At 37.2% G+C, this 72089-nt stretch overlaps 5 protein-coding genes across 5 annotated transcripts; all 5 read right to left on the bottom strand.

Annotated features, from left to right (window-relative positions):
- Window positions 1-6642: 6642 nt before the first annotated feature.
- LOC308338010 (olfactory receptor 5H2-like) lies at window positions 6643-7581 on the bottom strand (the record flags this gene model as incomplete). Its single annotated transcript, XM_080796046.1, has 1 exon — window positions 6643-7581. The coding sequence occupies exon 1, from the start codon at window positions 7570-7572 to the stop codon at window positions 6643-6645; it is 930 nt and encodes a 309-aa protein (XP_080652172.1). The 5' UTR covers window positions 7573-7581.
- A 16156-nt stretch (window positions 7582-23737) lies between these two features.
- Window positions 23738-24676, bottom strand: LOC308337592 (olfactory receptor 5H2-like; the record flags this gene model as incomplete). Its single annotated transcript, XM_080795699.1, has 1 exon — window positions 23738-24676. The coding sequence occupies exon 1, from the start codon at window positions 24665-24667 to the stop codon at window positions 23738-23740; it is 930 nt and encodes a 309-aa protein (XP_080651825.1). The 5' UTR covers window positions 24668-24676.
- A 12245-nt stretch (window positions 24677-36921) lies between these two features.
- LOC308337920 (olfactory receptor 5H2-like) lies at window positions 36922-37860 on the bottom strand (the record flags this gene model as incomplete). The annotated part of the gene is made up of 1 exon (XM_080796033.1): window positions 36922-37860. Exon 1 carries the CDS (start codon window positions 37849-37851, stop codon window positions 36922-36924), a length of 930 nt encoding a protein of 309 aa, XP_080652159.1. The 5' UTR covers window positions 37852-37860.
- Window positions 37861-50116: 12256 nt separating this feature from the next.
- LOC308337674 (olfactory receptor 5H2-like) lies at window positions 50117-51055 on the bottom strand (the record flags this gene model as incomplete). The annotated part of the gene is made up of 1 exon (XM_080795806.1): window positions 50117-51055. The coding sequence occupies exon 1, from the start codon at window positions 51044-51046 to the stop codon at window positions 50117-50119; it is 930 nt and encodes a 309-aa protein (XP_080651932.1). The 5' UTR covers window positions 51047-51055.
- Window positions 51056-63275: 12220 nt separating this feature from the next.
- LOC308338744 (olfactory receptor 5AC1-like) lies at window positions 63276-69114 on the bottom strand (the record flags this gene model as incomplete). The annotated part of the gene is made up of 2 exons (XM_080797011.1): window positions 63276-64213; window positions 69066-69114. The coding sequence occupies 2 exons, from the start codon at window positions 69112-69114 to the stop codon at window positions 63276-63278; spliced, it is 987 nt and encodes a 328-aa protein (XP_080653137.1).
- Between the last annotated feature and the right edge of the window lie 2975 nt (window positions 69115-72089).

The raw sequence follows: 72089 nt of genomic DNA, 5'->3' as shown, positions 1-72089 counted from the left end.
TTATGAAGTGACCAGATAAACTGCTAGTTTTGAGTTGGGCTCAGAACAGGAAAAGGCTCTGTAACAAGTATAGGTTGCTGTCCAAGGTGCTCCACCAATTGGGCCATGTGATACCTTTTGTTTCCTTTACCTTTGGAGACATATCTGGAAAGAAGTTGCTGTGGCTGCTGTTGAAGAGGTTACTGCCTATGTTCTCCTCTGGAATTCTGATGGATTCCTGCCTCACGTTGAGGTCTTTTATCTATTTCGAGTTTATCTTTGTGTATGGTGTGAGAGAATGGTCGAGTTTCATTCATTTATTCTACCAAAAGCATCATCTTGGACTTTTCAGAATTCCTTATCCACTGCCCCAAATCATAGGATTACATGCAATATATCTTCTGAACAAGGAATTTACTTCACATCCAAAGAGTGCAGCAAAGGACCCATGACCATAAAATTCACTGGTCTTCTCCTATTGCCCTCCATTCTGAAGCAATTATTGGATAGAATGTGGAATAGCTTTTTTGGAGACTCATTCATAGCATAACTACATGTGATACCTTACAGCATTAGAGTATTTCCAGAAGGCTGTATGTTTTCTGAGTCAGCAACCAGTGTATTGTACTGGTTCAGTGGGACCACTCACTGTTACCCCTAGGAATGCACTAGCATTTTTTTATTATTTTTTTGGCCACCAGCATAATTTTTGCTTCAGGTACCCTTGATCTTATCCTCTGGTGGTCTAGAGGTCTTGGAGCCAAAGTGAGGACTGCTGTCATCAGGATACACGACAGTGATCCATGTAGCTGGAAGGAGAAGCAGACTCCCCACTGAGCAGGAAGTCTGATACAGGACTGTATCCCAGGATCCTGAGATCATGACTAAGCCAAAGGCAGATGATTAACAGACTGAGCCACTAGGTGTCCTGGAATATGTGGTATACGAAATTTCATTGAGAATGATGATCCCAAGTTCGTTCTACTTAAAAAATTCATTTTTTAACTGAACATAATTTTTAAAACAAGAAATTTGATGCCTTAAAAAAAGCTCATTTTTGAATGAACTGAGGTCCCATCTATTAACCTTACCCAAATGAGGCAATGGAGTTTTCATTGGCTATCATCACTTTCAATCCTGGTTTCCAAGAGAAAGTTATAAAGGGTCCACAATTCTTCATCCTTTAAAACAAGAGCCCCATTGAAATTTGGACTCACCCTCCCAAAGCAGGGAGGAAAGTACAAACCAGAGGGTAGAAACCTTTAGAATATTCACATATATTGTGATTAAGTAGGAGAGAGAGGATGTGCAGAAACTCCATTTTGACTGGTCTCTAAATATTTTGTTATTATAAAAACTTTGCTTCGCTGAGTATTTTAAAACAGTGGTTCCTAAGTATGGCTTCAGCCAATAGCATTAGCATAACTAAATCAGAAACGCTACTGATGGAGCCTATCAATATGCTTTCACAAGTTCTCCACATGGTCTTGGTGCCCACTATAATTTATGAACCACCATTGTAAAAGAACAACATGAATGTCTATGCCAGAGAGATTTTGACATATACTGAATACATACTTGGTAAGATTTTGCCATAGCTGGTCTACAATGCAGACATTGAGAAATACTGTTCTAGTGTCGACTGACGTTTTTCTTAACCTAATTACGGTATTTCCTTGAACACTACGTAAGACAATTTTGTTAGCAATCTTCTGAACAGTAGAAAGTATTGTAAAGTGATGAGAAAAGTGTATGTATACTACATTATTTACATTTAAAGAGATATTAAATATGAGTTGTTCTTTTTGAAACTTTTATTCAAGGTAGTTAACATACACTATTATAGTATTTTCAGGTGTACAATATCATGCTATATATTTCTCAGTTCTCATCAAGATAAGTACACTCTTAATCTCCTTTTTCTATTTCACCCATCCCCCCACCCCCGCTCACCTCCCATCCACCAGGATGTTCTCTATATTTAAGTTTCCTTTTATGCTTGTTTGTCTTTTTAGTTATTTTTTGTTTGTTTTGTTTCTTAAATTCTACATATGAGTGAAATCATATGGTATTTGTTTCCCACTGATTTATTTCACTTAACATTGTGCCCTCTAGGTCCTTCCATGTTGCTGCACATCACAAGATGTCATTCTCTTTTATGGCAAAATAATATTCCGTGTGTGTGTGTGTGTGTGTGTGTGTGTGTACTTCTTCATTATCCATTCATCAACCAATGGACATGAGTTGTTCCCATATCTTGGCTATTTTAAATAATGTTGCAATAAAATCGAGTTGCATATATCTCTTTGAATTAGGTTTTCACTTTCTTTGGATGAATACTCAGTAAGGGAATTAATGTATCATATAGTAGTTCTACTTTTCAATTTTTTTAGGAACCTCCATACTCTTTTTTATAGTGGCTGCGCCAATTTGTGTTCTCACCAAGTGCACAAGTTTTCCTTTCTATATACATGTTCACCAACATTAATTATATCTTGTGGTTCTGATTATAAGTATTGTGACAGATGTAAGGTGATATCTCAGTGTTTTCATTTGCATTTCCCTGATGATTAGTGATGTTGAACATCCATCCATTTATGTGTCCATTGGCCATCTATGTCTTCTTTGGTGAAAATTCTATTTCAGTCCTCTGTCCATTTTTAATCAGAGTATTTGGGTTTCCTTGGTGTTCAGTTGTGTAAATTCTTTATACATTTTGACTCCTGACTGTTTTATCAGACATATCATTTGGAAATATCTCCTCCCTTTCAGTAGGGTGCCTTTTTTTGTTGTTGATGGTAGTTTCCTTTGCTGTGCAGAAGATTTTTGCAGGAATTATGAGTTTTTTAAAATCTCCAAGTTAAGAAAACGAACCTTCATAATAAAGAATATTCAAAGTATGTAATCTGTGTTTCCAAGGGATGACTTAATCCCACATCAGCAGCAGTTGTTCTAGACAAATACACAAACTTAACATTGTGATATCATCCTTTACATCTAAGTATCTACTAAATAATACATATGTAATGTCATATTTTCTTTTTAAAGAACTTGTAGAATATCTTGTCTATAATATGGGCTTTGCACAGATATATATTTTTTACCTCCTTCCCAACATGCTACTTGTATCACAAAAATAGTGTACAAAATGAATAGCACTGTTACAGAAATGAGAATGGGATTACATCAGTGGACAAAGGATTTTGATGGATTTCAGGAAGGAATAAAATAGTTGGCATTTTGCTAAAGTTCCAACCAGAAGAAATGAATCTACAAACCTGAAATATACAAGAGGAGGCTACAGAGGAATTCTGAGCTTCTGAGAGACCCCCAGCTCTCTGTCCCATACTCATCCAGCCTACAATCAGACCTGAGAGGTAACACACCATTCTCAGACTCACAGGTGGATGTCAGACTTCTCATTCAAAGAAAAAGCCAATTAGGAAAACAGAACTTTCTGAGAGTGAAGAAATACACAGTAGTAGTTTCTATTACCATTTTTGTTTTGGGATCATAAAAAGGAACACATGAGAAAAGTCTAGATAATTAACAGAAAAAATCAGAATGATAGGAATATCATAAAGCAAAGAATCAATAAGCTGCACACATAAGCAAGATATAAATTCTCAAGTTTAAAGAATAAAAACAGCTGCACATTAATCCATTCAGTTCCTTTGCTAGGTCTTGGGAGTATCTCTCAAGAAAACAAAAAGAGAGCAGATGATCTGGTCTAGTCTTGTGATCTGTACCTCCAGAAGTACATGATAATGATATTTTTCTTTATTTTTTCTTTATTTATTTTAAAGATTTCATTTATTTATTTGAGATAAAGCATGAAGGAGCAGGGGGAGGCGGAGGAGATGTAGAGGGAGAAGCAGGCGCCCCATTAAGCAGGAAGCCTGATCTCTGGACTCTGGGATAATGACCTGAGCTGAAGGAAGATGCTTAAGGAACTGAGCAATTTAGGCACCCTTTCTTTTTTTAATATTGATATTTTTATTAAATAGTTATATGTGTTATATCTTTAAACAAGCATCTAATGAAAGGGCTTCTCCTTGATATTGTCTCATACCCCATCCAAGGAACTAATTCTAGTGATAAGAGGAAGAATTCACTTTATGTCTATGATGCTCAAGATTGTCATGAAAGAAACAGGAAAAAAGCTGGCCTACAGCAGCTATCCCCGGTAATTTCCCTGGGCTCATTAACTTACTGAAAAAGAGTGACACATTCTATTGTCACTATTCTATTTTATGTGTTCATGCTGTTGTATTTTTAAAATTTCACAGGTAGTTCACAAATACTTACTTCAGACCTCATGTAAGTCACTGTCCTATGTGCTGCACAAGTACAGGAGTACTAGGACTTCTAAGTTATATTCTAAAAGAGTGTGTAAACCAAAACTAAGTACTATACAAGCCCAGGTATGATCTAAGAAGAATAAATAAACTAATATGCTTCAAATGAGTGTGAATTTTTATCTTCTTTGTGGTAATCTGGAAATGCATCAAGGAAGCTATAACACTTACGTTGCTAGACCTTAAAGAAAAAAACATCATATCCATTACAAATAAACATGAGTAGTTTGGGGGTGACGTGGAGGATTTTATTCTCTATGGAGAGACCTAAATGGGCAAAAGTTTGAACCTGAGAGAATGAGGTGTTTCCAGAAGTCTTTCAATAACTCTATATGGGTATAAAACATGGTCTTAGGAGAAGTGGAGGAAAAGCACTGCAGTGTTAAACCAAGGTTTACTTAAAAACAAAACCTTAAATAATGCCAGGGTGAACAAGTGCAGGGTGAAGAAGATATTGATAGATATGTGGATATATAAGTGTAGATCTAACTAGATCTATATCATATATTCTGGACTTACACATGAGCAGACAAATATATGCATATTTATACATATATATGCATATGTATACACACATATATGTCCACACACATGTTTTTTGTATGTCCACCATATATATAGACACATATATATTATATACACACACACATATATATTTATATACATATATTTTTGTGGATAGATACATATATATCTACAAAAATATATCATATATGATACTACATAACCTAGTGGCAGACAATCTATTAAATGTTATTGAAAATATATCATTAACATTAGTTATGTTTACAAAGTTTTGGAAGTAAGAGAGTATCAGTAGGATACTGACACTGATACTGATTCTGATACTGATACTGAAGAGGATAAGTAATTCGAGTTTTGCAAATCACAAAAGTGGGTAGTCATGGGGATTATAGGTTTAGTGGTATCAGTAGAACTGTGTATGGAATCAGGGGTGAGAAAGGAAGGGTAAAGGTGGACTGAGATGGATTACACATTATACTTTGCAAATGGAGTATGATAAAAAATAACATTTATGGACTTTGAGGCACAAAACATCATAATTCATATAAATATTCATATCTCTCTTAAGTACCCACTAGGTACCCACTACGACGTTAAGTCACCTTAAGATTATTTGGACTTTGGTCACATGCATTTAAAGCCCCTCATTGTCAATAACACATTCCAAAAACTACATATTATTGATTTTAAAATCTTTCTAGCTTAGTTTTTTTTTTAATTCTAGGGATATTAAGACCACTTTCTTCCAAGTTGGCCACTTTTGTCTGTGTCCATGCCAGCTTAAGCCCTTGGTGGATGTGTTGGCTTTTTTTATTAGTGAAGTTTTACAGATTGTTCAACAACATACAAACACAGCTAGAAAGGGCCTATAGTAGGCATCATAGACAGTGAGAGGCAACTTGCCTCTGCCTTCCTCTAAGAAGCACACTAGGCTAAAAGCATCTCTTATAGCATGACCCTTTCTTCATTGTCTTAAAACCCTGTCATTTTCTTCCCTCATTGCTCTCTTTTCTTTTTATTTCTCTCCGTGATATCAGACTTGAAGCCACACGAGAGGTAAAATTCACCATGCCCTAAATAAAGCAGAAAGAAAACCTTGACGGCTAGCAGAACTCTTGGGGTTTACCTCTGTTCACTCAAACACAAGTCTGCCTCTACAATCCAGTTAAATGGAACATGGGTCTTGGCTAGATAGCTGCATAAGTATCAAGACATCACAATCAAGTTCTGTTCAGAGGCACTATAGTATTTTAGTATTTAATGCATTTATAAATCACACCAAGGAACAGACAAGCCTGTGAAATGTTTTCATTTTTGTTTTCTGTTTTACTTAAGTATGATATGAACACTTGATTAAAATTCCTTGTGTGTGGGTCCTTGGGTATCTCAGTCATTAAGCTTCTGCCTTCAACTCAGGTCGTGGTCTGTGGGTCATGGGATTGATCCCCACATTAGGCGGGGGGGGGGGGGGAGGGTCCCTGCTCAGTCCCTTCTCCCTCTCCCACCTTGCCTGCTTGGGTTCCCTCTCTCACTGTCTCTTTCTCTCTCTCTGTCAAATAAATATATAAAATCTTTAAAATTTTTTTAAATAATAAAATTTCTTGTGTGCTTTGAAAAAAACACACAAATATTTTATGAGATAATTGGGTTCTCCCTCCTAGTCATTGAAGACTAAGGTAATTATAACTGCAAAAAAAAATGACTACTACTCAAAACATAGCAACATTGTCCACAGAATTTTGTCATTTTAATGAAAGGAGAATAGATACTAGTATGAGATCTAAACATTTCTCTTTAATATTTTTCTCAGTGAATCTATGACTTTCTTATTTCTCAGGCTGTATATAATTGGATTTAAGAAAGGAATTATGACAGTGTAGAATACAGAACCCATCATATCTTGATCATCTGCCTCTGCAGACCCGGGGCGCACATACATGAAGAGAAGGGGGCCATAGTACAGAGAGACAGATAAGAGGTGGGCTCCACAGGTGGAGAAGGCTTTTCTTATACCTTGTAGAGAATTCTTTTTCAAGATCGTAAAGAGAACAAGTGTGTAAGACACAAGGACTGTGAAAATGGTAAATACTTGTATTGACCCAGAGAAAATAAATACCATCAGATAATTAATAGAAGGATCAGTACAAGAAATCTTAAGTAAGGGTATAATGTCACAGTAAAAGTGATGTACTATGTTGGAATTGCAGAAGGTTAATCTAAATAAAAAAGAAGCATGAATTATGGCATGAAGAAGGCCACCTAAAAATGACAAAAGTATCAGCTGGATGCACAGCATATTGGATATAATCACTGGATAAAGTAATGGTTTGCATATGGCCACATACCGATCATACGCCATTGCTGCCAGAAGAAAACATTCTGTGGTTGCACTGATTACAAAGGAAAAAAATTGTATCACGCATTCAGAAAAAGAGATCATCTTGCTCTCGGAAAAGAAGTTAACCAGCATCTTGGGGGATACTGTGGATGATAACCAAGCATCCACAAATGCCAGATTCCCAAGAAATAAGTACATGGGGATGTGAAGGTGAGGGTCATTGCAGATGAGAGCAATCAGACCAAGGTTCCCCACAATGGTGTTGAGATATATAACCAAGAACACCAGGAACAAGGGAATCTGCCACTCTGGTTGATATGTGAGTCCTGTGAGAACAAACTCTTCCAGCTCTGTTGCATTTTTAGTTTCCATATTCTTACCAGATGGTCTCTGAAATTAAATGTGGTAAACGTAAAAAGAATATTCATTAATGATTTATAAAAGACTGTTCGGTGAGGGTAATTGAAATAAAACCATACACTAGCCTGAAGGCACTTCAATTTTATTTCCTTTAATATGGCAACTATTTGGGGGAACTGTTATGTTGCAAAAATATAACTACTTAAGTTCCAACTATGTGCAAAATAAACATATTTAGAAGTTAAGAAAAACATTCTGAACATGAGCATATCCGTGGAGTAACTATTGAATGAGGTAGCCAGGTTCTGTGTATAGGACGTTAATGCAGCATGAAAAGTAAAAACGTTAGAAAGGCCTGGATCATCAAGTGATCAGTTCCCTGTGAAACATCTTCAGTTGTGTCCTTCAAACAATAGGCTGGGACCGAAAACTTTTATGAAAGGGAGTGTCATCCTCAGATGTTTATTAAATTAAATATTTGATTGTAGAAAATAGGCTGAAGGGAGGGGAAACTAGAGTGAAAAAACACTAAACAGGAAGCCATTATTATTGTCCAGCAATTCCCAAACCAAATTATACAAGGAAATTGGCTAGGACAGTTTTTGTACAAAATATAGGTTTTGGGATATTACTATACAAATTGATTCAGATCTCATGAATAGGTTGGAATAATATGCACTTTATAAATGCTCCTTGGTTGATTGAACAGGATGTGAAGTTCTTGGTCTGTGTGCAATAAGATACTGGGAGTAAAGAGAGGACAAAGAGGCAGCTCAAAGTAAATCAGAATGTGCAGTCACTAGGACTCAGTGACATATTAGATGTGAAGAGAGTTGGTCAATGTAGGAAAAAGAAGACACTTGGTGCTTGGGTAGATGGTCATCAAACACTGAGATTGAGGACTCGGGTGTGCTGGCCAGTTTTTTCAAGGAGCATTCTGAAAACATCCAGGTGAAATGCACTCAGCAGAATAGTTCTATAGGAGCTTAATAGAAATGATGACTTGGGAGTCATTGGGGTGACTAAAGGCACAGTTTTGTATGACCCATCCATTGAAGTGTATAACGTAAAAAAGAAGGAGGAAAAAGAAACTTGTGCAAGTTAAAGGGATTACAAAATGGATATACATCATGTATGCATTGGCTAACATTTGATCCTCTATTCTACCATATGGCTCTTGGTGGCAAACAGAAGCTGTCATTAAGTCCAGAAGCCAAAAGTTCTATAAACTGACTTTTCCATCATAGAGGACTTGCTGTAGGTTTGCCAGTAAAAGTCACCTATGCTGGATTTGGTAAATGGAGAGAAGGGGACAAACGGCCAGGGGTAAGAGGAGAATTTGGGTTGCAAAGTCAACTAAGCAAACAATATCATGACCCTAGAAAATGGTAGAGGCATATCAAAGGAAGCTGTTGCGTCTGCATCTAGTAGCAAGGCCAGCAGCTCTTAGTGAGCTAGATAGACTAGGACAGATTTTGGCTGTTTGACAGGCTTTCTTGCATTGTGTTCCTGCCCATTTGTCCAGCGGGTTTCTCCAGTCCCCTAACATTTCGACGTTAAAGCCAGTTTCCTTTCAATTAACCCATTTCCTTTGGCAACCAAGAGCTCTGGCTTACACAAAGTGAGAAACGGAAAAAAACGCAAAAGAACACTGAGCAGAGTGGCCAGAGATGCATGAAGGAATTGGAAAGCTGAGTGTTGTGGAATTAAAGGGAGAAAAAAACCTCAACAAGGACAAAGTGAAGTACAGTGCCAAAAGTGAAGTAAGTGCTCTAGTGGAATAGGAGAGATCAATCATCATTAAGTGTGGGAATTAATAGATTCCTGGTGGCTTTTGTGAGAGCAATGTCTATTCTATGATAGAGTTGAGGTCTGAGAGCAATGAGAGGAGAATAGGAAACATGGGGCACAACAGTGAGGAGAATGAAATAGGGTGTGCTGAGGAATGTGGGGTGGAGTTGGCAATCAGCTGCTGTCCACTGAGTGTCCATGGTGTTTTCGTAGGTGGATAGGGATAGGAAAGGCCAAGGCATGAAGAGAGAGAAAGAGGAAGTATCAGAGAAAGGGTGAGGATGAAACTGGGGGAAAAGCTCAGACACTGGAGGTAAATATTTGTCTTAACTGTGGTTTTCATTAAAACTTGTCGGTACTGGGTATGATTTCTTTTTCTTTCATTCCAAATTCCAACTTTATTTCTCTATGGAAAATGTGTATCAAATAGAGATTTTCATTTTACTATTAGGCTAGAAACTTTGTATTGGTCACATATATACCAACATTGCTGAAAGCACGTTCCACATTTAAAAGTCACTTTATTTTGCTGTTACAGTAACTAGAACTGAGTTTCTCTAACTACTCTCATTTGATTTGAGAGGCCTTTCCTCTCCACTAGGTTTTAGCAGAATAAAACTGAGCTAAAGCCTGGAACCTACTCCTAGCAATATAAATGACCTATGCCAATAATTGCAATTGGTAAATGTATACTTATTTGGCATTGGTTTCCTTCCATGCAATCCCGAACTACAAGATAATTTAAAATTCCCAAGTGCAATCTGTGGGCCTTTATTAAGTCGGAAAGTAGAAAGGACACTGGAGGGACATTTTCTGCATTTTCATATATGTATATGAAATTATTGTCAAAAGTGGGTGAAAGGATAAAAGGATACCCAGGTGAATAGCTAAGTGATTTAACTTAAAAGGTCAGTCAGAGAATGTGGTTAATTAAATGGAATAAACATTTTGAACAGAATCGTCAGAGAGATTTCTTACATAGGAAACATTATGACCTAAATCCTTAAACCCATTTTTAAGCTGTCTGAACTTCTAGGAACCAAACTCATCCTAGGGAGTCATTGTCATTTTGCTAGCCAGATAATTAACTATGATTAAAGAGTGCAATTTTGTCTTAGAGCTATTTTGCTTACCCAGATTTACTCACAATAGTAAAATACTATTAGGTTATTCACTATTTGTTTTCTTTTCTTTTTTGTTTCAACTTTTTATACAAATTCTAGGTAGTTAACATATACTATAATACTGATTGTTTTCCATTTTCAACCTGCTATTTGGTCATCTTATAAACCAAATCAAAATTTTTTCTAAATATAACAGTACTTTTAACTTTCTGTAAAGAACAGTAAGTATTACATAAATCAGTCTCTTACCAATATTTGTTAAGACATTGTGGAGATCTTTTCAGGGTTAGGCTGTCTCAAGCAGAAAAGAAAAATAAGAGTTGCACCGGAATGACAGTAGCACTGCCGCAATTCTTTGCACGCCGATTCATTCTGGGGACCTCATTTACTAAAAAATCAGCAAAATGCCGTTTATTATAAATCTGCTTTGAACTCAAGAGTCAACTAATTCTACAACTGTGTTCTTTTTCCAGAAGAGGAAGGCATGAAGAAGAATTCCCCTAATTGCACCCAAGGGTTCCCTTTAGGACAAAACTAAGCTGTTCTTCTGGGCATTGCAGATTAGAATCTGTATGAGAAGTCCAGGTGTCCCAATAGGCTTTACAGACTGAGAACATCACGTCACACATACAGTTCTAATTGCAAAGGTTGAAATTGCACACTGTGCTGCTGCTTTCCACCACCAAGGACACTTCTGGCATGTTTAGGCAAATCAGTTTATCTATAAATTGGTGTTGCTCTGAGGGCTTTGATTAATATGTTCTTGTCTGAGCTAATCATACATGATTTTATTGAGGCCGGAGAACGAGGTTCCCTTCAGGAGCCAACCCCAAGGAAATAGTTGTCCTCATGCAAACTGCAGCTCACATTCCAGATCTAGACCTCACTCCACACGTTAAACTGAAATCTGATGAGAAATCTCAGTAGGCAAAAGTCAGAGGAAATGCAAAGGGAAACAAAGATAAAGCACCACAGTGAGAAGTGCCATAGCTCAGTGCTTCTCAAATTTTAATGCCTGGGAATCTCCTAGAGAGAGAGCTTGTTAAAATGCAGATTCTGTGTGAGTAGGTATGGGTGAGGCCTGAGGGTCTTCAGTTCTAACCTGGTGATTGCTGCCTCTGGACTTGTATCACCCACAAGGCCTTTGTCCTTGGAGGGCTAGATTTTCAGAGAGCCCAGATCATGGGAGTAGCACAATCTAACAGATTACAAAGGGAGAAGCTAGGAGGAACCAGATGGTGTGAGGGAGGCCAGCATGGGTGGGATCACACAAGCCCTTGGAGGCTCATTCAGAGTCTTTGTATTTTACCCCAACTTAAAGGAAATGAGGGATTTGAACATGGTGGTATATGCGTTCGGGTTTGCCTTTTGTGCATTACAAAGTAAGTTGTCAATGAACTTTCCTTCAGAAAAATAAAAAATTTACTTCCTTGTGACATTGTGGTTTACTACTTGAAGAGTAGAAAAAATGTTCAGCCTTCACAAGGGACTTGATTGGCAGCTAGGGGAAAGCAAACAGCATCTGTTTTGGCAGACTCATTGATCAATACTCTTGCCTCCTTATAATTTTGCTTGTGCAAGCCAAAATGGAGGGGGGAAAACAGCACTGATAAAATAATGTCATTCTGAAAACCTAGTAGAAGGGTGGAGTAAGCAGGATGGTGTGCAGAGGTGACTTCAACATAACGCAAATGGCTTAAATCTACTGACCCCTTCATTTTTGTATAAATACCTCTTAACTCATTTTGTTGCCTCCCTTGAGCACAGAAGGTCTGTGATGTTGCTTCCAATAAGAGTAGTCTTCTCAACCTTGGTCGTTTATACAAGTGGGCTGTGGTTTTCACATGTATTTTGCCGATAACACACTGTATAAAGCGTCTTCTTGTGTCCTGTTTTGACATCTTTATATCTTGTTTGGTGAACTACCGGTTGAAATCCTGGTCAAGTTTTTAATTGAGTTAATTCTTTTGAGTAAATTATTTTTTAATTAGTGTGTTTTGTGAATTCTTCCGATGTACAAGTTCAAGCCATTATCAGATATATGATGTGCAAATATTTCTCAGCATTCTTGTTGTCTTTCTTTCCTACACAGATATCAAACTGGCCCAGTACACACATGGCATTACGATATTTGACACCAGTGAGCAAGAAGTAGCAACTGTTCAATGCTTCCTGGTAAGTAATGTGCATGGGGGCACCTGGGTGGCTCAGTGGGTTAAATCCTCTGCCTTCGGCTCAGGTCATGATCTGAGGGTCCTGTGATCGAGCCCCACATCAGGCTCTCTGCTCAGCGGGGAGACTGCTTCCCTTCCTCTCTCTCTCTCTGCCTGCCTCTCTGCCTACTTGTGATCTCTGTCAAATAAATAAAATCTTAAAAAAGAAAGAAAGAAAAAGAAAGAAAGAAAGAAAGAAAGAAAGAAAGAAAGAAAGAAAGAAAGAGAGAAAGAAAGAAAGAAAGAAATGTGCCTGACACAGGAGGTGAAAGAAATCTAACAAAATCCCGAGTACCTGGCTGGCTCACTGCATAAAGCATGTAATTCTTGATTTGAGGGTTGTGAGTTCCAACCCCTCATTAGGTGTGGTGTCTACTTAAAAAAAAAAAAATTAAGGGGCCTTACACGAGTGAAATTCCTAGGGGGGCAGAGATATAGGGCATGTGGACATTTCCCTTCTGAGGTGAAGAGTAAGTTGCTGCATCTGGCCCCTCCCACAACTGAAAAAGAGTCACAACACCTAGTGGGTTCCTGTTGATTTGGACACAGCATCATCCTCATTTGGGTGTATTATACCAGACCGTTTACCATGGGAACAGATCAACTGCTAGTTTTGAGATGGGCTCAGAACAGGAAAAGGCTTTGTAACAAGTATAGGTTGCTGTCCAAGGTGCTCCACCAATTGGGCCATGTGATTCGGCAGAGGCAATGTTGCTTAAAGTGGCAGATCCAGTAGGAGGCTTCAGAGCCTTTGATAGGCCTCGTAGGAGATCCTCAATGCAGGCTGTTGGAATTTTGGAGCAAAGCCCTGCCATCCTCTGTGGATAACTACTCTAGCTTTAAGAAACACCCATTGGCCTGCTACAGGCTCTTAGGTAAGACTGACTCCTTAACCATGGGCCACTAAGTGAACATGCAACCAAAGCTGCCCTTACAAGCTGGATGTCATTTGATCCACCAGGACATTAAGTTGGGCATTCACAGGCACTCTCCACTGTGAAATGAAAGAAGCTGTTATATGCATGTAGAAGTCAGAGCAGGCCCTGAAGACACAAGCAGTTGCATGAACAAGTGACCTAAATGCTCATGGCCCTTATGCCTGCTACACGGGCCTCTCTCTCCTAGCCTGATCCTATGGTCTCATGGGGAATTCTTTATGATCAATTGACAGAGGGGGAAAAATGGAGTCCTGGTGGATAGATATTTCTGCACAAAATGTAGACATCATCCAAAAGTAGACAGCTGCAGCACTGCAAATCCTCTCTGTGATTTTCCTGTACAACAGAGGTGAATGGAAATCTTCCAGGTGGCAGAACTTGGAGCAGGGCACCTGGTTGCTCACCCTGGAAAGAGAAATGGCCAGATGTGTGATTATATACCAATCCATGAGCTATGACTAAAGGCTTGCTGGGTGATTAGAGACTTTGAAGGAATTTTACTAGGAAATTGAAGACAAGGAAATATGTGGAAGAGGTATGTAAACACATCTCTCCAAAAATCATGAAGATATTTGTGTCTCAAAAAAACTATCATCAAAGTGTGACCTCACCAGAGAAGGATTTAAAAAATCAAGTAGATGGAAAGACTTATTTTTTTAAATTTTAATTTATTCATTTGACAGAGATCACAAGTAGGCAGAGAGGCAGGCAGAGAGAGAGGGAAGCAGGCTCCCCACTGAGCAGAGAGCCCGATGCGGGGCTCGACCCCAGGACTCTGGGATCATGACCCGAGCTGAAGGCAGAGGTTTAACCCACTGAGCCACCCAGGCACCTCTGGAAAGACTTATTTTTGGACAACCATCATCTTTCAGACATTTCTGTCATCATCCAGTGGATTCATGAACAAAATGATCCAGTGTCAGGGAAGGAAGTCATGCATGTGTCCACATCATGGACTTCATTTACCTAGGCCACCTTGGTTACAGCCATTGCTGAGTGCTTAGTCAGCCAGGAGCTGAGATAATATTGATTCTCTTATATATCACCATTTATTAGAATGATCAGCTACCTACCTTGTAGCAGATTGATTACATTGGAAAGTTTCCATCATAAAAGGGAAGTGGTTTTTATCTTTTACTGGAAAATATATCTATTCTATATACAGATTTACCCTATGTGAATTCATTTATTCTACCAAAAGCATCATCTTTTTAAAAATTTTTTATTTATATTTAATTTCTTTTCAGTGTTCCAGAATTCATTATTTATGCACCACACCCAGTGCTCCATGCAATACGTACCCTCCATAATACCCACCACCAAGTTCACCCAACCTCCCACCCCCCACCCCTCCAATACCCTCAGACTGTTTCTCAGAGTCCACAGTCTCAATGATTCATCTCCCCCTCCAATTTTCCCCAACTCCCTTCTCCTCTCCATCTCCCCATGTCCTCTGTGTTATTTCTTATGCTCCACAAATAAGCAAAACCATATAATTGACTCTCACTGCTTGACTTATTTCACTAAGCATAATTTCTTCTAGTCCCATCCATGTTGATACAAAAGTTGGGTATTCATCCTTTCTGATGGAGGCATAATACTCCATAGTGTATATGGACCACATCTTCCTTATCCATTCATCCGTGAAGGGCATCTTGGTTCTTTCCACAATTTGGCGACAGTGGCCATTGCTGCTATGAACTTTGGGGAACAGATGGCCCTTCTTTTTACTACATCTGTATCTTTGGGTTAAATACCCAGTAGTGCAATTGCAGGGTCATGGGGAACCTCTTAAGGAATCTCCACACTGTTTTCCAAAGTGGCTGCACCAACTTGCATTCCCATTTCTTAAGGAATCTCCACACTGTTTTCCAAAGTGGCTGCACCAACTTGCATTCCCACCAACAGTGTAAGAGGACTCCCCTTCTCCACATCCTCTCCAACATTTATTGTTTACTGTCTTCTTATTTTCACCATTCTAACTGGTGTAAGGTGGTATCTCAATGTGGTTTTGATTTGAATCTCCCTGATGGCTAGTGATGATGAACATTTTTTCATGTGTCTGTTAGCCATTTGTATGTCTTCATTGGAGAAGTGTCTGTTCATATCTTCTGCCCATTTTTTGACATGATTATCTGTTTTGTGTGTTTTGAGTTTGAGTTCTTTATAGATCTTGGATATCAGCCCTTTGTCTGTACTGTCATTTGCAAATATCTTCTCCCATTCCATGGGTTGCCTCTTTGTTTTGTTGACTGTTTCCTTTGCTGTGCAGAAGCTTTTGATCTTGACGAAGTCCCAAAAATTCATTTTTGCTTTTGTTTCCTTTGCCTTTGGAGACATGTCTTGAAAGAAGTTGCTGTGACTGATGCAAAAGAGGTTACTGCCTATGTTCTCCTCTAGGATTCTGATGGATTCCTGTCTCACGTTGAGGTCTTTTATCCACTTCGAGTTTATCTTTGTGTGTGGTGTAAGAGAATGGTTGAGTTTCATTCTTCTATACATAGCTGTCCAATTTTCCCAGCACCATTTATTGAAGAGACTGTCTTTTTTCCACTGGATATTTTTTCCTGTTTTGTCAAAGATATTTGACCATAGAGTTGAGGGTCCATATCTGGGCTCTCTACTCTGTTCCACTGGTCTATGTGTCTGTTTTTATGCCAGTACCATGCTGTCTTGGTGATCACAGCTTTGTAGTAAAGCTTGAAATCAGGAAACGTGATGCTGCCAGTTTTGTTTTTCTTTTTCATCATATCCTTAGCAATTCGGGGTCTCTTCTGGTTCCATACAAATTTTAGGATTGTTTGCTCTAGCTCTTTGAAAAATGCTGGCAGAATTTTGATCAGCATGGCATTGAAAGTATAGATTGTTCTAGGCAGCATAAACATTTTAACAATGTTTATTCTTCTGAACCATGAGCATGCAATGGTCTTCCATCTTTTTGTGTCTTCTTCAATTTCTTTCATGAGTGTTCTGTAGTTCCTTTAGTACAGATCCTTTACCTCTTTGTTTAGGTTTCTTCCCAGGTATCTTATGATTCTTGGTGCTATAGTAAATGGAATTGATTCTCTAATTTCCCTTCTGTATTTTCATTGTTAGTGTATAAGAAAGCAACTGATTTCTGTATTTTGTTTTTGTATCCTGACACATTACTAAATTGCTGTATGAGTTCTCATAGTTTGGGGCTGGAGTCTTTTCGGTTTTCCATATAAAGTTTTATGTCATCTGCAAAGAGAGAGAGTTTGACTTCTTCCTTGCCAACTTGGATACCTTTTATTTCTCTTTGTTGTCTGATTGCTGTTGCTAGGACTTCTAATACTATGTTGAACAAGAGTGGTGAGAGTGGGCATCCTTGTCGTGTTCCTGATCTCAAAGGGAAGGCCGGCAGCTTTTTCCCATTGAGGATGATATTTGCTGTGGGTTTTTCATAGATAGATTTTAAGAAATTGAGGGATGGTCCTTCCTTTTTTTTTATTGTTATTGGGCACTTTATTTTATAAAATACATGGCATTTTTACTTTGGATTTAGCAAATTCTCACATTCCCCTAAAGACATCAGATTTTTTTATAAAAGTTTCTTACATTTATCCTTTTTTTTTTTTACCTTATTTCTCCATTCATTTTTTTTTAATTATTTCTTTTCAGCGTAGCAGGGATGGTCCTTCTATCCCTGTACATTGAATCTTTTTAATCAGGAACGGATGCTGCATCTTCACAAATGCTTTTTCTGCATCAGTTGAGAGGACTATGTGGTTTTCCTCTCTTCTCTTATTGATTTGTTCTTTCACATTAATTGATTTGCAAATGTTGAACCACCCTTGCAACCCAGAGGTAAATCCCACCTGGTCATGGTGGATAATCTTTTTAATGTACTGTTGGATCCTATTAGCTAGGATCTTGTTGAGAATCTTAGCATTCATATTTATCAGGGATATTGGTCTGAAATTCTCCTTTTTGGTGGGGTCTTTGCCTCGTTTGGGGATCAGGGTAATGCTGGCTTCATAAAAAGAGTCTGGAAGTTTTCCTTCTGCTTCAATTTTTTGAAACAGCTTCAGGAGAATAGGTGTTATTTCTTCTTTGGAAGTTTCATAGAATTCCCCAGGGAATCCATCAGGTCTTGGCCTCTTGTTTTTTGGGAGGTTTTTGATCACTGCTTCAATCTTGTTAATAGCTATGGGTCTATTAAGGTTGTCAATTTCGTCCTGACTTAGTTTTGGAAGTTTATAGTTTTCTAGGAAGGCATCAATTTCATCTAGGTTGCTTAACTTATTGGCATATAACTGTTGATAATAATTTCTGATGATTGTTTCTACTGTCTTGGTGTTAGTTGTGATCTCTCCCTTTTCATTCATAATTTTATTAATTTGGGTCTTCTTTCTTTTCTTTTGGATTAGTTTGGCAAATATGGGAGCAGCCAACTACATAAGACAACTGTTAATCAAGATAAAGAGTCATATTGATATGAATACATTAATAGTAGGGGATCTTAACACACCACTCTCAGGAATAGACAGATCATCTAAGCAGAAAATCAATAAAGAAACAAGAGCATTGAATGACACATTGGACCAGATGGACCTCATAGATATATACAGGACATTCCACCCTAAAACAACAGAATACTCATTCTTCTCAAGTGCACATGGAACCTTCTCCAGAAAAGACCACATACTGGGTCACAAATCAGGACTCAGCTTATACTAAAGGATTGAGATTATTCCCTGTGTATTCTCAGATCACAATGCTTTGAAACTGGAACTCAACCACAAGAAAAAGTTCTGAAGAAATTCAAACACCTGGAAGCTAAACACCACCTCGCTTAAGAATGCATGGATCAACCAGAAAATCAAAGAAGAACTTAAACAATTCATGGAAACCAATGAGAATGAAGACACTTTGGTCCAAAACCTATGGGATACAGCAAAGGTGGTCCTAAGGGGGAAATACATAGCCATCCAAACCTCCCTCAAAAAATTTGAAAAATCCAGAATACACCAGCTGTCTTTATACCTTAAAGAACTGTAGAATCAACAACCCCACACACAAGGAGGTAAATAATCAAGATTAGAGCAGAGATCAATGAGGTAGAAACTAGAGATACAGTAGAATGCATCCATGAACCTAGAAGCCAGTTTTTTGAAAGAATCAATGAGATCAATAAACCATTGGCCAAAAGCATCATCTTGAACTTAACAGAATTCCTTATTCACTGTCCAAGGTCATAGGATTACATGCAACTTATCTTCTGACCAAGGAATTTACATCACAGCCAAAGAACGCAGCAAAGGGCCTATGACCATAAAATTCATTGGTCGTATCCATTCCCCATCATTCTGAAGCTACTTGTTTGGTAGGACGTGGAATAGCCTTTTTGGAGACTCATTTATAGCGTAACTACATGTGATACCTTACAGCATTAGAGTATTTCCAGAAGGCTGTACGTTTTCTGAGTTAGCATCCAGTGCACCATACTGGTTCAGTGAGACCCACTCACTGTTACCCCTAGGAATACACTAACATTTTTTTTTATTATTTTTTTGGCCACCAGCGTAATTTTTGTTTCTCGTACCCTTGATCTTATCCTCTGGTGGTCTAGAGGTCTTGGAGCCAAAGTGATGAATGCTGTCATCAGGACACACAATAGATCCCTGTACCTGAAAGGAGAAGCAGACTCCCCACTGAGCAGGAAGTCTGATACAGGGCTGTGCCCCCGGACCCTGAGATCATGACCTAAGCCAAAGGCAGATGCTTAACAGACTGAGCCACACAGGTGTCACTGGAACATGTTATACATGAAATTTCATTGAGAATGAGGATCCAAAAGTTCATTTTACTTAAAAATTCATTTTTTAACTGAACATAATTTAAAAAATAAATTTGACACATTGGGCACCTGGGTGGTTCAGTTGGTTAAGCAACTGCCTTCAGCTCAGGTTATGATCCTGGAGTCCTGGGATCAAGTCCCGCATCGGGCTCTCTGCTCAGCAGGAAGTCTGCTTCTCCTGCTCACCTCTCTACTCTCATGTGCTCTCTCTCTCTCTCTCTCTCAAATAAATAAACAAAATTTAAAAATAAATAAATATATATATAAATAAATTTGACACATTAAAAAAACTCACTTGTTTTAATGAACTGAAGTCCCACCTATTAACCTTACCCAAATGAGGCAGTGAGGTTTTCATTGGCTATCATCACTTTGTTTTTGGTTTTTTTTTTTAAGATTTTACTTATTCATTTGACAGACAGATCACAAGTAAGCAGAGAGGCAGGCAGAGAGAGAGGAGAAAGCAGAGTTCCCTCGGAGAAGAGACCCCAATCCAGGGCTCAATGCAGGACTCGATCCCAGGACCCTGGGATCATGATCTGAGTCAAAGGCAGAAGCTTTAACCCACTGAGCCACACAGGCACCCCAGCTATCATCACTTTCAATCATGGTTTCCAAGAGAAATTTATTAAAAGGTCCACAATTTTTCATCCTTTCAAACAAAAGCCCCACTGAAAGTTAGACACACCCTCCCATAGCAGGGAGGAAAGTACAAACCAGAGGGTAGAAACCTTTAGAATATTCACATATTGTGGTTAAGTAGGAGATAGGGCATGTGTAGAAACTCCATTTTGACTGGTCTCTAATATTTTGTTATTATAAAAATTTTGCTTCCCTGATTATTTTAAAACAATGGTTCCTAAGTATGGTTTCAAACCAACAGCATTAACATTGCCAAATCAAACACACTAATGATGGAGCCTATCAATATACAAGTTCTCCAAATGATCTTGATGCCCACTATAGTTTAAGAATCACCGTTATAAAAGAATAATATGAATGTCTATACCAGAGAGATTTTGACATAATGAATATACATACTCAGTAACATTTTGCCATAACTGGTCTACAGTACAGACATTGAGAAATAATATTCTACTATTGATTGAAGTGTTTTAACCTAATTATGTTTTTTTCTTTGAATACAGTCTAAGATAATTTTGTTAGCAGTCTTCTGAATGGTAGAAAGTATCATAAAGTGATGAGAAAAGTGTTTATATACTACATTATTTACAGTTAAAGAAATAGTAAATATGAGTTATTTTAAAACTTTTAGTCAAGATAATTAACATACAGTACTATATTATTTTCAGATGCAAAATATCATGATTCTACAATGCTATACATTTCTCAGTGCTCATAAAGACAAGTATATTCTTAATCTCATTTAACTGTTTCACCCATCCCCCCACTCACCTCCCACCTGCCAGAGCATTCTCTATATTTAAGTCTCCTTTTTATGTTTGTTTGTCTCTTTTTTGTTTTGTTTTGTTCATTTGTTTTGTTTCTTAAATTCCACATGTGAGGGGTGCCTTGGTGGCTCAGTCATTAAATGTCTGCCTTTGGTAGGCCATGATCCCCAGAGTCCCCGGATTTTATTTACTTATGAGATATAGAACACAGGAGTCGGGGCTGGGGGAGGTGGAGGAGATGTAGAGGGAGAAGGAGGCATCCCACTGAGTGGAAAGCCTGAGCTGGGCTTGATCTCTGGATTCTGGGATAATGACCTGAGCTGAAGAAAGATGCTTAAGGAACTGAGCAATTTAGGCACTCCACCTTTCTTTTTTTTAATACTGACATTTTTATTAAATAGTTATATGTGTTATATCTTTAAACAAACATCTAATGAAAGGGCTTCTCCTTGATATTGTCTCATACTCCATACAAGGAACTGATTCTAGTGATAAGAAGAAGAATTCACTTTATGTTTACGATGTTCAAGATTGTCATGAAAGAAACAGGAAAAAAGCTGGCCTACAGCAGCTATCCCCAGTAATTTCCCTGGGCTCATTAACTTACTGAAAAAGAGTGACACATTCTATTGTGTTTTATGTGTTCATGCTGTCACATTTTTAAAATTTCACTGGTAGTTCACAAATACGTACTTAGGACCTCATGTGTAAGTCACTGTCCTATGTGCTGCACAAGTACAGGAGTACTAGGACTTCTAAGTTATATTCTAAAAGAGTGTGTAAACCAAAAATAAGTACTATACAAGGCCAGGTGATCTAAGAAGAATGAATAAACTAATATGCTTCAAATGATTATAAATTCCTATCCTCTTTGTGGTAATCTGGAAATGCATCAAGGAAGCTATAACACTTACATTGCTAGACCTTAAAGAAAAAAATCATTCCATTGCAAGTAAACATGAGTAGTTTTAGGGTGTCATGGAGGATTTTATTTTCTGTGGAGAGACCCACATAGGCAAAAGGTTGAACCTGAGAGAATGAGGTGTTTCTAGAAGGATTTTAATAACTTTATAAGGGTATAAAACATGGTTTTGGGTGAATTGGAGGAAAAGCAATTCAGTGTTAAGCCAAAGTTTATTTCAAAATAAAACCTCAAGTAATGGCAGAGTGAACAAATGCAGGATGAAGAAGAAACTGATAGATATGTGAATATAGATATAAGTGTAGATCTAAGTAGATCTATATCGCATATTCTGGACTTACACGTGAGCCAACTAATATATGCATATTTGTATATGGATAGTTATATAGATGATAGATCTACATAAATATACCATATATTGTACTACCTAACCTAGTAGCAAAGACAATCTATTAAATGTTATTGAAAATGGTATCATTAATATCAGTTATGTTTACAGATTTGGGGAAGTAAGAGAGTTATCAGTAAGAAAGAAGGGATAAGTAATTAAAGTTTTGCAAATCACAGAAGTGGGTAGTTATGGGGATGACAGCCTCAATGGTATCAGCAGGACTGTGTATGGAATCAGTGGTGAGAGAGAAAGGGTAGGAGTGGATTGAAGATGGATCACTCATTATACTTTGCAAATGGAGTATGATAAAAATGAAGATTCATGCACTTTGAGGCAAAAAGCATCATAATTTGTATAGATATTCATATCTCTCAGATACCCACTATGACATTATATCACCTTAAGATTATTTGGACTTTGGTCACATGCATTTAAAGCCCCTCATTGTCAATAACATATTCCCAAAAACTACACATTATTGATTTTTTTAATCTTTCTAGCTTAATTTTTTTTTAATTCTAGGAATATTGAGAACACGTCCTTCCAAGTCTATGTCCATGCCAGCTAAAGCCCTGGGTGAATGTGTTAGCTTTCTTTATTAATGAAGCTTTCCAGATTGCCTAACAACATACAAACACAGCTAGAAAGGGCCTATAGAAGGCATCATAGACAGGGAGAGGCAACTTGCCCCTGCCTTCCTCTAAGAAGCACACTAGCCTAAAAGCATCTCTTAAAGCTTGACCCTTTCTTCATTGTCTTAAAACCCTTGTCATTTTCTTCCCTCATTGCTCTCTTTTCTTTTTATTTCTCTCCATGATATCAGAGTTGAAGCCACACAAGAGGTAAAATTCACCATGCCTCAAATGAAGTAGAAAGAAAACCTTTTGATGGCTAGCAGAATTCCTGGAATTTACCTCTGTTCATTCAAACACAAATCTGTCTCTATTATCCAGTTAAATGTAACATGGGTCTTGGCTATACAGCTGCATAAGTATCAAAGACATCACAATCAAGTTCTGTTCAGAAGCTCTATACTGTTTTAGTACTTAATGGATTTATAAAATCACACCAAGGAACAGACAAGCCTGTGAAATGTTTTCATTTTTGTTATCTATGTTATTTAAGTATGATATGAACACTTGATTAAAATTCCTTGTGTGGGTGCTTGGGTGTCTCAGTCATTAAGCTTCTGCCTTCAGCTCAGGTCATGATCTGTGGGTCATGGGATTGATCCTCACATTGGGTGGGTGAGGAGGGGGGTCCCTGCTCAGCGGGAACCCTACTTCTCCCTCTCCCACTCTACCTACTTGTGTTCCCTCTCTTGCTGTCTCTTTCTCTCTCTCTGTCAAATGAATAAATAAAATCTTCAAAAAAATAAAAAATATATAATAAAATTTCTTGTGTGATGTGAAAAATACACACAAATATTTTAAGGAGATTATTAGATTGTCCCTCCTAGTCATTGAAAGACTAAGGTAATTATAACTGCAAAAAAAAATCATACCAACATTAGTTTGCACAAGTTTGTCATTTTAATGAAAGGAGAATAGATATTGGTATGAAATCTAAGCATTTCGCTTCAACATTTTTCTCATTGAATCTATGACTTTCTTATTTCTCAGGCTATAGATCATTGGATTTAAGAAAGGAATTATGACAGTGTAAAATAGAGAATCCATCATATCTTGTTCATTTGACTGCGCGGATCCAGGACGCACATACATGAAGAGAAGGGGGCCATAGTACAGAGAGACAGATAAGAGATGGGCTCCACAGGTGGAAAAGGCTTTCCTTATGCCTTGTAGAGACTTCTTTTTTAAGATTGTAAAGAGAACTAATGTGTAAGATATAAGAACAATCAGAATAGTGAGCATCTGAATTGACCCAGAAAAAATAAATACTATGAGAATATTAATAGAAGGATCAGTACAAGAAATGCTAAATAATGGCATGATGTCACAGTAAAAGTGATGTATTATGTTAGTATTACAGAAGGTTAATCTGAATAAAAAGCCTATATGAATTAAGGCATGAAGAAGGCCACCTACAAATGATGAAACCAACAGTTGCATGGATAGTCTGTAAGTCATAATTACTGGATAAAGTAAAGGCTTGCATATAGCCACATAGCGATCATACGCCATTGTTGCCAGAAGAAAACATTCTGTGGTTGCACCAGTTGTAAAGGAAAAAAATTGTACCATGCATTCAGAGAGAGAGATCATCTTGCTCTCGGAAAAGAAGTTAACCAGCATCTTGGAGGATACTGTGGACGATATCCACGCATCCACAAATGCCAGACTCCCAAGAAATAAGTACATGGGGATGTGAAGGTGAGGGTCATTGCAGATGAGAGCAATCAGACCAAGGTTCCCCACAATGGTGATGAGGTATATAACCAAGAACACCAGGAACAAGGGAATCTGCCACTCTGGTTGATATGTGAGTCCTGTGAGAACAAACTCTTCCAGCTCTGTTGCATTTTTAGTTTCCATATTCTTACCAGATGGTCTCTGAAATTAAATGTGGTAAACATAAAAAGAATATTCATTAATGATTTATAAAAGACTGTTCGGTGAAGGTAATTGAAATAAAACCATACACTAGCCTGAAGGCACTTCAATTTTATTTCCTTTAATATGGCAACTATTTGGGGGAACTGTTATGTTGCAAAAATATAACTACTTAAGTTCCAACTATGTGCAAAATAAACATATTTAGAAGTTAAGAAAAACATTCTGAACATGAGCATATCCGTGGAGTAACTATTGAATGAGGTAGCCAGGTTCTGTGTATAGGACGTTAATGCAGCATGAAAAGTAAAAACGTTAGAAAGGCCTGGATCATCAAGTGATCAGTTCCCTGTGAAACATCTTCAGTTGTGTCCTTCAAACAATAGGCTGGGACCGAAAACTTTTATGAAAGGGAGTGTCATCCTCAGATGTTTACTAAATTAAATATTTGGTTGTAGAAAATAGGCTGAAGGGAGGGGAAACTAGAGTGAAAAAACACTAAACAGGAAGCCATTATTATTGTCTAGCAATTCCCAAACCAAATTATACAAGGAAATTGGCTAGGACAGTTTTTGTACAAAATATAGGTCTTGGGATATTACTATACAAATTGATTCAGATCTCATGAATAGGTTGGAATAATATGCACTTTATAAATGCTCCCTGGTTGATTGAACAGGATGTGAAGTTCTTGGTCTGTGTGCAATAAGATACTGGGAGTAAAGAAAGGACAAAGAGGCAGCTCAAAGTAAATCAGAATGTGCAGTCACTAGGACTCAGTGACATATTAGATGTGAAGGGAGTTGGTCGGTGTAGGAAAAAGAAGACACTCGGTGCTTGGGTAGATGGTCATCAAACACTGAGATTGAGGACTCGGGTGTGCTGGCCAGTTTTTTCAAGGAGCATTCTGGAAACATCCAGGTGAAATGCACTCAGCAGAATAGTTCTATAGGAGCTTAATAGAAATGATGACTTGGGAGTCATTGGGGTGACTAAAGGCACAGTTTTGTATGACCCATCCATTGAAGTGTATAACGTAAAAAAGAAGGAGGAAAAAGAAACTTGTGCAAGTTAAAGGGATTACAAAATGGATATACATCATGTATGCATTGGCTAACATTTGATCCTCTATTCTACCATATGGCTCTTGGTGGCAAACAGAAGCTGTCATTAAGTCCAGAAGCCAAAAGTTCTATAAACTGACTTTTCCATCATAGAGGACTTGCTGTAGGTTTGCCAGTAAAAGTCACCTATGCTGGATTTGGTAAATGGAGAGAAGGGGACAAACGGCCAGGGGGGAAAAGGAGAATTTGGGTTGCAAAGTCAACCAAGCAAACAATATCATGACCCTAGAAAATGGTAGAGGCATATCAAAGGAAGCTGTTGCGTCTGCATCTAGTAGCAAGGACAGCAGCTCTTAGTGAGCTAGATAGACTAGGACAGATTTTGGCTGTTTGACAGGCTTTCTTGCATTGTGTTCCTGCCCATTTGTCCAGCGGGTTTCTCCAGTCCCCTAACGTTTTGACGTTAAAGCCAGTTTCCTTTCAATTAACCCATTTCCTTTGGCAACCAAGAGCTCTGGCTTACACAAAGTGAGAAACGGAAAAAAACGCAAAAGAACACTGAGCAGAGTGGCCAGAGATGCATGAAGGAATTGGAAAGCTGAGTGTTGTGGAATTAAAGGGAGAAAAAAACCTCAACAAGGACAAAGTGAAGTACAGTGCCAAAAGTGAAGTAAGTGCTCTAGTGGAATAGGAGAGATCAATCATCATTAAGTGTGGGAATTAATAGATTCCTGGTGGCTTTTGTGAGAGCAATGTCTATTCTCTGATAGAGTTGAGGTCCGAGAGCAATGAGAGGAGAATAGGAAACATGGGGCACAACAGTGAGGAGAATGAAATAGGGTGTGCTGAGGAATGTGGGGTGGAGTTGGCAATCAGCTGCTGTCCACTGAGTGTCCATGGTGTTTTCGTAGGTGGATAGGGATAGGAAAGGCCAAGGCATGAAGAGAGAGAAAGAGGAAGTATCAGAGAAAGGGTGAGGATGAAACTGGGGGAAAAGCTCAGACACTGGAGGTAAATATTTGTCTTAACTGTGGTTTTCATTAAAACTTGTCAGTACTGGGTATGATTTCTTTTTCTTTCATTCCAAATTCCAACTTTATTTCTCTATGGAAATGTGTATGAAATAGAGATTTTCATTTTACTATTAGGCTAGAAACTTTGTATTGGTCACATATATACCAACATTGCTGAAAGCACGTTCCACATTTAAAAGTCACTTTATTTTGCTGTTACAGTAATTAGAACTGAGTTTCTCTAACTACTCTCATTTGATTTGAGAGGCCTTTCCTCTCCACTAGGTTTTAGCAGAATAAAACTGAGCTAAAGCCTGGAACCTACTCCTAGCAATATAAATGACCTATGCCAATAATTGCAATTGGTAAATGTATACTTATTTGGCATTGGTTTCCTTCCATGCAATCCCGAACTACAAGATAATTTAAAATTCCCAAGTGCAATCTGTGGGCCTTTATTAAGTCGGAAAGTAGAAAGGACACTGGAGGGACATTTTCTGCATTTTCATATATGTATATGAAATTATTGTCAAAAGTGGGTGAAAGGATAAAAGGATACCCAGGTGAATAGCTAAGTGATTTAACTTAAAAGGTCAGTCAGAGAATGTGGTTAATTAAATGGAATAAACATTTTGAACAGAATCGTCAGAGAGATTTCTTACATAGGAAACATTATGACCTAAATCCTTAAACCCATTTTTAAGCTGTCTGAACTTCTAGGAACCAAACTCATCCTAGGGAGTCATTGTCATTTTGCTAGCCAGATAATTAACTATGATTAAAGAGTGCAATTTTGTCTTAGAGCTATTTTGCTTACCCAGATTTACTCACAATAGTAAAATACTATTAGGTTATTCACTATTTGTTTTCTTTTCTTTTTTGTTTCAACTTTTTATACAAATTCTAGGTAGTTAACATATACTATAATACTGATTGTTTTCCATTTTCAACCTGCTATTTGGTCATCTTATAAACCAAATCAAAATTTTTTCTAAATATAACAGTACTTTTAACTTTCTGTAAAGAACAGTAAGTATTACATAAATCAGTCTCTTACCAATATTTGTTAAGACATTGTGGAGATCTTTTCAGGGTTAGGCTGTCTCAAGCAGAAAAGAAAAATAAGAGTTGCACCGGAATGACAGTAGCACTGCCGCAATTCTTTGCACGCCGATTCATTCTGGGGACCTCATTTACTAAAAAATCAGCAAAATGCCGTTTATTATAAATCTGCTTTGAACTCAAGAGTCAACTAATTCTACAACTGTGTTCTTTTTCCAGAAGAGGAAGGCATGAAGAAGAATTCCCCTAATTGCACCCAAGGGTTCCCTTTAGGACAAAACTAAGCTGTTCTTCTGGGCATTGCAGATTAGAATCTGTATGAGAAGTCCAGGTGTCCCAATAGGCTTTACAGACTGAGAACATCACGTCACACATACAGTTCTAGTTGCAACGGTTGAAATTGCACACTGTGCTGCTGCTTTCCACCACCAAGGACACTTCTGGCATGTTTAGGCAAATCAGTTTATCTATAAATTGGTGTTGCTCTGAGGGCTTTGATTAATATGTTCTTGTCTGAGCTAATCATACATGATTTTATCGAGGCCAGAGAACGAGGTTCCCTTCAGGAGCCAACCCCAAGGAAATAGTTGTCCTCATGCAAACTGCAGCTCACATTCCAGATCTAGACCTCACTCCACACGTTAAACTGAAATCTGATGAGAAATCTCAGTAGGCAAAAGTCAGGGGAAATGCAAAGGGAAACAAAGATAAAGCACCACAGTGAGAAGTGCCATAGCTCAGTGCTTCTCAAATTTTAATGCCTGGGAATCTCCTAGAGAGAGAGCTTGTTAAAATGCAGATTCTGTGTGAGTAGGTATGGGTGAGGCCTGAGGGTCTTCAGTTCTAACCTGGTGACTGCTGCCTCTGGACTTGTATCACCCACAAGGCCTTTGTCCTTGGAGGGCTAGATTTTCAGAGAGCCCAGATCATGGGAGTAGCACAATCTAACAGATTACAAAGGGAGAAGCTAGGAGGAACCAGATGGTGTGAGGGAGGCCAGCATGGGTGGGATCACACAAGCCCTTGGAGGCTCATTCAGAGACTTTGTATTTTACCCCAACTTAAAGGAAATGAGGGATTTGAACATGGTGGTATATGCGTTCGGGTTTGCCTTTTGTGCATTACAAAGTAAGTTGTCAATGAACTTTCTTTCAGAAAAGTACAAAATTTACTTCCTTGTGACATTGTGGTTTACTACTTGAAGAGTAGAAAAAATGTTCAGCCTTCACAAGGGACTTGATTGGCAGCTAGGGGAAAGCAAACAGCATCTGTTTTGGCAGACTCATTGATCAATACTCTTGCCTCCTTATAATTTTGCTTGTGCAAGCCAAAATGGAGGGGGGAAAATAGCACCGATAAAATAATGTCATTCTGAAAACCTAGTAGACGGGTGGAGTAAGCAGGATGGTGTGCAGAGGTGGCTTCAACATAACGCAAATGGCTTAAATCTACTGACCCCTTCATTTTTGTATAAATACCTCTTAACTCATTTTGTTGCCTCCCTTGAGCACAGAAGGTCTGTGATGTTGCTTCCAATAAGAGTAGTCTTCTCAACCTTGGTCGTTTATACAAGTGGGCTGTGGTTTTCACATGTATTTTGCCGATAACACACTGTATAAAGCGTCTTCTTGTGTCCTGTTTTGACATCTTTATATCTTGTTTGGTGAACTACCAGTTGAAATCCTGGTCAAGTTTTTAATTGAGTTAATTCTTTTGAGTAAATTATTTTTTAATTAGTGTGTTTTGTGAATTCTTCCGATGTACAAGTTCAAGCCATTATCAGATATATGCTGTGCAAATATTTCTCAGCATTCTTGTTGTCTTTCTTCCCCACAGAGATATCAAACTGGCCCAGTACACACATGGCATTACGATGTTTGACACCAGTGAGCAAGAAGTAGCAACTGTTCAATGCTTCCTCGTAAGAAATGTGCATGACAGAGGGGGAGAAATAAATCCAATAAAATCCAGAGTACCTGGCTGGCTCACTGCATAGAGCATGAAATTCTTGATTTGAGGGTTGTGAGTTCCAACCCCCCATTGGGTGTGGTGTCTACTTAAAAAAAATATTTAGGGGCACCTGGGTGGCTCAGTGGGTTAAAGCCTCTGCCTTCGGCTCAGGTCATGATCCCAGGGTCCTGGGATCGAGCCCCGCATCAGGCTCTCTGCTCCTCGGGGAGCCTGCTTCCTCCTCTCTCTGCCTGCCTCTCCGCCTACTTGTGATCTTTGTCTGTCAAATAAATAAATAAGATCTTTAAAAAAATATTTAGAGACCTTATACTTGAGTAAAATTCCTAGGAGTCAGTGATATAGGGCACATGGACATTTCCCTTCTGAGGTGAAGGGTAAGTTACTGCATCTGGCCCCTCCCGCATCCGGAAAAGAGTCACAACACCTAGTGGGTTCCTGTGGATTCTGGACACTGTATCATTTGGGTGTATTATTCCAGCCCATTTATGAAGTGACCAGATAAACTGCTAGTTTTGAGTTGGGCTCAGAACAGGAAAAGGCTCTGTAACAAGTATAGGTTGCTGTCCAAGGTGCTCCACCAATTGGGCCATGTGATACCTTTTGTTTCCTTTACCTTTGGAGACATATCTGGAAAGAAGTTGCTGTGGCTGCTGTTGAAGAGGTTACTGCCTATGTTCTCCTCTGGAATTCTGATGGATTCCTGCCTCACGTTGAGGTCTTTTATCTATTTCGAGTTTATCTTTGTGTATGGTGTGAGAGAATGGTCGAGTTTCATTCATTTATTCTACCAAAAGCATCATCTTGGACTTTTCAGAATTCCTTATCCACTGCCCCAAATCATAGGATTACATGCAATATATCTTCTGAACAAGGAATTTACTTCACATCCAAAGAGTGCAGCAAAGGACCCATGACCATAAAATTCACTGGTCTTCTCCTATTGCCCTCCATTCTGAAGCAATTATTGGATAGAATGTGGAATAGCTTTTTTGGAGACTCATTCATAGCATAACTACATGTGATACCTTACAGCATTAGAGTATTTCCAGAAGGCTGTATGTTTTCTGAGTCAGCAACCAGTGTATTGTACTGGTTCAGTGGGACCACTCACTGTTACCCCTAGGAATGCACTAGCATTTTTTTATTATTTTTTTGGCCACCAGCATAATTTTTGCTTCAGGTACCCTTGATCTTATCCTCTGGTGGTCTAGAGGTCTTGGAGCCAAAGTGAGGACTGCTGTCATCAGGATACACGACAGTGATCCATGTAGCTGGAAGGAGAAGCAGACTCCCCACTGAGCAGGAAGTCTGATACAGGACTGTATCCCAGGATCCTGAGATCATGACTAAGCCAAAGGCAGATGATTAACAGACTGAGCCACTAGGTGTCCTGGAATATGTGGTATACGAAATTTCATTGAGAATGATGATCCCAAGTTCGTTCTACTTAAAAAATTCATTTTTTAACTGAACATAATTTTTAAAACAAGAAATTTGATGCCTTAAAAAAAGCTCATTTTTGAATGAACTGAGGTCCCATCTATTAACCTTACCCAAATGAGGCAATGGAGTTTTCATTGGCTATCATCACTTTCAATCCTGGTTTCCAAGAGAAAGTTATAAAGGGTCCACAATTCTTCATCCTTTAAAACAAGAGCCCCATTGAAATTTGGACTCACCCTCCCAAAGCAGGGAGGAAAGTACAAACCAGAGGGTAGAAACCTTTAGAATATTCACATATATTGTGATTAAGTAGGAGAGAGAGGATGTGCAGAAACTCCATTTTGACTGGTCTCTAAATATTTTGTTATTATAAAAACTTTGCTTCGCTGAGTATTTTAAAACAGTGGTTCCTAAGTATGGCTTCAGCCAATAGCATTAGCATAACTAAATCAGAAACGCTACTGATGGAGCCTATCAATATGCTTTCACAAGTTCTCCACATGGTCTTGGTGCCCACTATAATTTATGAACCACCATTGTAAAAGAACAACATGAATGTCTATGCCAGAGAGATTTTGACATATACTGAATACATACTTGGTAAGATTTTGCCATAGCTGGTCTACAATGCAGACATTGAGAAATACTGTTCTAGTGTCGACTGACGTTTTTCTTAACCTAATTACGGTATTTCCTTGAACACTACGTAAGACAATTTTGTTAGCAATCTTCTGAACAGTAGAAAGTATTGTAAAGTGATGAGAAAAGTGTATGTATACTACATTATTTACATTTAAAGAGATATTAAATATGAGTTGTTCTTTTTGAAACTTTTATTCAAGGTAGTTAACATACACTATTATAGTATTTTCAGGTGTACAATATCATGCTATATATTTCTCAGTTCTCATCAAGATAAGTACACTCTTAATCTCCTTTTTCTATTTCACCCATCCCCCCACCCCCGCTCACCTCCCATCCACCAGGATGTTCTCTATATTTAAGTTTCCTTTTATGCTTGTTTGTCTTTTTAGTTATTTTTTGTTTGTTTTGTTTCTTAAATTCTACATATGAGTGAAATCATATGGTATTTGTTTCCCACTGATTTATTTCACTTAACATTGTGCCCTCTAGGTCCTTCCATGTTGCTGCACATCACAAGATGTCATTCTCTTTTATGGCAAAATAATATTCCGTGTGTGTGTGTGTGTGTGTGTGTGTGTGTGTACTTCTTCATTATCCATTCATCAACCAATGGACATGAGTTGTTCCCATATCTTGGCTATTTTAAATAATGTTGCAATAAAATCGAGTTGCATATATCTCTTTGAATTAGGTTTTCACTTTCTTTGGATGAATACTCAGTAAGGGAATTAATGTATCATATAGTAGTTCTACTTTTCAATTTTTTTAGGAACCTCCATACTCTTTTTTATAGTGGCTGCGCCAATTTGTGTTCTCACCAAGTGCACAAGTTTTCCTTTCTATATACATGTTCACCAACGTTAATTATATCTTGTGGTTCTGATTATAAGTATTGTGACAGATGTAAGGTGATATCTCAGTGTTTTCATTTGCATTTCCCTGATGATTAGTGATGTTGAACATCCATCCATTTATGTGTCCATTGGCCATCTATGTCTTCTTTGGTGAAAATTCTATTTCAGTCCTCTGTCCATTTTTAATCAGAGTATTTGGGTTTCCTTGGTGTTCAGTTGTGTAAATTCTTTATACATTTTGACTCCTGACTGTTTTATCAGACATATCATTTGGAAATATCTCCTCCCTTTCAGTAGGGTGCCTTTTTTTGTTGTTGATGGTAGTTTCCTTTGCTGTGCAGAAGATTTTTGCAGGAATTATGAGTTTTTTAAAATCTCCAAGTTAAGAAAACGAACCTTCATAATAAAGAATATTCAAAGTATGTAATCTGTGTTTCCAAGGGATGACTTAATCCCACATCAGCAGCAGTTGTTCTAGACAAATACACAAACTTAACATTGTGATATCATCCTTTACATCTAAGTATCTACTAAATAATACATATGTAATGTCATATTTTCTTTTTAAAGAACTTGTAGAATATCTTGTCTATAATATGGGCTTTGCACAGATATATATTTTTTACCTCCTTCCCAACATGCTACTTGTATCACAAAAATAGTGTACAAAATGAATAGCACTGTTACAGAAATGAGAATGGGATTACATCAGTGGACAAAGGATTTTGATGGATTTCAGGAAGGAATAAAATAGTTGGCATTTTGCTAAAGTTCCAACCAGAAGAAATGAATCTACAAACCTGAAATATACAAGAGGAGGCTACAGAGGAATTCTGAGCTTCTGAGAGACCCCCAGCTCTCTGTCCCATACTCATCCAGCCTACAATCAGACCTGAGAGGTAACACACCATTCTCAGACTCACAGGTGGATGTCAGACTTCTCATTCAAAGAAAAAGCCAATTAGGAAAACAGACCTTTCTGAGAGTGAAGAAATACACAGTAGTAGTTTCTATTACTATTTTTGTTTTGGGATCATAAAAAGGAACACATGAGAAAAGTCTAGATAATTAACAGAAAAAATCAGAATGATAGGAATATCATAAAGCAAAGAATCAATAAGCTGCACACATAAGCAAGATATAAATTCTCAAGTTTAAAGAATAAAAACAGCTGCACATTAATCCATTCAGTTCCTTTGCTAGGTCTTGGGAGTATCTCTCAAGAAAACAAAAAGAGAGCAGATGATCTGGTCTAGTCTTGTGATCTGTACCTCCAGAAGTACATGATAATGATATTTTTCTTTATTTTTTCTTTATTTATTTTAAAGATTTCATTTATTTATTTGAGATAAAGCATGAAGGAGCAGGGGGAGGCGGAGGAGATGTAGAGGGAGAAGCAGGCGCCCCATTAAGCAGGAAGCCTGATCTCTGGACTCTGGGATAATGACCTGAGCTGAAGGAAGATGCTTAAGGAACTGAGCAATTTAGGCACCCTTTCTTTTTTTAATATTGATATTTTTATTAAATAGTTATATGTGTTATATCTTTAAACAAGCATCTAATGAAAGGGCTTCTCCTTGATATTGTCTCATACCCCATCCAAGGAACTAATTCTAGTGATAAGAGGAAGAATTCACTTTATGTCTATGATGCTCAAGATTGTCATGAAAGAAACAGGAAAAAAGCTGGCCTACAGCAGCTATCCCCGGTAATTTCCCTGGGCTCATTAACTTACTGAAAAAGAGTGACACATTCTATTGTCACTATTCTATTTTATGTGTTCATGCTGTTGTATTTTTAAAATTTCACAGGTAGTTCACAAATACTTACTTCAGACCTCATGTAAGTCACTGTCCTATGTGCTGCACAAGTACAGGAGTACTAGGACTTCTAAGTTATATTCTAAAAGAGTGTGTAAACCAAAACTAAGTACTATACAAGCCCAGGTATGATCTAAGAAGAATAAATAAACTAATATGCTTCAAATGAGTGTGAATTTTTATCTTCTTTGTGGTAATCTGGAAATGCATCAAGGAAGCTATAACACTTACGTTGCTAGACCTTAAAGAAAAAAACATCATATCCATTACAAATAAACATGAGTAGTTTGGGGGTGACGTGGAGGATTTTATTCTCTATGGAGAGACCTAAATGGGCAAAAGTTTGAACCTGAGAGAATGAGGTGTTTCCAGAAGGCTTTCAATAACTCTATATGGGTATAAAACATGGTCTTAGGAGAAGTGGAGGAAAAGCACTGCAGTGTTAAACCAAGGTTTACTTAAAAACAAAACCTTAAATAATGCCAGGGTGAACAAGTGCAGGGTGAAGAAGATATTGATAGATATGTGGATATATAAGTGTAGATCTAACTAGATCTATATCATATATTCTGGACTTACACATGAGCAGACAAATATATGCATATGTATACATATATATGCATATGTATACACACATATATGTCCACACACATGTTTTTTGTATGTCCACCATATATATAGACACATATATATTATATACACACACACATATATATTTATATACATATATTTTTGTGGATAGATACATATATATCTACAAAAATATATCATATATGATACTACATAACCTAGTGGCAGACAATCTATTAAATGTTATTGAAAATATATCATTAACATTAGTTATGTTTACAAAGTTTTGGAAGTAAGAGAGTATCAGTAGGATACTGACACTGATACTGATTCTGATACTGATACTGAAGAGGATAAGTAATTCGAGTTTTGCAAATCACAAAAGTGGGTAGTCATGGGGATTATAGGTTTAGTGGTATCAGTAGAACTGTGTATGGAATCAGGGGTGAGAAAGGAAGGGTAAAGGTGGACTGAGATGGATTACACATTATACTTTGCAAATGGAGTATGATAAAAAATAACATTTATGGACTTTGAGGCACAAAACATCATAATTCATATAAATATTCATATCTCTCTTAAGTACCCACTAGGTACCCACTATGACGTTAAGTCACCTTAAGATTATTTGGACTTTGGTCACATGCATTTAAAGCCCCTCATTGTCAATAACACATTCCAAAAACTACATATTATTGATTTTAAAATCTTTCTAGCTTAGTTTTTTTTTTAATTCTAGGGATATTAAGACCACTTTCTTCCAAGTTGGCCACTTTTGTCTGTGTCCATGCCAGCTTAAGCCCTTGGTGGATGTGTTGGCTTTCTTTATTAGTGAAGTTTTACAGATTGTTCAACAACATACAAACACAGCTAGAAAGGGCCTATAGTAGGCATCATAGACAGTGAGAGGCAACTTGCCTCTGCCTTCCTCTAAGAAGCACACTAGGCTAAAAGCATCTCTTATAGCATGACCCTTTCTTCATTGTCTTAAAACCCTGTCATTTTCTTCCCTCATTGCTCTCTTTTCTTTTTATTTCTCTCCGTGATATCAGACTTGAAGCCACACGAGAGGTAAAATTCACCATGCCCTAAATAAAGCAGAAAGAAAACCTTGATGGCTAGCAGAACTCTTGGGGTTTACCTCTGTTCACTCAAACACAAGTCTGCCTCTACAATCCAGTTAAATGGAACATGGGTCTTGGCTAGATAGCTGCATAAGTATCAAGACATCACAATCAAGTTCTGTTCAGAGGCACTATAGTATTTTAGTATTTAATGCATTTATAAATCACACCAAGGAACAGACAAGCCTGTGAAATGTTTTCATTTTTGTTTTCTGTTTTACTTAAGTATGATATGAACACTTGATTAAAATTCCTTGTGTGTGGGTCCTTGGGTATCTCAGTCATTAAGCTTCTGCCTTCAACTCAGGTCGTGGTCTGTGGGTCATGGGATTGATCCCCACATTAGGCGGGGGGGGGGGGGAGGGTCCCTGCTCAGTCCCTTCTCCCTCTCCCACCTTGCCTGCTTGGGTTCCCTCTCTCACTGTCTCTTTCTCTCTCTCTGTCAAATAAATATATAAAATCTTTAAAATTTTTTTAAATAATAAAATTTCTTGTGTGCTTTGAAAAAAACACACAAATATTTTATGAGATAATTGGGTTCTCCCTCCTAGTCATTGAAGACTAAGGTAATTATAACTGCAAAAAAAAATGACTACTACTCAAAACATAGCAACATTGTCCACAGAATTTTGTCATTTTAATGAAAGGAGAATAGATACTAGTATGAGATCTAAACATTTCTCTTTAATATTTTTCTCAGTGAATCTATGACTTTCTTATTTCTCAGGCTGTATATAATTGGATTTAAGAAAGGAATTATGACAGTGTAGAATACAGAACCCATCATATCTTGATCATCTGCCTCTGCAGACCCGGGGCGCACATACATGAAGAGAAGGGGGCCATAGTACAGAGAGACAGATAAGAGGTGGGCTCCACAGGTGGAGAAGGCTTTTCTTATACCTTGTAGAGAATTCTTTTTCAAGATCGTAAAGAGAACAAGTGTGTAAGACACAAGGACTGTTAAAATGGTAAATACTTGTATTGACCCAGAGAAAATAAATAGCATCAGATAATTAATAGAAGGATCAGTACAAGAAATCTTAAGTAAGGGCATAATGTCACAGTAAAAGTGATGTACTATGTTGGAATTGCAGAAGGTTAATCTAAATAAAAAAGAAGCATGAATTATGGCATGAAGAAGGCCACCTAAAAATGACAAAAGTATCAGCTGGATGCACAGCATATTGGACATAATCACTGGATAAAGTAACGGTTTGCATATGGCCACATACCGATCATATGCCATCGTTGCCAGAAGAAAACATTCTGTGGTTGCACTGATTGCAAAGGAAAAGAATTGTATCATGCATTCAGAGAGAGAGATCCTCTTGCTCTCAGAAAAGAAGTTGACTAGCATCTTGGGGGATACTGTGGATGATAACCAAGCATCCACAAATGCCAGATTCCCAAGAAATAAGTACATGGGGATGTGAAGGTGAGGGTCATTGCAGATGAGAGCAATCAGACCAAGGTTCCCCACAATGGTGATGAGATATATAACCAAGAACACCAGGAACAAGGGAATCTGCCACTCTGGTTGATATGTGAGTCCTATGAGAACAAACTCTTCCAGCTCTGTTGCATTTTTAGTTTCCATATTCTTACCAGATGGTCTCTGAAATTAAATGTGGTAAACGTAAAAAGAATATTCATTAATGATTTATAAAAGACTGTTCGGTGAAGGTAATTGAAATAAAACCATACACTAGCCTGAAGGCACTTCAATTTTATTTCCTTTAATATGGCAACTATTTGGGGGAACTGTTATGTTGCAAAAATATAACTACTTAAGTTCCAACTATGTGCAAAATAAACATATTTAGAAGTTAAGAAAAACATTCTGAACATGAGCATATCCGTGAAGTAACTATTGAATGAGGTAGCCAGGTTCTGTGTATAGGACGTTAATGCAGCATGAAAAGTAAAAACGTTAGAAAGGCCTGGATCATCAAGTGATCAGTTCCCTGTGAAACATCTTCAGTTGTGTCCTTCAAACAATAGGCTGGGACCGAAAACTTTTATGAAAGGGAGTGTCATCCTCAGATGTTTATTAAATTAAATATTTGGTTGTAGAAAATAGGCTGAAGGGAGGGGAAACTAGAGTGAAAAAACACTAAACAGGAAGCCATTATTATTGTCCAGCAATTCCCAAACCAAATTATACAAGGAAATTGGCTAGGACAGTTTTTGTACAAAATATAGGTTTTGGGATATTACTATACAAATTGATTCAGATCTCATGAATAGGTTGGAATAATATGCACTTTATAAATGCTCCTTGGTTGATTGAACAGGATGTGAAGTTCTTGGTCTGTGTGCAATAAGATACTGGGAGTAAAGAGAGGACAAAGAGGCAGCTCAAAGTAAATCAGAATGTGCAGTCACTAGGACTCAGTGACATATTAGATGTGAAGGGAGTTGGTCGGTGTAGGAAAAAGAAGACACTCGGTGCTTGGGTAGATGGTCATCAAACACTGAGATTGAGGACTCGGGTGTGCTGGCCAGTTTTTTCAAGGAGCATTCTGGAAACATCCAGGTGAAATGCACTCAGCAGAATAGTTCTATAGGAGCTTAATAGAAATGATGACTTGGGAGTCATTGGGGTGACTAAAGGCACAGTTTTGTATGACCCATCCATTGAAGTGTATAACGTAAAAAAGAAGGAGGAAAAAGAAACTTGTGCAAGTTAAAGGGATTACAAAATGGATATACATCATGTATGCATTGGCTAACATTTGATCCTCTATTCTACCATATGGCTCTTGGTGGCAAACAGAAGCTGTCATTAAGTCCAGAAGCCAAAAGTTCTATAAACTGACTTTTCCATCATAGAGGACTTGCTGTAGGTTTGCCAGTAAAAGTCACCTATGCTGGATTTGGTAAATGGAGAGAAGGGGACAAACGGCCAGGGGGGAAAAGGAGAATTTGGGTTGCAAAGTCAACTAAGCAAACAATATCATGACCCTAGAAAATGGTAGAGGCATATCAAAGGAAGCTGTTGCGTCTGCATCTAGTAGCAAGGACAGCAGCTCTTAGTGAGCTAGATAGACTAGGACAGATTTTGGCTGTTTGACAGGCTTTCTTGCATTGTGTTCCTGCCCATTTGTCCAGCGGGTTTCTCCAGTCCCCTAACGTTTTGACGTTAAAGCCAGTTTCCTTTCAATTAACCCATTTCCTTTGGCAACCAAGAGCTCTGGCTTACACAAAGTGAGAAACGGAAAAAAACGCAAAAGAACACTGAGCAGAGTGGCCAGAGATGCATGAAGGAATTGGAAAGCTGAGTGTTGTGGAATTAAAGGGAGAAAAAAACCTCAACAAGGACAAAGTGAAGTACAGTGCCAAAAGTGAAGTAAGTGCTCTAGTGGAATAGGAGAGATCAATCATCATTAAGTGTGGGAATTAATAGATTCCTGGTGGCTTTTGTGAGAGCAATGTCTATTCTCTGATAGAGTTGAGGTCCGAGAGCAATGAGAGGAGAATAGGAAACATGGGGCACAACAGTGAGGAGAATGAAATAGGGTGTGCTGAGGAATGTGGGGTGGAGTTGGCAATCAGCTGCTGTCCACTGAGTGTCCATGGTGTTTTCGTAGGTGGATAGGGATAGGAAAGGCCAAGGCATGAAGAGAGAGAAAGAGGAAGTATCAGAGAAAGGGTGAGGATGAAACTGGGGGAAAAGCTCAGACACTGGAGGTAAATATTTGTCTTAACTGTGGTTTTCATTAAAACTTGTCAGTACTGGGTATGATTTCTTTTTCTTTCATTCCAAATTCCAACTTTATTTCTCTATGGAAATGTGTATGAAATAGAGATTTTCATTTTACTATTAGGCTAGAAACTTTGTATTGGTCACATATATACCAACATTGCTGAAAGCACGTTCCACATTTAAAAGTCACTTTATTTTGCTGTTACAGTAATTAGAACTGAGTTTCTCTAACTACTCTCATTTGATTTGAGAGGCCTTTCCTCTCCACTAGGTTTTAGCAGAATAAAACTGAGCTAAAGCCTGGAACCTACTCCTAGCAATATAAATGACCTATGCCAATAATTGCAATTGGTAAATGTATACTTATTTGGCATTGGTTTCCTTCCATGCAATCCCGAACTACAAGATAATTTAAAATTCCCAAGTGCAATCTGTGGGCCTTTATTAAGTCGGAAAGTAGAAAGGACACTGGAGGGACATTTTCTGCATTTTCATATATGTATATGAAATTATTGTCAAAAGTGGGTGAAAGGATAAAAGGATACCCAGGTGAATAGCTAAGTGATTTAACTTAAAAGGTCAGTCAGAGAATGTGGTTAATTAAATGGAATAAACATTTTGAACAGAATCGTCAGAGAGATTTCTTACATAGGAAACATTATGACCTAAATCCTTAAACCCATTTTTAAGCTGTCTGAACTTCTAGGAACCAAACTCATCCTAGGGAGTCATTGTCATTTTGCTAGCCAGATAATTAACTATGATTAAAGAGTGCAATTTAGTCTTAGAGCTATTTTGCTTACCCAGATTTACTCACAATAGTAAAATACTATTAGGTTATTCACTATTTGTTTTCTTTTCTTTTTTGTTTCAACTTTTTATACAAATTCTAGGTAGTTAACATATACTATAATACTGATTGTTTTCCATTTTCAACCTGCTATTTGGTCATCTTATAAACCAAATCAAAATTTTTTCTAAATATAACAGTACTTTTAACTTTCTGTAAAGAACAGTAAGTATTACATAAATCAGTCTCTTACCAATATTTGTTAAGACATTGTGGAGATCTTTTCAGGGTTAGGCTGTCTCAAGCAGAAAAGAAAAATAAGAGTTGCACCGGAATGACAGTAGCACTGCCGCAATTCTTTGCACGCCGATTCATTCTGGGGACCTCATTTACTAAAAAATCAGCAAAATGCCGTTTATTATAAATCTGCTTTGAACTCAAGAGTCAACTAATTCTACAACTGTGTTCTTTTTCCAGAAGAGGAAGGCATGAAGAAGAATTCCCCTAATTGCACCCAAGGGTTCCCTTTAGGACAAAACTAAGCTGTTCTTCTGGGCATTGCAGATTAGAATCTGTATGAGAAGTCCAGGTGTCCCAATAGGCTTTACAGACTGAGAACATCACGTCACACATACAGTTCTAGTTGCAACAGTTGAAATTGCACACTGTGCTGCTGCTTTCCACCACCAAGGACACTTCTGGCATGTTTAGGCAAATCAGTTTATCTATAAATTGGTGTTGCTCTGAGGGCTTTGATTAATATGTTCTTGTCTGAGCTAATCATACATGATTTTATCGAGGCCAGAGAACGAGGTTCCCTTCAGGAGCCAACCCCAAGGAAATAGTTGTCCTCATGCAAACTGCAGCTCACATTCCAGATCTAGACCTCACTCCACACGTTAAACTGAAATCTGATGAGAAATCTCAGTAGGCAAAAGTCAGGGGAAATGCAAAGGGAAACAAAGATAAAGCACCACAGTGAGAAGTGCCATAGCTCAGTGCTTCTCAAATTTTAATGCCTGGGAATCTCCTAGAGAGAGAGCTTGTTAAAATGCAGATTCTGTGTGAGTAGGTATGGGTGAGGCCTGAGGGTCTTCAGTTCTAACCTGGTGACTGCTGCCTCTGGACTTGTATCACCCACAAGGCCTTTGTCCTTGGAGGGCTAGATTTTCAGAGAGCCCAGATCATGGGAGTAGCACAATCTAACAGATTACAAAGGGAGAAGCTAGGAGGAACCAGATGGTGTGAGGGAGGCCAGCATGGGTGGGATCACACAAGCCCTTGGAGGCTCATTCAGAGACTTTGTATTTTACCCCAACTTAAAGGAAATGAGGGATTTGAACATGGTGGTATATGCGTTCGGGTTTGCCTTTTGTGCATTACAAAGTAAGTTGTCAATGAACTTTCTTTCAGAAAAGTACAAAATTTACTTCCTTGTGACATTGTGGTTTACTACTTGAAGAGTAGAAAAAATGTTCAGCCTTCACAAGGGACTTGATTGGCAGCTAGGGGAAAGCAAACAGCATCTGTTTTGGCAGACTCATTGATCAATACTCTTGCCTCCTTATAATTTTGCTTGTGCAAGCCAAAATGGAGGGGGGAAAACAGCACCGATAAAATAATGTCATTCTGAAAACCTAGTAGACGGGTGGAGTAAGCAGGATGGTGTGCAGAGGTGGCTTCAACATAACGCAAATGGCTTAAATCTACTGACCCCTTCATTTTTGTATAAATACCTCTTAACTCATTTTGTTGCCTCCCTTGAGCACAGAAGGTCTGTGATGTTGCTTCCAATAAGAGTAGTCTTCTCAACCTTGGTCGTTTATACAAGTGGGCTGTGGTTTTCACATGTATTTTGCCGATAACACACTGTATAAAGCGTCTTCTTGTGTCCTGTTTTGACATCTTTATATCTTGTTTGGTGAACTACCAGTTGAAATCCTGGTCAAGTTTTTAATTGAGTTAATTCTTTTGAGTAAATTATTTTTTAATTAGTGTGTTTTGTGAATTCTTCCGATGTACAAGTTCAAGCCATTATCAGATATATGCTGTGCAAATATTTCTCAGCATTCTTGTTGTCTTTCTTCCCCACAGAGATATCAAACTGGCCCAGTACACACATGGCATTACGATGTTTGACACCAGTGAGCAAGAAGTAGCAACTGTTCAATGCTTCCTCGTAAGAAATGTGCATGACAGAGGGGGAGAAATAAATCCAATAAAATCCAGAGTACCTGGCTGGCTCACTGCATAGAGCATGAAATTCTTGATTTGAGGGTTGTGAGTTCCAACCCCCCATTGGGTGTGGTGTCTACTTAAAAAAAATATTTAGGGGCACCTGGGTGGCTCAGTGGGTTAAAGCCTCTGCCTTCGGCTCAGGTCATGATCCCAGGGTCCTGGGATCGAGCCCCGCATCAGGCTCTCTGCTCCTCGGGGAGCCTGCTTCCTCCTCTCTCTGCCTGCCTCTCCGCCTACTTGTGATCTTTGTCTGTCAAATAAATAAATAAGATCTTTAAAAAAATATTTAGAGACCTTATACTTGAGTAAAATTCCTAGGAGTCAGTGATATAGGGCACATGGACATTTCCCTTCTGAGGTGAAGGGTAAGTTACTGCATCTGGCCCCTCCCGCATCCGGAAAAGAGTCACAACACCTAGTGGGTTCCTGTGGATTCTGGACACTGTATCATTTGGGTGTATTATTCCAGCCCATTTATGAAGTGACCAGATAAACTGCTAGTTTTGAGTTGGGCTCAGAACAGGAAAAGGCTCTGTAACAAGTATAGGTTGCTGTCCAAGGTGCTCCACCAATTGGGCCATGTGATACCTTTTGTTTCCTTTACCTTTGGAGACATATCTGGAAAGAAGTTGCTGTGGCTGCTGTTGAAGAGGTTACTGCCTATGTTCTCCTCTGGAATTCTGATGGATTCCTGCCTCACGTTGAGGTCTTTTATCTATTTCGAGTTTATCTTTGTGTATGGTGTGAGAGAATGGTCGAGTTTCATTCATTTATTCTACCAAAAGCATCATCTTGGACTTTTCAGAATTCCTTATCCACTGCCCCAAATCATAGGATTACATGCAATATATCTTCTGAACAAGGAATTTACTTCACATCCAAAGAGTGCAGCAAAGGACCCATGACCATAAAATTCACTGGTCTTCTCCTATTGCCCTCCATTCTGAAGCAATTATTGGATAGAATGTGGAATAGCTTTTTTGGAGACTCATTCATAGCATAACTACATGTGATACCTTACAGCATTAGAGTATTTCCAGAAGGCTGTATGTTTTCTGAGTCAGCAACCAGTGTATTGTACTGGTTCAGTGGGACCACTCACTGTTACCCCTAGGAATGCACTAGCATTTTTTTATTATTTTTTTGGCCACCAGCATAATTTTTGCTTCAGGTACCCTTGATCTTATCCTCTGGTGGTCTAGAGGTCTTGGAGCCAAAGTGAGGACTGCTGTCATCAGGATACACGACAGTGATCCATGTAGCTGGAAGGAGAAGCAGACTCCCCACTGAGCAGGAAGTCTGATACAGGACTGTATCCCAGGATCCTGAGATCATGACTAAGCCAAAGGCAGATGATTAACAGACTGAGCCACTAGGTGTCCTGGAATATGTGGTATACGAAATTTCATTGAGAATGATGATCCCAAGTTCGTTCTACTTAAAAAATTCATTTTTTAACTGAACATAATTTTTAAAACAAGAAATTTGATGCCTTAAAAAAAGCTCATTTTTGAATGAACTGAGGTCCCATCTATTAACCTTACCCAAATGAGGCAATGGAGTTTTCATTGGCTATCATCACTTTCAATCCTGGTTTCCAAGAGAAAGTTATAAAGGGTCCACAATTCTTCATCCTTTAAAACAAGAGCCCCATTGAAATTTGGACTCACCCTCCCAAAGCAGGGAGGAAAGTACAAACCAGAGGGTAGAAACCTTTAGAATATTCACATATATTGTGATTAAGTAGGAGAGAGAGGATGTGCAGAAACTCCATTTTGACTGGTCTCTAAATATTTTGTTATTATAAAAACTTTGCTTCGCTGAGTATTTTAAAACAGTGGTTCCTAAGTATGGCTTCAGCCAATAGCATTAGCATAACTAAATCAGAAACGCTACTGATGGAGCCTATCAATATGCTTTCACAAGTTCTCCACATGGTCTTGGTGCCCACTATAATTTATGAACCACCATTGTAAAAGAACAACATGAATGTCTATGCCAGAGAGATTTTGACATATACTGAATACATACTTGGTAAGATTTTGCCATAGCTGGTCTACAATGCAGACATTGAGAAATACTGTTCTAGTGTCGACTGACGTTTTTCTTAACCTAATTACGGTATTTCCTTGAACACTACGTAAGACAATTTTGTTAGCAATCTTCTGAACAGTAGAAAGTATTGTAAAGTGATGAGAAAAGTGTATGTATACTACATTATTTACATTTAAAGAGATATTAAATATGAGTTGTTCTTTTTGAAACTTTTATTCAAGGTAGTTAACATACACTATTATAGTATTTTCAGGTGTACAATATCATGCTATATATTTCTCAGTTCTCATCAAGATAAGTACACTCTTAATCTCCTTTTTCTATTTCACCCATCCCCCCACCCCCGCTCACCTCCCATCCACCAGGATGTTCTCTATATTTAAGTTTCCTTTTATGCTTGTTTGTCTTTTTAGTTATTTTTTGTTTGTTTTGTTTCTTAAATTCTACATATGAGTGAAATCATATGGTATTTGTTTCCCACTGATTTATTTCACTTAACATTGTGCCCTCTAGGTCCTTCCATGTTGCTGCACATCACAAGATGTCATTCTCTTTTATGGCAAAATAATATTCCGTGTGTGTGTGTGTGTGTGTGTGTGTGTGTGTACTTCTTCATTATCCATTCATCAACCAATGGACATGAGTTGTTCCCATATCTTGGCTATTTTAAATAATGTTGCAATAAAATCGAGTTGCATATATCTCTTTGAATTAGGTTTTCACTTTCTTTGGATGAATACTCAGTAAGGGAATTAATGTATCATATAGTAGTTCTACTTTTCAATTTTTTTAGGAACCTCCATACTCTTTTTTATAGTGGCTGCGCCAATTTGTGTTCTCACCAAGTGCACAAGTTTTCCTTTCTATATACATGTTCACCAACGTTAATTATATCTTGTGGTTCTGATTATAAGTATTGTGACAGATGTAAGGTGATATCTCAGTGTTTTCATTTGCATTTCCCTGATGATTAGTGATGTTGAACATCCATCCATTTATGTGTCCATTGGCCATCTATGTCTTCTTTGGTGAAAATTCTATTTCAGTCCTCTGTCCATTTTTAATCAGAGTATTTGGGTTTCCTTGGTGTTCAGTTGTGTAAATTCTTTATACATTTTGACTCCTGACTGTTTTATCAGACATATCATTTGGAAATATCTCCTCCCTTTCAGTAGGGTGCCTTTTTTTGTTGTTGATGGTAGTTTCCTTTGCTGTGCAGAAGATTTTTGCAGGAATTATGAGTTTTTTAAAATCTCCAAGTTAAGAAAACGAACCTTCATAATAAAGAATATTCAAAGTATGTAATCTGTGTTTCCAAGGGATGACTTAATCCCACATCAGCAGCAGTTGTTCTAGACAAATACACAAACTTAACATTGTGATATCATCCTTTACATCTAAGTATCTACTAAATAATACATATGTAATGTCATATTTTCTTTTTAAAGAACTTGTAGAATATCTTGTCTATAATATGGGCTTTGCACAGATATATATTTTTTACCTCCTTCCCAACATGCTACTTGTATCACAAAAATAGTGTACAAAATGAATAGCACTGTTACAGAAATGAGAATGGGATTACATCAGTGGACAAAGGATTTTGATGGATTTCAGGAAGGAATAAAATAGTTGGCATTTTGCTAAAGTTCCAACCAGAAGAAATGAATCTACAAACCTGAAATATACAAGAGGAGGCTACAGAGGAATTCTGAGCTTCTGAGAGACCCCCAGCTCTCTGTCCCATACTCATCCAGCCTACAATCAGACCTGAGAGGTAACACACCATTCTCAGACTCACAGGTGGATGTCAGACTTCTCATTCAAAGAAAAAGCCAATTAGGAAAACAGACCTTTCTGAGAGTGAAGAAATACACAGTAGTAGTTTCTATTACTATTTTTGTTTTGGGATCATAAAAAGGAACACATGAGAAAAGTCTAGATAATTAACAGAAAAAATCAGAATGATAGGAATATCATAAAGCAAAGAATCAATAAGCTGCACACATAAGCAAGATATAAATTCTCAAGTTTAAAGAATAAAAACAGCTGCACATTAATCCATTCAGTTCCTTTGCTAGGTCTTGGGAGTATCTCTCAAGAAAACAAAAAGAGAGCAGATGATCTGGTCTAGTCTTGTGATCTGTACCTCCAGAAGTACATGATAATGATATTTTTCTTTATTTTTTCTTTATTTATTTTAAAGATTTCATTTATTTATTTGAGATAAAGCATGAAGGAGCAGGGGGAGGCGGAGGAGATGTAGAGGGAGAAGCAGGCGCCCCATTAAGCAGGAAGCCTGATCTCTGGACTCTGGGATAATGACCTGAGCTGAAGGAAGATGCTTAAGGAACTGAGCAATTTAGGCACCCTTTCTTTTTTTAATATTGATATTTTTATTAAATAGTTATATGTGTTATATCTTTAAACAAGCATCTAATGAAAGGGCTTCTCCTTGATATTGTCTCATACCCCATCCAAGGAACTAATTCTAGTGATAAGAGGAAGAATTCACTTTATGTCTATGATGCTCAAGATTGTCATGAAAGAAACAGGAAAAAAGCTGGCCTACAGCAGCTATCCCCGGTAATTTCCCTGGGCTCATTAACTTACTGAAAAAGAGTGACACATTCTATTGTCACTATTCTATTTTATGTGTTCATGCTGTTGTATTTTTAAAATTTCACAGGTAGTTCACAAATACTTACTTCAGACCTCATGTAAGTCACTGTCCTATGTGCTGCACAAGTACAGGAGTACTAGGACTTCTAAGTTATATTCTAAAAGAGTGTGTAAACCAAAACTAAGTACTATACAAGCCCAGGTATGATCTAAGAAGAATAAATAAACTAATATGCTTCAAATGAGTGTGAATTTTTATCTTCTTTGTGGTAATCTGGAAATGCATCAAGGAAGCTATAACACTTACGTTGCTAGACCTTAAAGAAAAAAACATCATATCCATTACAAATAAACATGAGTAGTTTGGGGGTGACGTGGAGGATTTTATTCTCTATGGAGAGACCTAAATGGGCAAAAGTTTGAACCTGAGAGAATGAGGTGTTTCCAGAAGGCTTTCAATAACTCTATATGGGTATAAAACATGGTCTTAGGAGAAGTGGAGGAAAAGCACTGCAGTGTTAAACCAAGGTTTACCTAAAAACAAAACCTTAAATAATGCCAGGGTGAACAAGTGCAGGGTGAAGAAGATATTGATAGATATGTGGATATATATGTAAGTGTAGATCTAACTAGATCTATATCATATATTCTGGACTTACACATGAGCAGACAAATATATGCATATGTATACATATATATGCATATGTATACACACACACACATATATGTCCACACATATATTTTTTGTATGTTCACCATATATATAGACACATATATATTATATATACACACACATATATTTATATACATATATTTTGTAGATAGATACATATACATCTACAAAAATATATCATATATGATACTACATAACCTAGTGGCAGACAATCTATTAAATGTTATTGAAAATATATCATTAACATTAGTTATGTTTACAAAGTTTGGGAAGTAAGAGAGTATCAGTAGGATACTGATACTGATTCTGATACTGATACTGATACTGAAGAGGATAAGTAATTCGAGTTTTGCAAATCACAAAAGTGGGTAGTCATGGGGATTATAGGCTTAGTGGTATCAGTAGAACTGTGTATGGAATCAGGGGTGAGAAAGGAAGGGTAGAGGTGGACTGAGATGGATTACTCATTATACTTTGCAAATGGAGTATGATAAAAAATAACATTTATGGACTTTGAGGCACAAAACATCATAATTCATATAAATATTCATATCTCTCTTAAGTACCCACTAGGTACCCACTATGACGTTAAGTCACCTTAAGATTATTTGGGCTTTGGTCACATGCATTTAAAGCCCCTCATTGTCAATAACACATTCCAAAAACTACATATTATTGATTTTAAAATCTTTCTAGCTTAATTTTTTTTTAATTCTAGGGATATTAAGACCACTTTCTTCCAAGTTGGCCACTTTTGTCTGTGTCCATGCCAGCTTAAGTCCTTGGTGGATGTGTTAGCTTTCTTTATTAGTGAAGTTTTACAGATTGTCCAACAACATACAAACACAGCTAGAAAGGGCCTATAGTAGGCATCATAGACAGTGAGAGGCAACTTGCCTCTGCCTTCCTCTAAGAAGCACACTAGGCTAAAAGCATCTCTTATAGCATGACCCTTTCTTCATTGTCTTAAAACCTTGTCATTTTCTTCCCTCATTGCTCTCTTTTCTTTTTATTTCTCTCCGTGATATCAGACTTGAAGCCACACGAGAGGTAAAATTCACCATGCCCTTAATAAAGGAGAAAGAAAACCTTGATGGCTAGCAGAACTCTTGGGGTTTACCTCTGTTCACTCAAACACAAGTCTGCCTCTACAATCCAGTTAAATGGAACATGGGTCTTGGCTAGATAGCTGCATAAGTATCAAAGACATCACAATCAAGTTCTGTTCAGAGGCACTATAGTATTTTAGTATTTAATGCATTTATAAATCACACCAAGGAACAGACAAGCCTGTGAAATGTTTTCATTTTTGTTTTCTGTTTTACTTAAGTATGATATGAACACTTGATTAAAATTCCTTGTGTGTGGGTCCTTGGGTATCTCAGTCATTAAGCTTCTGCCTTCAACTCAGGTCGTGATCTGTGGGTCATGGGATTGATCCCCACATTAGGCAGGTGGGGGGGTGGGGTCCCTGCTCAGCGGGAAGCCAACTTCTCCCTCTCCCACCTTGCCTGCTTGGGTTCCCTCTCTCACTGTCTCTTTCTCTCTCTCTGTCAAATAAATATATAAAATCTTTAAAATTTTTTAAATAATAAAATTTCTTGTGTGCTTTGAAAAATATACACAAATATTTTATGAGATAATTGAGTCTCCCTCCTAGTCATTGAAGACTAAGGTAATTATACCTACAAAAAAAATGACTACTACTCAAAACATAGCAACATTGTCCACAGAATTTTATCATTTTAATGAAAGGAGAATAGATACTAGTGTGAGATCTAAACATTTCTCTTTAATATTTTTCTCAGTGAATCTATGACTTTCTTATTTCTCAGGCTGTATATAATTGGATTTAAGAAAGGAATTATGACAGTGTAGAATACAGAACCCATCATATCTTGATCATCTGCCTCTGCAGACCCGGGGCGTACATACATGAAGAGAAGGGGGCCATAGTACAGAGAGACAGATAAGAGGTGGGCTCCACAGGTGGAGAAGGCTTTTCTTATACCTTGTAGAGAATTCTTTTTTAAGATTGTAAAGAGAACAAGTGTGTAAGACACAAGCACTGTTAAAATGGTAAATACTTGTATTGACCCAGAGAAAATAAATACCATCAGATAATTAATAGAAGGATCAGTACAAGAAATCTTAAGTAAGGGTATAATGTCACAGTAAAAATGATGTACTATGTTGGAATTGCAGAAGGTTAATCTAAATAAAAAAGAAGCATGAATTATGGCATGAAGAAGGCCACCTAAAAATGACAAAAGTATCAGCTGGATGCACAGCATATTGGATATAATCACTGGATAAAGTAATGGTTTGCATATGGCCACATACCGATCATACGCCATTGCTGCCAGAAGAAAACATTCTGTGGTTGCACTGATTACAAAGGAAAAAATTTGTATCGTGCATTCAGAGAAAGAGATCATCTTGCTCTCGGAAAAGAAGTTAACCAGCATCTTGGGGGATACTGTGGATGATAACCAAGCATCCACAAATGCCAGATTCCCAAGAAATAAGTACATGGGGATGTGAAGGTGAGGGTCATTGCAGATGAGAGCAATCAGACCAAGGTTCCCCACAATGGTGATGAGATATATAACCAAGAACACCAGGAACAAGGGAATCTGCCACTCTGGTTGATATGTGAGTCCTGTGAGAACAAACTCTTCCAGCTCTGTTGCATTTTTAGTTTCCATATTCTTACCAGATGGTCTCTGAAATTAAATGTGGTAAAAAGAATATTCATTAATGATTTATTAAAGACTGTTCAGTGAGGGTAATTGAAATAAAACCATACAATAGCCTGAAGGCACTTCAATTTTATTTCCTTTAATATGGCAACTATTTGGGGGAACTGTTATATTGCAAAAATATAACTACTTAAGTTCCAACTATGTGCAAAATAAACATATTTAGAAGTTAAGAAAAACATTCTGAACATGAGCATATCCTTGGAGTAACTATTGAATGAGGTAGCCAGGTTCTGTGTATAGGACGTTAATGCAGCATGAAAAGTAAAAACGTTAGAAAGGCCTGGATCATCAAGTGATCAGTTCCCTGTGAAACATCTTCAGTTGTGTCCTTCAAACAATAGGCTGGGACCGAAAACTTTTATGAAAGGGAGTGTCATCCTCAGATGTTTACTAAATTAAATATTTGGTTGTAGAAAATAGGCTGAAGGGAGGGGAAACTAGAGTGAAAAAACACTAAACAGGAAGCCATTATTATTGTCTAGCAATTCCCAAACCAAATTATACAAGGAAATTGGCTAGGACAGTTTTTGTACAAAATATAGGTCTTGGGATATTACTATACAAATTGATTCAGATCTCATGAATAGGTTGGAATAATATGCACTTTATAAATGCTCCCTGGTTGATTGAACAGGATGTGAAGTTCTTGGTCTGTGTGCAATAAGATACTGGGAGTAAAGAAAGGACAAAGAGGCAGCTCAAAGTAAATCAGAATGTGCAGTCACTAGGACTCAGTGACATATTAGATGTGAAGGGAGTTGGTCGGTGTAGGAAAAAGAAGACACTCGGTGCTTGGGTAGATGGTCATCAAACACTGAGATTGAGGACTCGGGTGTGCTGGCCAGTTTTTTCAAGGAGCATTCTGGAAACATCCAGGTGAAATGCACTCAGCAGAATAGTTCTATAGGAGCTTAATGGAAATGATGACTTGGGAGTCATTGGGGTGACTAAAGACACAGTTTTGTATGACCCATCCATTGAAGTGTATAACGTAAAAAAGAAGGAGGGAAAAAGAAACTTGTGCAAGTTAAAGGGATTACAAAATGGATATACATCATGTATGCATTGGCTAACATTTGATCCTCTATTCTACCATATGGCTCTTGGTGGCAAACAGAAGCTGTCATTAAGTCCAGAAGCCAAAAGTTCTATAAACTGACTTTTCCATCATAGAGGACTTGCTGTAGGTTTGCCAGTAAAAGTCACCTATGCTGGATTTGGTAAATGGAGAGAAGGGGACAAACGGCCAGGGGGGAAAAGGAGAATTTGGGTTGCAAAGTCAACCAAGCAAACAATATCATGACCCTAGAAAATGGTAGAGGCATATCAAAGGAAGCTGTTGCGTCTGCATCTAGTAGCAAGGACAGCAGCTCTTAGTGAGCTAGATAGACTAGGACAGATTTTGGCTGTTTGACAGGCTTTCTTGCATTGTGTTCCTGCCCATTTGTCCAGCGGGTTTCTCCAGTCCCCTAACGTTTTGACGTTAAAGCCAGTTTCCTTTCAATTAACCCATTTCCTTTGGCAACCAAGAGCTCTGGCTTACACAAAGTGAGAAACGGAAAAAAACGCAAAAGAACACTGAGCAGAGTGGCCAGAGATGCATGAAGGAATTGGAAAGCTGAGTGTTGTGGAATTAAAGGGAGAAAAAAACCTCAACAAGGACAAAGTGAAGTACAGTGCCAAAAGTGAAGTAAGTGCTCTAGTGGAATAGGAGAGATCAATCATCATTAAGTGTGGGAATTAATAGATTCCTGGTGGCTTTTGTGAGAGCAATGTCTATTCTCTGATAGAGTTGAGGTCCGAGAGCAATGAGAGGAGAATAGGAAACATGGGGCACAACAGTGAGGAGAATGAAATAGGGTGTGCTGAGGAATGTGGGGTGGAGTTGGCAATCAGCTACTGTCCACTGAGTGTCCATGGTGTTTTCGTAGGTGGATAGGGATAGGAAAGGCCAAGGCATGAAGAGAGAGAGAGAGGAAGTATCAGAGAAAGGGTGAGGATGAAACTGGGGGAAAAGCTCAGACACTGGAGGTAAATATTTGTCTTAACTGTGGTTTTCATTAAAACTTGTCAGTACTGGGTATGATTTCTTTTTTCTTTCATTCCAAATTCCAACTTTATTTCTCTATGGAAAATGTGTATGAAATAGAGATTTTCATTTTACTATTAGGCTAGAAACTTTGTATTGGTCACATATATACCAACATTGCTGAAAGCACGTTCCACATTTAAAAGTCACTTTATTTTGCTGTTACAGTAACTAGAACTGAGTTTCTCTAACTACTCTCATTTGATTTGAGAGGCCTTTCCTCTCCACTAGGTTTTAGCAGAATAAAACTGAGCTAAAGCCTGGAACCTACTCCTAGCAATATAAATGACCTATGCCAATAATTGCAATTGGTAAATGTATACTTATTTGGCATTGGTTTCCTTCCATGCAATCCCGAACTACAAGATAATTTAAAATTCCCAAGTGCAATCTGTGGGCCTTTATTAAGTCGGAAAGTAGAAAGGACACTGGAGGGACATTTTCTGCATTTTCATATATGTATATGAAATTATTGTCAAAAGTGGGTGAAAGGATAAAAGGATACCCAGGTGAATAGCTAAGTGATTTAACTTAAAAGGTCAGTCAGAGAATGTGGTTAATTAAATGGAATAAACATTTTGAACAGAATCGTCAGAGAGATTTCTTACATAGGAAACATTATGACCTAAATCCTTAAACCCATTTTTAAGCTGTCTGAACTTCTAGGAACCAAACTCATCCTAGGGAGTCATTGTCATTTTGCTAGCCAGATAATTAACTATGATTAAAGAGTGCAATTTAGTCTTAGAGCTATTTTGCTTACCCAGATTTACTCACAATAGTAAAATACTATTAGGTTATTCACTATTTGTTTTCTTTTCTTTTTTGTTTCAACTTTTTATACAAATTCTAGGTAGTTAACATATACTATAATACTGATTGTTTTCCATTTTCAACCTGCTATTTGGTCATCTTATAAACCAAATCAAAATTTTTTCTAAATATAACAGTACTTTTAACTTTCTGTAAAGAACAGTAAGTATTACATAAATCAATCCCTTACCAATATCTGTTAAGACATTGTGGAAATCCTTTCAGGGTTAGGCTTTCTCAAGTAGAGAAAAAATGAGAGTTGCACCAGAATGACAGCAGCACCAACACCAGTTCTTTGCACACCGATTTATTCTGGAGGCTTCATTTACCCAAATCAGCAAAATGTTGTTTATATAAATCTGCTTTGAATGCAAGAGTCAACAAGTTGTACAACTGTGTGCTTTTACCAGAAGAGGAAGGCGTGAAGAATTCCTAATGGTTCCCTTTAGGACAAAACTAAGCTGTTCTTCTGGGCATTACAGATTAGCATCTGTATGAAAAGTCCACATGTCCCATTGGGCATTACAGCCTGCAAAATCATAATTATGTCATGTATACAGTTCTAGTTGTAACAGTTTAATTTGCACACTATATCATTACTTTCCACCACAAATGACATTTCTGGCATGTTATGCAAATCAATTTAACTATAAAATAGGTGTTGTTCTGAGTGTTTTGATTAATATGTTTGTGTATGAGCTAATCATACATGATTTATTGAGGCCAGAGTTCTAGGTTCCCTTCAGGAGCCAAGGCAACTTGTCCCCAAGGAAAGTTGTCCTCATGCAAACTGCAGCTCACATTCCAGATCTAGACCTGACTCCACACATTAAGCTGAAATCTGATGAAAAATCTTAGTAGGCAAAGGTCAGGGGAAGTGCAAAGGGAAACAAAGATAAAGTACCACAGTTGAGAGGTACCCTAGCTCAGTGCTTCTCAAACTTTAATGCCTGAGAATCTCCTAGAGAGAGAGCTTGTTAAAATGCAGATTCTGTGTGAGTAGGTCTGGGTGAGGCCTGAAGGTCTTCATTTCTAATGTGGTGATTGCTACCTCTGAACTTGTGTCATCCACAAGGCCTTTGTCCTTGTAGGGCCTAGATTTTCAGAGAGCCCATATCACGGGAGAAGAACTGCATTGTAAATGTAGCTGGCATGTTAGGAAAGTAGCAGGCAAGAGCCAGTTGGGATCAGGGAGGCCAGCGTATATGGATCACAAGGGATTTTGGAGGATGGGTTAAGGGTTTTATTTTTTACCCTAACATAATGGAAAACTATTGAGGGATTTATAACTTGGTTCAGATTTGTTTCTTGTTCATTAACAGAGAAAGTTACTAATGAACATTTATTCAGAAAAATAAAACTTAATTTACCTGTTTATGACGATTTGATATCTTAAAAAAATTAACATCCAGTTGCATCATGGCTAGCAACATAGGCAAGGAAAAGAGATGTATTTTTTGATAGATTTTTTTAATCGATTTTCCTGGATTTCCAACATTCTTTAGAATGTTAACAGTGAAGGGCACCTGGGTGGCTCAGTGGGTTAAGCCTCTGACTTTGTCTCAGGTCATGATCTCTGGGTGCTGGGATGGAGCCTTACATTAGGCTCTCTGCTCAGTGGGGAGACTGCTTCCCCCTCCTTTCTCTGCCTGCCTCTCTGCCTACTTGTGATCTCTGTCAAATAAATAAATAAAATCTTAAAAAAAAAAGAATGTTAATAGTGAAAGAGGAAGTGAAAATAACATAGATAAAAGGAGTCACTATGAATATTCTGCAAAATGGTTGAGTGTTTAAGCAGCATGATGTGCAGAGGTAGATTTTTTTTTTAAGATTTTATTTATTTATTTGAGAAACTGTACTCAACTGGCCAGAGCTCCATTCCAAGACCCTGACATCATGGCCTGAGCTGAAATTAAGAGTTGGAGGCTTAACTGACTGAGCCACCGAAGTGCCCCCAGAGGTAACTTTTACCATAACCAAAGCTTGGCTGAAATTTCCTGCTGCCTTAAATTTTGTGTCCTTATCTCCTAACTCATTTTGTTGCCTTTCTATGAGTACAAAATGTCTGTATTGCTGCTTTTTGTATTGATTGTCTTTTCAGTTTCAGCTATTTTCATAGGTAGTTTGTGGTGTTTCACTGTAGTTTTAATTTGCACTTTCCTGATGCAAATTCCTCAATTATGGTTAGCATTATTTTGTGCCCTAATTTGACTTCTGTATGCCATCTGCAGTGAAGAGTCTATTCAAATCTTTTGCCAATTTTTAATTGGATTATTTATCGGCTCTTTTTTGAGTTTTGATAGTACTCCATATATCTGAATATGAATCCATAATTTATCAGCTAAATAATTTATACATATTTCTAAATACTCTGTCTTCTCATTTTATTTCAGAAATATTTTTTGAATAGCAAGTATTTTAATGAAATTAATTATCATTTATTTATTTTGTGGATGGTGCTTTTGGTGTTGTATTTCTTTTATTATGTATTTATGTCTATTATCCTTTTTGTGTATTCTCTGGATCAAAGTTCCTCTTTTGCATATAGATACTCAATTTGTTTCTACATAATTTGTTGAAAAACTATCTTTTTCTCTGCCAAATTACTTTTGCACCTTTGTAAAATCAGCTGTCTATATATTTTTTAATTCTGGGCTTTATTCTGTTTCACTGATCTATTTGTCTATGTTTACAACAATATGACACTGTCTTGATACTGAAGTTCTATATGAAGTCTTAGAATCAGGTATTATTAATACTCTAACTTTGTTCTTTTTCAAGGTTGTCTTGGCTATTATTATATATTCTTTGCATTTCCATGTGAGTAATAGAATCAGCTTTATCAGTTCTATAAGAAAACCTCCTGTGATTTTTACTGGGTTTTTATTATATCTGTGAATGCATCTAGGGAGAATTGACATTTTTTTCAATATTGAATCTTCCAACCCATCTTTCCATTTATTTAGGTATTCTTCAATTTCTTTCAGAAAAGCTTTTTTTCTCTTTTTCTAGAGATTTTGTACATTATTTGTCATATTTACCACAGCTTTCATATGCCTTTAAGTGCACAGTGTCCATGCATACATACATCCACATGTTTGCGATAGGAAAATTTGCAGTATACATAGTTTTATAAACGCTATTCATGCTTAATACAAAGAGAGTGAAAGCTCTAGAGAAAGGAGTTTAAGTCCTGCCTCTGATACCTCCTGCACTTCCTCTTTTCCTTCTCTTAGGAAATTCACTTATTAAAATAAAAGGACAAAGACTACACCAAAAGGAGAATTAGACAAATAACCCTGATGAACATGGATATAAAAATTCTCAACAAAATACTAGCCAAGAGGATCCAAGAGTACATTAAAAGGATTATTCACCACAACCAAGTGGGATTTATTCCAGGGCTGCAAGGTTGGTTCAACATTCACAAATCAATCAATGTGACTGTGATACAATACATTAATAAAAGAAAGCACAAGAACCATTTCATGCTCTCAATAGATACTGAAAAAGCATTTGACAAAGTACAGCATCCTTTCCTGATCAAAACCCTTCAAAGTGTAGGGATAGGGGGTACATACCTCAATATCATAAAAGCCATCTATGAAAAACCCACAGAGAATACAATTCTCAAAGGGGAAAAGCTGAGAGCTTTTCCCCTAGGGTCAGGAACATGGCAAGGCTGTCCACTATCTCCACTGCTATTCAACATAGTACTAGAAGTCCTAGCCTCAGCAATCAGACAACAAAAAGAAATAAAAGGCATCTGAGTCAGCAAAGAAGAAGTCAAACTCTCACTCTGCAGATGATATGATACTTTATGTGGAAAACCCAAAAGACCACTCCAAATCTCCTAGAACTCATACAGGAACTCAGTAAAGTGTCAGGATATAAAATCAATGCACAGAAATCAGTTGCATTTCTATACACCAACAAGAAGACAGAAGAAAGAAATTAAGGAGATGGTTTCTTCTTTTATCTCTCTATCTATCTATCTATCTATTTATTTATTTATTTGACAGAGAGAGAGACAGCGAGAGAGGGAACACAAGCAGGAGGAGTGAGAGAGGGAGAAGAATGCTTCCCATTGAGCAGGGAGCCCAATATGGGGCTTGATCCCAGGACACTGGGATCATGACCTGAGCTGAAGGCAGAGGCTTAACCCACTGAGCTATCCAGGAGCTGCAGGAGATGGTTTCTTCTTAAATAAGCTTTGGAAGTTTGTATGTTTTCAGAGAATTTGTTCATTTCATCTAGTTGACAAAATTTTTGTACATAAAACTATTCAAACTATGTATTTAGTGTCCCTTAAACATTTATAATGTCTCTAATGATGCACCTCTTTCTCTACAGATATTTGCATTTTCAGTCATTTAGTGACTTAAATATTTTCTTTTCTTGACCAGTTTGGTTAAAAGCTTATAAATTTTATTGGTCTTTTCAAGGAACAAGGTTTTTCATTTGATTGATTTTTCTGTTATTTTTCTATCAGTTTAATTGATTTCTGCTCTTAATTTACAAATTTATTTTGGCTTGCTTTGGGTTCAATTTGTTCATTTTATAGTGTCAATGTAGAAACATTGAGCATTAATTCAATCCTTTTTTAAATTTAAATTGAATTGGCCAACACACAGTACATCATTGGTTTCAGATGTAGAGTTTAGCTATTCATCAGTTGCATATAACATCCAGTGCTCATCACATCACTCCTTTCGCTTTTTTTAATAAACATTAATGGTATAAATTTCTCTATAAGCACCATTTTAGCTATATCCCACACATTTATATATTTGTATTTTCATTTTCATTGTATTTAAAATATATTATTCTTCACTTGTTACTGTCGCTTTGATCCATGGATATTTAGCAGGCTCTTTTTTTTTTTTTTAAGATTTTATTTTTAAGTAATCTCTACACCCAACGTGGGGCTTGAACTTACAAACCCAAGAACAAGAGTTGCATACCACCAACTGAGCAAGCCAGGCACTCCTAGAAGGATGGTTTTTAATTGCTAAATATATAAAAATTAATGGATATCTTTGTCTTACTGATTCCAAATTAAATTCTGTTATGTTCTATATTTTGCATTAATTTCATTATTTTAAATATTACCCAGAATAGGGTGTATTTTAGTGAACATTCAGTGTGCACATAAAAATGCTGTATATTTTGCTGCTGCTTAATAGAATATTCTATAAATATCATATTAGTTAATAGTATTTCTCAGGTCTTCTCTACTCTTACTAATGTCCTCTCAACTTGTTTTATCAATTACTAAAAAAGAGTACTACAGTCTTATTCTATAATTGTGAATTTGTATATATCTTCTTTCCATTCTATCAGTTTTTTGAAGCTTCATTGTTCAGCGCTTAAATATTTAGTATTATTTTGTTTTCTTGATGAATTGAACCCTGTATAATTTTTCAATGTCTCTCTTTATCTCTGGTAATATTTCTTTTAATTTAATTTAATTTTATTTTATTTTTTCAGTGTTCCAAGATTCATTATTTATGCACCACACCCAGTGCCCCATGCAATATGTGCCCTCCTTAATACCCATCAACAGGCTCATCCCCACCCCCCCTCCTTTCCAGAACCCTCAATTTGTATCTCAGAGTCCACAATCTCTCATGGTTCATCTGTCCCTCCAATTTCCCCCAGTTCACTTTTCATTTCCTTCTACTAATGTCTTTCATATTATTCCTTATGCTCCACAAGTAAGTGAAACCATATAATTAATTTTCACAGTTTGATTTATTTCACTCAGCATAATCTCTTCCAGACCCATCCATGTTGATACAAAAGTTGGGTATTCATCCTTTCTGATGGAGGTATAATATTCTGTTGTATATATGAGCCATATCTTCTTTATCCATTCATCTGTTGAAGGGCATTCTGGCCCTTTCCAGAATTTGGTGATTGTGGAAATTGTTTCTATGAACACTGGAGTACATGCAGACCCTCTTTTCCCTGCATCTGTATGCCCACTCTTGCCACTGTTGTTCAACATAGTACTAAAAGTCCTAGCAACAGCAATCAGACAACAAAGAGAAATAAAAGGTATTCAAATTGGCAAAGATGCCATTCTGATCAAAATTCCACCAGCATTTCTCAAAGATCTGGAACAAACAATCCTAAATTTTTTATAGAACCAGAAAAGACCCCAAATTGCTAAAGAAATTTTGAAAAAGAGAAACAAAACTGGGGGCATCATGTTGCCTAATTTCAAGCTTTACTGCAGAGCTGTGATCACCAAGACAACATGGTACAAAAACAGACACATAGACCAGTGGAACAGAGTAGAGAGTTCAGATATGGACCTACAATTCTATGGTCAACTAATCTTCAACAAAGCAGGAAAAAATATTCAGTGGAAAAGAGACAGTCTCTTTAATAAATGGTGCTGGGAAAATTGGGCAGCTATGTATGCAAGAACAAAACCTGACCATTCTCTTACACCATACACAAAGATAGACTCAAAATGGATAAAATACCTCAACAAGAGTCAGGAATCTATCAAAATCCTAGTGGAGAAGGTTGTAACCTCTTTGACATTGGCCACATCAACTTCTTTCAAGATATGTCTCCAAAGACAAAGGAAACAAAAGATAAAATGAACTTTTGAGACTTCATCTAGATCAAAAGCTTCTGCACAGCAAAAGAAACATTCAACAAAACAAAGAGGTAGCCTGTGGAATGGGAGAAGATATTCACAAATGACACTACAGACAAAAGGCTGATATCCAAGATCTATAAAGAGTTCCTCAAACTCAACACCCCAAAACCAGATACTCATGTCAAAAAATAGGCAGAAGACATGAAAAGACACTTTTCCAAAGAAGACATACATATGGCTAACAGACACATAAAAAAAAAAAATGTTCATCATCATTAGCCATCAGGGAGATTCAAATCAAAACAACATTGAGATACCACCTTACACCAGTTAGAATGGGGAAAATTAACAAGACAGTAAACAAGTGTTGGAGAGGATGTGGAGAAAGGGACACCCTCTTACACTGTTGGTGGGAATGCAAGTTGGTGCAGCCACTTTGGAAAACAGTGTGGAGATTCCTTAAGAAATTAAAAATAGAGCTTCCCTATGACCCTACAATTGCACTACTGGGTATTTACCCCAAAGATACAGATGTAGTGAAAAGAAGGGCCATCCATACCCCAATGTTCACAGCAGCAATGGCCACAGTGGTCAATCTGTGGAAAGAACCATGATGCCCTTCAATGGACAAATGGATAAGGAAGATGTGGTCCATATACACTATGGAGTATTATGCCTCCATCAGAAAGGATGAATACCCAACTTTTATATCAATATGGATGGGACTGGAGGAGATTATGCTGAGTGATATAAGTCAAGCAGAGAGAGTCAATTATATGTTTTCACTTACTTGTGGAGCATAAGGAATAACGCAGAGGACACTGGGAGATGGAGAGGAGAAATGAGTTGGGGGAAATCAGAGAGGGAGACAAAGCATGATAGACTGTGGTCTCTGAGAAACAAACTGAGGGTTTTGGAGGGGAGGGGTTGGGGGTTGGGTGAGCCTGGTGGTGGGTATTATGGAGAGCACGTATTGCATGGAGCACTGGGTGTGGTGCATAAACAATGAATTTTAGAATACTGAAAAGAAATAAAATAAAATAAAATGAAAAAAAATTGGGGTGTGGAATTGAGTGATCCGTCACTTACATGCAACACCTGGTGCTCATCACAAGTGCCTCCTTAATATCCATCACCCCTTTAACCCATCCCCCACCCACACACCTCCCTTCCAGCAAATCTGTTTGTTCTCTATAGATAAGAGTCTGTTTTATGATTTGCCTGTCTCTTTTCCCACCCCATCTTCATCTGTTTTGTTTCTTAATTCCACATATGACTGAAATCATATATTTGTCTTTTCTCTGAGTGACTTATTTCACTTAGCATAATACTCTCTAGCTCCATCCATGTCATTGCAAATGGAAAGATTTCATCCTTTTTGTTTCCTGGAAATATATATATACATATGTGTGTGTGTGTGTGTGTGTGTGTGTGTGTGTGTGTGTGTGTATACCACTTCTTTATCCATTCCTCAGTTGATGGACTCTTTCCATAATTTGTATATTATTGATAATGCTGCTATAAACATTGGGGTACATGTATCCCTTTGAATCAGTATTTTTTTATCCTTTGGGTAAATACCTAGTAGTGCAGTTGCTGGATTGTTTCTTGCACATAAACAAAAATTAGTTAAAAATGGATGAAAGACCTAAATGTGAGACAGGAAGCCAACAAAATCCTACAGGAGAACATAGGCAGCAACCTCTTTGATCTCAAGTGTAGCAACTTCTTACTAGATATATCTCCTTGGGCAAAGGAAACAAAAGCAAAAATGAACTATTGGGACTTCATCAAAAGAAAAATCTTCTGCACAAAGGTTGCACAAAGGCAACCTTTGGAATGGGAAAAGATATTTGGAAGTAACACTTCTTATAAAGGGTTAGTCTACAAAATATATAAAGAACTTATACAACTCAACACACGGAAAATAAATAAACAAGGGGCACATGGGTGGTTCAGTGAGTTGAGCATACAACTCTTGATCTTACCTCAGGTCTTGTTCTCAGGGTTGTGAGTCCAAGCCCCAGTTAAAAAATGGACAGAAGTCATGAATAGACATTTTTCCAGAGACATGCGGATAACCAACACAAATAAAAAGATGCTCAAAAAAAATCACTGATCATCAGGGTAATACAAATTAAAACCACAGTGAGATATCACCTCACACCGGTCAGAATGGTTAAATTTAACAACACAGGAAACAACGGATGTTGGTGAGGATGTGGAGAAAGGGGAACTCTCTTACACTGTTGGTGGGGATATAAACTGGAAAAGCAGCAAGATTTTTGATATGCAGGCTCTAGGCAATTGTCTTAGCTCAGTCACACCAGCTTCAACAAAGAAACATGTTGCCAAATGTCTGCCACAATAAAATTATAAACTATTATATCTAATTTAGAGGAAATTTACAGAGTAAAAAAGCACAAATTCTAAATACTTAATTTTAAAAAGATGTTCTATTTTTCATAAAGAATTCAGTTCTGTGTGATATTAAAATCTTCCTCCATTGAAATAAATATCCACTGAAGTTGACTTTCATCACGCAGCACTCAGAAACTACCCTAGACATTGCCTTCTAGCAAAATTGTAAAGCCAGGGCTAATTTATTTTGCAGAGTTTGAAAAGAACAAGTTTAAAATTTGCCTTAAGAACTATTATATATTTATTATTCTCCTCAAGGCACCTATCACCTCTTTGTTTCTCAGACTGTAAATAAAAGGATTTAACAGGGGAATTATTATTGTATAAAATACAGAATATATTTCATCTTGATTTTCAGCTAGTCCAGACCCAGGACGCACATACATGAAGAAGAGAGTGCCATAGAACAAAGAGACAGAGAGCAGGTGGGCGCTGCACGTGGAGAAAGCTTTGCTCCTGCCCTTTTCAGACTTCTTTTTCATAATTGTGAGGAGGACATAGGAGTAAGAGATGATAATTGTCATAAAAGTGATAGATTGTATAAAGACTGAAAATATAAAAATCAGGAGCATATTAACTTTAGGGTCAGTACAGGAAATCTTAAACAGTTGTAAAATTTCACAGTAGAAATAATGTATTACATTGGACTTGCAGAAAGTTAATCTAAATAATAAACTAACGTGCATCATAGGATGAAGAAACCCAATAATATACGAAACACTTAATAATTGAATGCAGAAGATATTGGACATCACCACTGGGTAAAGCAAAGGTTTGCATATGGCTACATAGCGGTCATAGGCCATCACTACCAGAAGGAAACATTCTGTGTTGGCACTGGAAGCAAAAATATAAAATTGGGTGATGCATTCAACCAGGGATATCATACGATTGTTAGATAAAAAATTCATTAGCATCCTGGGAGTCACAGAGGATGAGGAACAAGCATCTGCAAAGGCCAAACTGCCAAGGAGTAAGTACATTGGGGTGTGAAGGTGGGGGTCCTTCCAAATGAGAAAAATTAGTCCAAGGTTGCCCAACATGGTAGTGAAGTAGATGACCAAGAACATCAGGAACAGGGGGACTTGAAGCCCTGGAAGATTTGTAAGCCCTGTGAGAACAAACTCAGTCACCTGTGTTTTGTTTCCATCAGATTCACTGAAGCTGATCACTGAAATGAAAGAATAAGTAAAGAACACAGTCATAAAATACCATGAAAATAGTCACATTTTATTTGAAAATAAATTTATCTTCCCTGTTCATGTATCCCTTTTAATCAGAACATATACTTTTACATTTGAGTATTCTTTACAAACAATATGTATTTGGACAACTGTACCTAAAAATTAGGGGGAATATATATGGTATATATATGGAATTCATTACCGTATAAGAGAAGTGGGCTTATTTTTTTTAATTTGGAAAAAAATGATTGTAATTTAATAATCATCCTCTAATTTTAAAATCTTTAAAAATAGAAATAGAATTTTTAAAAATATGCTAGGTGCACCTGGGTGGCTGAGTTGGTTAAATGTCCAACTCCTGATTTCAATTCAGGTCATGATTTCAAGGTTGTGAGGTTGAGCTCCCCATGGGGCTCTGCACTGGGCATGGAACCTGCTTAGGATTCTCTCTCCCTCTCTCCTTCAGCACCTCCCCCCAACTCACATGTGCACCTGAGCTCTCTCTTTCTGTAAAAAGAAAAAAATTGAAAACTAAATATGCTAAAGATTAGTTATCAAAACCAATCTCATACATTCTAAATACAGTAGCATCTCCCTCAAATTAAGAACAGATTGAAATGCTTACTTTGACCATTATTGTATGGTATTTTTTTAGAAACTGCAATACATCTAAGATATGAAAGTAATATAATAAAGATATAATGAAATGTCATAATAATTGTAGGAAATAAATTCATTATTTTTCTAACTTTATATTATTATACTTAAAGAACATTATGACTTTAATAAGCACCAGATGAATGATGAATACATATAGAATCACTAGATTTTTTTCTTTGCAAGCAAGGAAGAGAAATAAAAGGGAAATATATCAATTATAATAACTGTACACTTTAAAATACATTGAAATATTTTTAAAATATGTGAGACCTATGTGAATTAAACAGTAAAAACTTACCAAAGAATATTATACAATTTCTAAAGAAATAGACAGCCAAAATATGTTCTCAGATATGAATACTTAGTATTATAAATATGTCAGTAGAATTCAATTTATTTTTAGTTAGAACCCTAATTGCTTTTTAGTGTGATAGAATAAGCATAAAATTCTTATAAAATAAAGGTATTTTGAGACAAGGAAAATATGAACTGTATGAAAGTCAAGTATGCAGTAGTGTTAAAACATAAAGCCATTTAATAGAATGTAATGTGACATGGAAATAGGAAAATATAGTACTAAAACCAAATAAAGACTCTAAAGATTGATTCAAGTGTATTTGTTGGAATTTAATATAGTACATGGATGATTTTTCAATTGAGAATGATGATTTATTCAATAAATATTACGACTATATTTGCCTATCTTGGAAAAAAGTAACAATGGCTTGGCTTCCTTTTCTATGCTTGCTTTAAATTGCAACTGGACTGTGGTGCCTGGGTGTCTCAGGTGGTTAAGTGTCCAACTCTTGATTTCAGTTCAGGTCATGATCTCAGGGTCCTGAGATCGAGCCTTACATCAGGCTCCATTCTCAGCATGGAGTCAGTTTGAGATTCTCTCTCCATCTCTGCCCCTTCCCCTGCTCTCTCTCTGTCCAAAAATAAATATAATCTTGGGCACCTGGGTGGCTCAGTGGGTTAAGCCTCTGCCTTTGGCTCAGGTCATGATCTCAGGGTCCTGGCATCGAGGCCTAAGTCTGCTCAGCGGGGAGCCTGCTTCCCCTCTCTGTCGCTGTCTGCCTACTTGTGACCTCTCTCTGTCAAATAAATAAATAAAATCTTTTAAAATAAATAAATAAATAAAATCTTTTTAAAAATACAAAATAAAATCTAAAATTGCTATTGGATCAAAGACTTCAAAGTAAAAAAAAAATTTAAACTTTCTAAGAAAATTCATAAAATAAATATAATTAAATATATTATAAAACCTTTGACTAGGGGTGCTTGGGTGCTTTAGTTGGCTAAACATCTGCCTTCCACTCAGGTCACGATCCCAGGGTCCTGGGATTGAGTCCCACATAGGATTGCTTGCTCAGTGGGGAGCCTACTTCTCCCTCTCCCTCTGCCTGCCTTTCCCCCTGCTTGTGCTCTTCTCCCTCTTTATCTCTCTCTCTCAGTCAAATAAATAAATAAAATGAAAAAAAATTGACTAATATAAGAAAGCCATAATAAAGAAAGATAAAATATGGATATATTTAATCTAATGTTTAAATTCATGAAAATAGAGTATGTATCAAGTCTTTCACAAGATAAAAGATGAATATGACTTTGGAAGAATATGTGTAATTAATATAGGAGGTAAAATATTAGTATTTATCAAATGCAAAGAAATATTATTTATTGGTAAGAAATGTCAAGTAATCAATGAAGAAATAAAAACAGAATTGAAAGGGCAGGTCACAGAATATGCCAAAACATTCAATAAATGTGGGAAAAGATTTCTCAATACTCAAGATGTGCAAATAAATAAGACATTATTTTTCATCCCTCAGATTAGCAATATCTACTGGTTATCAGAATATGAAAAGGCCATTCTCACACTTACTGGTGAAAATGTAAATTACTAAGACTTTGAAAAACAATTTGGCAATATTTTTTAAAAAATAAAAATACACATACTCTTCAGCTCAGTGATCCATGCCTTCAATCCATTCTATAGCAGTAACATATTTCATAGGGAGAAAAGTCTACTGCAGCATTGTTCATGGTGGCAAAAGACTGGAAATAATATGTAAACCAACAGGATGAAGCAATGGTTGAACAAATCCTGGTATAATCATACTAATCAATATTATGGCAGTCACTTAAAATGTTATTGCTCTATCACTTTTCTCAAAGTAATTTCCATAATTATTAGGAATGTGAGAAAAACAAGATGCAAAGAATTTTTTTAATATTATCCCGTTAAACAAACAGGCAACAAAGTCTTAAAATTCCCACTCTGTATACCTTTGAACACATCCACACATATACATTTGCAAATAACCATATGAATAGAAAGACTGTGTGAAGTGATAGACCCTAACTTGTTAATATTTATTTTCTGCTATAGGTGATAGGAGAGTAATAAAACAAAGGAGGGAGAATTAAACAGAAGAGTTAAAGAATTAAAATTAAAAGAAGAATTAAACAGAAGAGATCACAAGATATTTAGAAGGGAATGCACTTAGGTCTTAGATTCTTAGATCATCTACAAGAAAAAATCTGCCTTTAATTTGAAGTGTAAATTCATTGTTTCTCAGAGTAAAATGAATAACCTAATTTTATATATTTACTTCCTGCTGATTAAAACACAAAAATTTTACCTATTTACCAAAATTGTATTGTTTGCCTTTAAAATGGTTGTATAGGCAAGGTTTTTCTTTCTTTTCTTTTCTTTTTTTTTTTTTGGCAAGGTTTTTCTTAATGGTTCAACATTAGGGAGAAGAGTGGGTTATTTTCCATCTTCTCTGAGAATAGAACAAGAAAAATTTATCTTTAAAAATTTATCTTTGGGGCGCCTGGGTGGCTCAGTCATTAAGCATCTACCTTAGGCTCAGGTCATGATCCCAGGGTCCTGGGATAGAGTCCCACATTGGGCTTCCTGCTCCGCGGGAAGCCTGCTTCTCCCTCTCCCACTCCCCCTGCTTGTGTTCCCTCTCTTGGTGTGTCTCTCTGTCAAAAAAATAAATAAAATCTTTTTAAAAAATTATCTTTTAAAGTATATACCCCTGAGAAGCCGTGGAAACATAATACATGCAGCACAGAGACTGACTGAAATGTCTCCTCTAAAAATTGGCCTTAATGGACACTGATGGCAAGTCATTTAATTTCCAAGGGAGAGGTTTTGTTCTGAATGAGCCTACTCTGATTCCTTGACAACTTTAAGCCCATAATTGATACACGCTATTTTCCTAATTAGTCAAGGGCTATTAAGGACTTGGATTTTTTCTATATCTATCTATCTATCTACCTATCTCTATATTATATATATTTATATGTGTGTATAAGTATATATATATTTTTTAGATAGATGATAGATAGATAGATGTAGATATATACTGTGTGTGTGTGTGTGTGTCCCTATGAACACACACACACACATAGATATATACACACATATACCCATTTGGAATTAAGAGGCTGAAGAATATTATCAGTGGTGACTTTAGTTATCTTTTCACAATTCCATTAACAAATTAAGGAAGTTTAAGCAATATAACTTAATTGTCCTTAGCCTGACAAAGAAATTTGTCCATAATATGAAATAATCTTTGAAACTTTTCAGTTATTATCATTATTTTTTCATTTGTCTCATTTTTCTCTTATCTTGTTACTATTAAAAAGAAATATTATATGTGTCTCTTCAACAGTCAAACATCTAGTACTCATGACAAGCATCTAGAATTGTCTATCCTGAAGAGAAACAGAAAATCTCATAGGGTTGCCAGCATTTTCATTTCTGACCTGGATATTTCATTATCAAATAAGCAAATTGAAAAACTACAAATAATGGAAATTAGATCCTAGTGCCCTCACTCAGTTTCTTTAAGTCTTTTGGAGAGTGAAAAATGATGGGTATCTTTTTTTTTTAAAGATTTTATTTATTTATTTGACAGACAGGTTACAAGTAGGCAAGAGAGGCAGGCAGGGAGAGAGAGGAGGAAGCAGGCTCTCCACGGAGCAGAGAGCCTGATGTGGGGCTCGATCCCAGGACCCTGGGATCATGACCTGGGCGGAAGGCAGAGGCTTTAACCCACTGAGCCACCCAGGCGAAGATGGTGGGTTTCCAAAGGGAAAAAAAATGTAAATTTCCCTCTACCATACTTCACATTGTTGGGGCCAGTCATCTTTATGAATTACCAAACTGATGAAGCTGCTGGCTGTTTCCATGTCCACAGCTGTACTTCATCTTGGAAACTTCAAATGAAGAAAAGTGGAAGGTGCAGAATGAAGCAGTGATTACTTGGCAAAGATTTTCCTTGGAAACCTCAACAGTGGGGAAATGTTTATTTGTACTCTTTTTCAAATCTATTCATGAAAAAGAAAAAAAAATAACTGGAATTCCCTCAGTGAAAGCCACCAATGGATTCCCTGTAGGACTGAGGTGAAGCTGTTCTACTGGGCATTGTGAGCTAATCAGGGAATAACCCAGACACACCAGGTGTGACAATTAGAAGCACACTTTGTGTCAATAGAGTCCCCTGCAAGGGCGACTTGACAAACTGCCCCTGAGCAGTTTTAAGTCATATGAATTTCCTTTCTCTTATTTCTCTTGATGTTGTCACATTCCAACCACCTGATAGTTTCTTTCAGTGTCTCTAAGACTCATGAAACTCAGAATATACAGATCCAAATTCAGTCTTTTCCAACACTATCACCAAATGTGGCCTCATCCTGCCTTCCCATTTTTAGTTAATGGCATCATCGTTATCCCATTTTTAAAGAAAGGAACCTGATAGTCATCCCTTGACACTGAATTCCCCTTGAAACCCTGTCAAAACCATTATCAAACCCATGGCTTTTATCTCCTTAATATCTGTTGTAACCATCCACTTCTCTCAAGTCTATCATCCACCTAGAATACTGACATAACACTTTAATAATCTATGTGCACTTTCTAATATTTTCTCCTACCCCTGTCTGCATTTGGGCCAATGTCAACCTTATAAAATACCAAACCACTGAGATCAGCACCATTCTCACACCCATGGATGCAACTGCATTTAAACCCTTAAATATAACTTATGATCACTCTTAGAATAAAGATCAAAATCTTTAAGCCTGTATATCCCTTCCCTCATCCTAAAACTTATCCTATTATCCTCTATACAAAAGTTCAGTCCGATATAGCTAATATATTCATTTAGGTGAATGACTCTGATATTTCAGAATTGATCTAAAGAGCTGAAATTAAAAATCAAAATTACAGTAAATTAAAAAGTTTAAATATCATGACTTCTGTATGCAGTGTTGATGAGGAAAAAATTCAGAGTTTGTTTTTCTAATCTTAGTGTAAGTGTAATTTTATTTTACAGATTTTCTGTATTGTAAAATAGAGAAAAAAATATTGGGGCATCTGGGTGGCTCAGTCAGTTAAGCATTCGACTATTGATTTCGGTTCAGGTCATAATCTCAGGGCCTGGAGATTGAACCCTACTTTGGACTTGCATGGAGCAAGGAGCCTGCTTCAGATTCTCTCTCTCATCTTCCCCTCCCCTCTCCAGCTCTCTCTCTTTCTCCCTCTCTAAAAAAAAAAAAAAAAAGAAGAAGAAGTAAGTCCTCCTTAAATAGTGGCTGAATTGCCAGCATCTCTCCAAGGCCATTAGAACTCTACCTGACATGCGGCCTCTGTGAAAGGAGTACACACACCCTTTTGTGATAAGGCTGACAGGGCTCAAGAACCCAGTAGAAGCCTGATAGTGCCCACTGGTTGGCACTACATTTTCTGCAGTAATGTGAACAGGTCATAAGATCTTCAAACATGTCATAAGATAATGAAAAACAATAGTTATAAACTTGTCCTTCCACTGTCTTGGACATAGTAAAACATACAAAAAAAAAATCTGATCTAGGTATGAGATAGTAAAATCCTGAGTTTCTGGGAGATAATAGGATTTATGGCTCAGCTGTCTTGAGCTGCAAAGACTTCCTGTGAGAAATACCTGTTATGTAGTAACCATGAGATTCACCCAGTGAAAAGGGAAATTGTGCTGTCTATGGGTAGTTTTTTGGATTATGCAAATTTAATACCAAGGGCTTTATAGTTAATTGTTAGAGCAGTAACTCTTAAATACTGCATTATATTTTATTCTTGGCCACAGAGGCTCTCTTACCAGTTCAGCCAAAAGCTTCATTCCCCCCACCCTCCTTCAGAATAACCTAATTCTCTCTTACTCAACCAGTGTCAGAGCCTTCATTCCAACTTCAGACTTTCGGTGTGGTTGACTTGTATCACCATTTTATATAACACAAATCCTGGGCCTGATGACTGCACCAGACTCCTGAATTCAGTTAATTAATGATGTCTCTTCTTCCCAGGTGGTAGTTTGTTGAATATACATAGAGGAAGCCTGGTGTGTTGAAATGAGAATTGAAGTTATAAGGAACCGCCTCTGTTATTTCTGTGTCCTATAGCACTAAAACTCCTCATTTGCAAAAAATGAAGATGTTTGACTAGAGGATCCTAACTGCTTTACAAGGCTACTCTTCATTGTACCTGGAATTCTAAGGATTTTTCGCTTTTTGGGATCTAAGACCATTTATGAATTACCAAAGTATGGGGAAAAAATATTCATTATTTCTTGATTTGGCTGTAATTCAGCTCCCCTCCCTTTTTTTAAGCATACCATTGAGAGTGGGAAGGTAGAAATTTATGGGATAGATTTCCCTATGTAAGAAGCAACCTTATTCCTAACTACTAGAAGAAATAAATTATCCTTCTGAATAAGTATGTTCCATACACTGAGTTTTTAATCTTTTCTTCAGACCTTGGATCAATGAGAAAGTGACATAGCAGCAACTTGAAGTTTTATTCTTCTCCCTGTAGCCTAGAACACTAATTAATTAATATTTAACATATTGACATAAATTTACCGCACAATATTTCCATTGAACTGCTATAATTTTGTCTCAGTACAATGAAATATCTGGTGAAATCAGAAAATCAGTCTGCTATTGATAGGGCAGTTTTTCTTAATAATGACCTTCATAGAAACAAGGTTCCATTAGGTTGGGTGATGGGGTATGATGGTAGATTTACATTTATCACCTAATTTTCCTTTTTTTCAGATTTCTTAGGATGGCTAAGGCATCATATTTCTTCATTGATAATGTTGTCTAACAGTCCATGGACATGCCCACATATAATATCATGCATTCAAATAT

This window comes from Martes martes, assembly GCF_963455335.1.
Source record: "Martes martes genome assembly, chromosome: 1".
Taxonomy (NCBI): Eukaryota; Metazoa; Chordata; class Mammalia; order Carnivora; family Mustelidae; genus Martes; species Martes martes.
The sequence above is the reverse complement of the archived record's forward strand: the minus strand, read 5'-3'. Positions and strand labels throughout refer to the sequence as shown.